Source organism: Sorex araneus, chromosome 9, assembly GCF_027595985.1.
Source record: "Sorex araneus isolate mSorAra2 chromosome 9, mSorAra2.pri, whole genome shotgun sequence".
Lineage (NCBI taxonomy): Eukaryota > Metazoa > Chordata > Mammalia > Eulipotyphla > Soricidae > Sorex > Sorex araneus.
Window position 1 is genome coordinate 22,758,109 of NC_073310.1, and position 72,089 is coordinate 22,830,197.

Below are 72,089 nucleotides of genomic sequence, written 5' to 3' on the forward strand. Positions count from 1 at the left end.
TCTTTCTTTCTTTCTTTCTTTCTTTCTTTCTTTCTTTCTTTCTTTCTTTCTTTCTTTCCTTCTTTCTTTCTTTCTTTTTTTCTTTCTTTCATTCTTTCTTTGTTTCTTTTCTTTTATCTCTTACAGAATTTGCCAATTGCTTTGAAAAAATATATAGACTCTTTAACTCCACCAACACAACTCAATTCGGACCGTTCGGTCACTGTCCACAAGGTTTTGACTGACTCCTATAGAATCTGAACTTTGTTATGAGGCAAATGGCCTGCAGGGTAAGGGTGGGGTGGGGATCTCGGGGAGCTGGAGAAACTGTGATGCATTCTTAGGAGACCCAGGGGGACTGTGATGCTGATGAACCATGTGGTGTCAGAGATTAGTCAGCCACTAGGAGGTGCTCTGGGGAATCCAGAGCTGTGCTCAGTGATGCTGGGTCCAGGAACACATAGTGCTAGAAATTCAAACAGAACTGTTTTCAAGCAGGGCACCTAGAATATGAAATCTGTGTGTGTGTGTGTGTGTGTGTGTGTGTGTGTGTGTGTGCGTGCATGCCACACATACCTCTACTCAGGACTTCTGACTGCACTCTTGGATTGTTTCTGATGTGGTGACAGGGATCAAACCTGGCCTTGCACAGGGAAGCACCCTCCCACTCTTTATCTTTCCAGCCACATGATCTGAAATATTTTTGGTCCCAAAAATATTTACTATCTTGTCTGTTTAACATTTTCATCTCCTTTGGTATCTGATAACAAGAAGGATCCTTATCATTTACTAAAATAAATAATAAAGGTGATTTTTAAAAATTTTATGAATGTCCCTAAAACAGAAGGAAACCAACTATACAAAATATTTTAATGAAATTCTTGTATTTTAAGCAAATATTTCAGAGCATATACAAAATAATTTATTCTGAAAGTATACTGTGTTAATGCTGTAAATCACCACGTAGGTGTACAAAATTCCCATAACAAATGGAGAAATAAAAACTGTCAGGGAGATGCCACTAAGCAGCAGGTAGGGACTCTGGGGCAGCCCTCACCCTCCCTGTGTCCCTTGGGTCTGGGCCCTTTTCTGCAGCCACAGACCCCAGGCAGCAGCCCTGAGCCTGGCTGATTTGCATAGCCAGCAGCTCTCTCCCTGAGGGGATAAGAGGGGACCAGGAGGAGTTCAGCCTCAGGTGCCAGGATCCCAGCCCCTCACCATGGCCTGGACCCCGCTCCTCCTGGGCCTCCTGGCTCACTGCACAGGTGATGTGACCAGGCTCACAACAGTCACAGACCCAGTGCTCTGGGGCCATCCTGACCTGAGCCTGAGCTCAGCAGGGAACTCATGTAGAATGCCTGTCACCCTGATGAAACGGTCTTGAAGATGGGGTTCTCCGCAGAACTAACTTTCTTCCTTACCTGACCTCTCCTTCTCTCTTGCAGGTTCTGTATCTTCCTATGAGGTGCATCAGCTGCCCTCATTATCCGTGAGACCGGGAGGGGAGGCCCAGATGACCTGTGCGGGAAACAACATTGGAAGAAAAAGTGTTTCCTGGTACCAGCAGAAGCCAGGCCATGCCCCTGTGCTGGTCATCTACAGTGATGAGGACCGGCCCTCAGGGATCCCTGACCGATTCTCTGGCTCCAACTCTGGCAACTTGGACACCCTGACCATCACGGGAGTCAAGGCTGAGGATGAGGCCGACTATTACTGTGCAGCTGGTTCCATTGACGGTAGCTTGCAGTGAGCACAGTGGCACAGACACTGGGGAAGTGGGGCAAGAACCTCCTGCTCTGACCTGGTGCTCACCCTCACTGTGCTCAGTTTCTGAGACCTGATTCTCAGGCAATCCCGCTGCCCTGCTCTGATACTGAACTTGAACAAGAGCTTGTTCTCTAAGTTGCTGATTCTTCATTTATCCTTCAAAAATACAAAACCCTCGAGGACTAGAGCAATAATTCAGTGGGTAAGGCCCTTGCCTTGCATGCAGCAGACCTAGTTTGATCCCCTGATTCCCATATGTTCCCCTGACACTGCCATGAGGGATCCCTGAGTTAAAATAGAACTAACTCCTGGTCATAGTCAAGTGGGGCCCAAAGCTAAAAAAACAAACAAAACACTATTTAAACCCTCGATGTCCTGAGTTCTTCAATTAATGTTTTGAGTTCTTCAACTTTCATCAACACTAACTCATCCAGAGTCCCTCCAGCTGCATGTGGGGCAGCTGCAGCCCCTTCCGATGTAATGTCTTCACTTCCTCATCCCAGGGCTGTGAGGGGAATTCAGACACCAGGACAGTCTCTGAGTGGCCCTGACTCATGCTGGCCCTTGTTATGCCTTTACTTGTATCCTTTGATGGATCTGCAGATATTTCAGAGCTAGAGGATGACTCCTTGGAAGGAGAAGCACTGGATACCATCACCCGCTGACTTATTCAAACTGAGATGTATGATACCTGGATTTTTGTATTTTGCTGAGAATTTATATCAGAGTTTGTAAAACTTCCATGTCACTCTCAAATGTATATTGACTAGAAACAAATGTCACCATGACTTGAACCCACTTCTGAATGATTCTTCTAAATCATTTACGGCTTCTCCCCTGCTTTTTTTCACTCTTCTTTTTGAAGGACAAAAGGAGAAAAATCTTTTCCCCATATCTGACTAATTTCCTGCATTTGATCTTCTCATACATTTTTCTTTAGTTTTTGTTTGGGAGACAGCAGTCAGCAATATTCAGGGGCTATTCCTGGTTCTGTGCTCAGGAATTACTCCTGGTAATGCTCAGAAGACACTATGGGATGACAGGGATCATGCCTAGGTTGGACTAATGCCAGGCTAGCACGCTACCCACTACTTTATCCAGCCCCAACTCATACATTCTTATACTGAAGCTCTCTCATTCGTTGTCTCCCATTAATTTTTCTGCCAACGTCTGAAAATATGAATAAAGGGTAAAAAGAGCTTTACGGACCAGAGAGGTAGTACAGGGGTTAAGGTTGTTGACTTGCACCCACTTCATTCAGATTTGGATGCCCAGCACCACATCGGGTCCCCTGAACTCCGCCAAGTATGACTACTGACACAGAGCCCAGAATAGTTCCTGAGAACCAGGGGATATGGTCCCAAAACAAAACAAAAAATTGAAATGTTTTATTTTCTGTTAGCAAAATTTAATAACTTAAGTGTTAAGTTATTCTCTTCAGTATTGACTCTCATTATTAATAGTGGAGGCAAAACTGGATCAAAACAACATAAATGTACTAAAAATTTCATGAGTAATCATGAGTATTGGTTCATAAATCTGTTATCAATATTATTTTCTTCTAGAATGCAATAAAATTCCTCTTCAGTTAACTTCTGATTTTCACTCATTTGAATCTCAGGGAAACATTCTTTGATCTCATAAACGTGAATTCTGTAATACAATGTCACCCACCAATCTCATCTCCTTCCTGATAATTATGTAAAAACTATTACCTGTCAATGATCAAAGTAAATTAAATGGACTCATAATAGTTCTAATTCATATCTTTTTTAGTTTTGATAGTTGCAAAAAAAATTGGAAATCATCTGACTTGGAGAGAATTTGTGTAAGCAGCAGTCTGACATCCTGCCAGACCCTTCAGGGAAGAAGGGCCAACTGCCCTATCTGCTAGAGAGAGCTGCCGAACTGCCCTACCTGTGAATTTCCCAGTGAGAAAGGTGCTGTGTCTGAACAGGGACAAGAGTGTTTGGTGGCCAAGAACTATTTTCCCAGGCCAGACATCAGCGGCATTGAACGAAGGACCAGGGAAATGGAGAAACAGGAGCAGGGCCCCAGGCTGGTCAGTAGACAGTTGATTTCTCTCTCTTCTCCCGCATAGTCCAATCTCTCCTTTCACAACACAGTGGTAGTTGTAGTTTTGGTCATAGTCCCAGTCATCATAGCTCCATCACCTTAATTTCCTTGTAGTCCTTAAGTCCCAAAGTCTCAAAGAACCAGTTCTCCTCTTTATCTTCAATATCTCATCATCGACTTTCTAGTCCCCAACATCTAACCCTAACTTTCTAGTCCCCTCTTACCCCTTACAGCATAGTTATATAGAAATCATGAAGGGTGGGATACATAAGGGTGGGGTTGAATATTATCATAACAACAAACAGAGGTAAAGCCACTCTTTTAAGAGATTAGCTCAAGGACAAATCTCATCTGAGGGTTTAGCACTCCAGATTACTAGGAGATCCATCCAATGGCGGATTCCATCCAGGGTGTATTGCTTTCTCCTTTCCTCAGCTAGTTACTATTTAACAATCATGGAAAATTTACTTCTTATAATATTTCTAGCAATGTCATTTTGTATGAACACAGGAAGAGATATATTATGTTTAAAGGTTTGCTCTTCCTGGGGACAGACAAGAATGGACTAGTTAAAACAGTTACTTCTTTATCAAAAGTTTTCTTGTCTAAGATGATACATGTTAATAGTTGGGGAAGAGGTTGAATTGTCTGTGATTTTTTCTGTCTCTTGAGTATAGGGAAGAGAAGGGAGGGGCAGGATGGAGTAGGGGAGAGATTAGAAGATGTGGAGAGTAATGGGGAGAGAAGGGAAGAGGAGGGCGGGGAATATGGATGAGAGGGAGGGATAAAGGGGAAGGAAAGAGAAGGGGAGTGGAGGGAAATGGGGAGGGGCATGACATGTGATAAAGCTGAAGGTCCAGACTAACTACAGCTGACTGAGAACCAGAAAAGGCCAGAACCATCTGTTTCTGCCCAAACATCCTCTGGGACACTTCCCTGTCCTCCACACACCAGGCTGTTGTTTGTGGGGAAAATTCCCTCTATTGTTTTCTAGTGTGTCTACAACACTATAAACCTCTGTAGATGAGAGCGGGATGTGGAGCACCTAGAAGCAGGTGAACTCTGAAGGCCTTGGGGGATAATCCAGTGCAAGTGAGCATTGCCCATGACCTCATGACCTCAAAAGATAGCTCTGCAGTCAGCAAGCACATGGCTCAGCAAGTGAACACTGATACAATTGCAACTTGAGCAAACCTTGCAGTATCCACAGCCTGACTGAACCAGGGCATGAAGATAAAAGTCCCTCTTCCTGTTCCAAGATCATGGCTCATAAAATTTGACTTGAATTGTTATCTGGAACTAACAACATGGACCAATGACTGATGGTCAATCAGAGATTTTATTCAGATATAACAATGCTTTCATAAGGAAAATAATATGTGTGTTACATGGTAATGCAGTGAGGAGAAATGAAGGAGAAGGGAATCAAGTCCACATGTGTTGCATATCAATATAGCAGATACATGAGGTGAGAAAACTGGCAATTCTCTAAGAACAAAGGCTATCAATCTATGTAATGAACAAAATAGTTGAGAAAATAGTCAGGTTAATTTGTCTTGGTCAGTGTCTCATATGGTGAGATATTCCCTTATGATTAGTAGTCACCAAGAGCTCATTGTCAATATCTGACTCTAAGGGTGTCTGGTCCTATGCTTACAGACTGACCCAGCATCAGGACATGGCACCTAAGGGGCTCTTAGCCCCACGGCTTATTCCTCCTCAGGGCCATTCGGTCCAGATGGTATAGTGGCGCATTCAGGAAGAACTCTACAGGGCGTACCCAGGATCGTCAACTATGTCAGATCCTAGGGCATCCACACTGCTGCTCCTCTGAGAACACACTCTGAGCAGTCCATGCCACTCAGCACAGGTGTCAGGATGGAGGAAACACAGAGAAACCCAGGGAACCGGCTCTACCCCTCTAGTGCCAGGTGCCTTGGCCCTGTAGCCACCCAACCATATTTGTGCTCAGAACAAGATCAGGAGTCAGTCCGTCCTGACTCAGGTCCCAAGTTATTGCACCTGTGGCTTCAAAACAAACAAAAATAAAATAAAACAAACTGTAATCAAACAAATTAAACTCTGAAGAAATCTCCTATCCCACACTCTGAGATGTGTGGAATGAGTTCATCAAAGGAGCAGAGATACTAACAATGATCCAAGTGCACACTGAGCTTCAGTGGCAAACACCATGGGTCCCAGCTGCCCTTACTGGGGTCAAGGGAATTTTAGACTTGGTTTCCAGATACAAAGAGTCTAAATCCTTCTAAGTCATCCCGGCTTCTATGAACCTAAACACTGAAAAGAACACGGCATTTTTTACTCTCCTCACAAAACTCTGACACAAAAGGCATGTTAGTGCTTCAGCACAATTCTCAGAAATACACCTGTCTACTCTGCCCTTCATGCCATATGTGACTTTTCTAAATAGATCTGGGTAAGTCAGGGGGAAATAGCTGACAGGGCTTGAAAGAGTGAGGCCCTGAGTGGGAACCCTCTTCAGATTCGGAATACCTGGAGGTGAGAAATTCCTCATCTGATCTCTTCCAAAGTGGGCAGCTGACCTGCATCCTGGAGTTTAGAGGACAGAAGCTGGTGTTTCCCAGAGGGGAATCAGTGGGACAGAACCTGGGGACAACAGGTTTCCAAGGTTTGGTCCATCCTTCTTCCTGAGGTTGCAGAGTCTCACTGTGAAGGTCAGGCTCACCTGGGACACTTATGAAGACGGAGCACGGTGTGTGACTTACCTGTGAAAGACAAGGGCCTCGCTCTTGTTTGATCAGAAATGCTGGTTCCTGCCTCTCAGGCATTTTCAGGGATTCCTTTGACCACTGCTCTATTATCTCTCCTTCCCTCTTTCAGGCCAAGTCTGATCTGATTCAAAAAGTCTCTGGAGAGCCAGAAAGTAAGTGACAGGAGAGGGTGACTGGTTTCATTGCCCCATTTTCTGTAACTCTTTTGTCTTTATCTCAAAGACTGCAGCCTCACCAAACGCTTGGTACACTGTAGAGGTGAGGACTCCCTGGACAGAACACAGGCCAGCAGGAAGGGGGAAAGCCCTGCAGGCTGATTATGATCCTCGACCTCTAAGACAAGTTTGATATTCTGAGTGAGAAACAGCTTAGAAGAAGCAGTTAATATGATTGGCAATCCGTTCTCCCTTAAGCCACCTGCTGCCTCCTCTGTGCACTAAGACTCTTTTCTACCAAGAGGAGCAGTAAATTTGCATGAGAGCAAACCATCTTTATCCCAAAGTGCCAGAGAGGATATAAGAAGATGCTGTAGGTCCCAACACTGCAGTGAGCTCAAGCAGTGCTCTGGATAGGATCCATCATGGCCTTGCCCCTTCCCCTGCTCCCTCTCCTTGCTGTCTGCACAGATGATGCCTCAGAGGCTCAGCTCCTCTGGCCTGCCCCAATCCCTGAGCTCCACACTGAAATAGGCTCATAGTAGGACCTCTATGAGGCTACGGTCTTCCTGTTCAACCCTTTCTCCTCTCCTTTCTCTCAAGGTGCTGTGGCCTCCTTGAATTGACCCACTCATCTCACATGTCAGTGGACCTTATACAGACAACCAAGATCACCTCCTCCAGAAATAACCCGAGATGAGATATGGTATTCACTGGTACCAGCAAAGTTTGGCCAGGTCCCTGTGCTCGTCATTCTGGCGCTAAAACCAGCCCTCCAGGTTCCCTGACTGCTTCTCTGGCTACAACTGGCCACCCTAACCATCTGAGTCACTCCGGCTGAGCTCAAGACTGACTATCACTATAGTGGATGGAATATTCAAGTGTAAAGGCACACATTGACAAGGGCAGAAAGGAACTGACACAAAAATCCCTGTCCCATCTGAATCATACTCCCCTGCAGCCCCATGAGTTTGTTGTCTGAGCAGCAAACAGATCTGATCCAGAGAGATCTGATGTCTCCTGACACTCTATCGAAGTCCTGGAACAGGCTTTATACAGGTATCATGAAGGGTGAATTTTGGATTATAGGATGAAGTGTCATGGTGTTCACTTGGAGGAGGGGGTTGGGCAAAGCGGAACAGACTTCAGGATTACTAGAGGGAAGTACATATCTAGTGTACTAAAAGATAAACTCAGGCATATTAATATTTCAAAGTTGTTTTCAACAGATTCCTATTTGAGTGCTATACTTTATGCAGTTAGGAGCCCTCCCCAGGGACCTGGGGCAGGGAAAAGACTTTAGAGAAGAGGGAAATGCAAGGCTAGGAATGGGTTAAAAGGTAGTGCTCAAAAGTCAGCCCAAATCTCAGATTATTGAATAAGACAAAAGAAGCAGATTGATGCTCAAAAGAAAAAAGTCATCAGAGATTGAAGTCCTTTACTTTGATAAACCTTGCCAATAACTCCCTCCTCCTGAGAGAGCTCCAGGCTGAGCAACAGGGAGAGGCACCAACCCATGCTTCGCTGAGGATTAAGACAGAACACAGGAGTTAGCGTTCTGGAGTCACTGCACCCACCTTAGAGTGTGTCCTTTTCTGTAAAATACCTCCCTGGGAGACCAGGGAGAGTCCTGGAAGCTCTCCCCATTGTTGTACCCAGGTTTGGGGGTCTGGTGTCTGGCCGCTCATCCAACAGGGTGACCCAGGACATGGGGCAGACTGAAGAGGAAACAAGGCCAAGCCGGTTGATTGATCAGTTGCCATTTATTCCATTCTCTCAGTGCGCCTGTTCCAATCTCTGAGCTCCCCATTTCCAAAGCTCATCTCTCTCCCCCATACTCTTCCTTCCTAGTTCCTCATTCCTCGATCCCTGCTCCCTGGATCCTCTTTCTCCCACTCATCTCTCCATCCCTCATTGTCTCTCTGGTCCCAAGCCATCACCACCACCACCACCATCATCATCATCATCATCATCATCATCATCATCATCATCATCATCATCCCGTTGGTTGTCGAATTCCTCGAGCAGCTTAGTAATGTCTCCATTCATCCGAGCCCTGAGATTTTTAGAAGTGTCTCTTTACACATCCTTTCCAATGGTGCTGTATTGGAGGCTCTTTCAGGGTCAGGGGAATGAGACCATCATTGTTACTGGTTTTGGCATATAAATACGACATGTGGAGTATGCAAGGCTCTCCCATGCGGGCAGGAAACTCTCAGTAGCTTGCCAAGTTCTCTCAGAGGGAGAACTAGGCTATAAGATGTCGCGAGGCTGCTTTGTGGCTGCATGCTCCCGGGAGCTTGGTTTTATAGTCTGGTTATCAGCCGTTGGTGGGACTACACGGCACCAGTGGAAGTCCCTGGGTGTGGCTGCCAAGCTACTGGAAAATGGGGGATCTGGCGGAGAACCAGTCCTGATTCAAGAAGCTTGGAGATCTCAGCCCCAGTCCCACACACCTGGGTTCCTCTGCAGGTTCCTTCATACATGAGGCTCGTCCAAATGTGTGGAGAGGGGCCTTGAGCATGACTGTGGCTGGGTTCCAGAGGTCTTCGGCTGTGTGGGCTCTGCTCGGGTTGGGGAGGGAAACTGAAACCCACCCCCTCTGTCCAGCCGGGTGAAGACAGCCCGGCAGGGGGGCAAGAGACTCTCTGCCAGGCCCAAGCCATACTCAGCAAAATCAACAAAATAAAGCCCTTCCTGAGGGCCCACCAGGTTCAAAGGAAACACCACCTAGAGGTATTCCAAAGCCCTTCCTGACTGCCAGCAGGCAAAATACTTCTTAAGGTGTTTTTTCTCCTTTCTCCAGTCGAAATATTTAATCTTAATAAACAACATCTTAATGCTAGTTATTTTTGTATGGACACAGCAAAAGATGCATTGTACTTGTAGGGTGGCTTTCCTGGGAACATCTTACCACAGACTCAGACTACAGTTCTCAGGCCAGATTAATCATTCCTAACCCTAGCAGGGTCTGAATCTAGTTATTACTTTTTGGATCATGACAGTATTTGTCTATGACCAAGCTCTTAATTTATAGTTAAGTATTAGGCACTTTGGCCTGGCCCATCTCGATGCTAGGGTAGCACATTACTCACCCCTTGCCCTGGGTCCATACGATCCCTCATCAGGACCCTGCTTTGTGGGTGCTAGGAAGTAAGGGCAGATGAGGCTTAGGTCTCGAGAACAGATGCCCAGGAGGAAAATATCATGTAGAGTCAAATGACTCCCAGGTTATGAAGCTTAGCATTTACTATTGTCTCCTGTGCCCATACAAAAGGACTGTCGTCCCATTGCTCATGGATTTACTCGAGCAGGCACCAGTAACGTCTCCATCGTGAGACATTTTACTGTTTTTGGCATATCAAATATGTCACAGGTAGCTTGCCAGGCTCTGCCATGCGGGGAAGATACTCTCAGTACCTTGCTGAGCTATCTGAGAGGGGTAGAGGAATCAGAATTGAACCCAGGTCGGCCATGTGCAAGGCAAATGCCCTACCTGCTGGGTTCCAGAGGTATGGGGCATGCATGCACATATCCAATCAGCTCTACTATGGCAGCATCAAGCTATGCCTGAAGCCCACTCATTCTGCACAGGAGCAGGTGAAAAAGAGAAGCCCAGATCCCCCATTTTCCAGTAGCTTGGCAGCCACACCCAGGGACTTCCACTGGTGCCGTGTAGTCCCACCAATGGCTGATAACCAGAAAACCTTTTTTGGATCATCTTTACAGGACTATTCATAATAGGCAATTCAAAGGAAACTATTTTGTTCTGCTTTGAACATCGGGGTGCTGTAATTTGAAATATGCTGGTTGGAAGATGTTATGGTGATGTATTGGTGTTGGAATAGAAAATGTAATCGGTTATTGTGACAACTTTATAAAAATAAAATTTTAAAAGTAAAATAAATTAGAAAGAAACTATGTTGCATCTTATATCACTTGCCATCCCATTGATCTTCGATTTGCTCGAGCGGGCACCAGTAATGTCTCCATTTGTCCCTGTCGCATGCTAGTGTAGCCCAGTGATATCTGCTTGCTCCAGGAACAAGGAGAGCCTCAAATTGTTCGTTCAGGGTTTTGACGAAGAAGTCTTACCATCTCAGTGGTGGTTGGCCACTCGGTCTTTTGACGTCCCATGGAATTCAGTCGGTAATAGCTCTAGTCCAGTGGCCATCTCTGAATCTCATCACGTGTCCGGCCCATCTGATTTTTGATGCCTTGGCAAACGAGACAGCGTCCCTGATTCTTGACCGTAGATGGAGGTCAGAACACCGTATTACGTCTCTCACTTGAGTGAAACATGGTAGTCCTAGCAGGGTTTTCCATTCCTCTTTGGGATACCGGAATGGTATTCTCATCCTGTTTGCTTAGGGCCCATGTCTCTGAAGCATATGTTAGTGCAGGAGGAATGGTGGAGTCGAAAACGTGCCCGGAGCCGGAGGTTCTTCGTCCTCTTAACCACTTCTTCGATGCTCTTGTAGATGCAACAAACACGTACACACACACACACAAACACATACACACATATTCAATGCATATTGCATCTACATAATGGAAATCTACATGGCTGTTAGGAAAAACAAAGTCATAAAATTTGCTTCTACGTGGATAGACTTGGAGAGTATCATGATGAGTTAATGAGTCAATGGTACACGGACAAACATACATGATGACGCTCGTTTGCAGATATAACAAGCCAAAAACAACAGTGTGTGAATAATGCCCAAAGACACAGAAACAAGAGCCGGGAGGAATAGCTCACAGAAAAAAGCATGCCATAAAAAGGCAGGGAATGAAGTTAGGACAGAGAAGGTACCACTTTGACAATGATAGTTGGAAATGATCACTCTGAACAAAAACTAAGTGCTGTAAAAGAAGAAAGAGAAATGCACAATATCTTTTAAGTAAGAGAATTGCAAAGCACAGTGCCTAAAAGAAATGAGAGAGAGAGAGACTGACAGACAGACAGAAAGCAGACAGACAGACAAACAAACAGAGAAAATCTGTCTGCCATAGAGCAGCTTGGAGGTAAGGTAGAGAAAGCATGAAGGAGGGAAACTGGGGACATTTCTGGTAGAAATGTGCACTGATGAAAGGTTGGGTGTTGGGACACTGTATGAGTGAAACTCAATCTTGAATGATTTTGTAACTATATATCTCACTGTATTTTATAAAGAAATTTGTTTCATCCTAGGCAGTGCTACAGCTGTTTTTGAACAATTGTTTATCTATTATGTGAGAATACATTCATGCCTATCCTGTTTATGAAAATGAGTTCCAGTTGCAAATGTGATAATTGCCCATATTCAGTGGCCTGACCATGATTGAAACAATCCTAATTCTGGGGGCTGAGCAGTGGGTTGTCTCATCAATCTGCCAATTCAATTCAAGTGTCCTTATTTATATTTTCAGTTTCCCTGCAAACTGGGTTGTGAAGCCCAGGATACACGGAGAAAATGCTCATGCCTCCTCCTCCCTGGATGACCCAGTAGATAGTGACTCAGCCCATGAGCCCTGTGATCTCAATCTGCCCTGACTTCCTGCTAGGACTTCCAAGCCCCTTTCACTGCACTAATGACCACTAGGGGGCAGCAGAGAATCATGGGGTCCAATGGAGCTGGGAAGGGTCAGGGCAACGAGGGGGTCTAACTCCAGTAGATTGGAATACCCAGGGTGCTGGTGTTTAGTAACCAACCTCAGACCTAAGGAAAAGGTATTTATTTTCCTATCACCTGACACATCTGAGCATATATTTTCACTTTCTTTCTCTGCTTTTTTTCTTCCTTTCTTTTTTCTTCTGTCTTCCTTTCTTCTTTCTTTCCTTCCTTCCATCCTTCCTTCCTTACTTCCTTTCTCTCTCTTTCTCTCTTTCTTCCTTTCTTTCTTTCTTTCTTTCTTTCTTTCTTTCTTTCTTTCTTTCTTTCTTTCTTTCTTTCTCTCTTTCTCTCTTTCTTTCTTTCTTTCTTTCTTTCTTTCTTTCTTTCTTTCTTTCTTCCTTCCTCTCCTTCTGTTCTTTCTTTCATTATTTCTTTATCTCTTTCTTTTTTCTTTCTTTCTTCCTTCCTTTCTTTTTTCTTTCTCTCTTTATTTCTTTCTTCCACTCTCTTTCTTTCTTTCCATCTATCTTTTACAGAAATTGCCAATTTCTTTGAAAAAAAAAAATAGACTCTGTAGCTCCCCCAACCCAACTCAATTCTGACCATTCAGTCACAGTCCACAAAGTTTTGACTGACTCCTATAGAATCTGAACTTTGTTGTGAGGCAAGTGGCCTGCAGGGTAAGGGTGGGATGGGGATCTGGGGAGCTGGAGAAACTGTGATGCATTCTAAGGAGGCCCTGGGGGGACTGTGATGCTGATGAAACCATGTGGTGTCAGACATTAGTCAGCCACTAGGAGGTGCTGTGGGGAATCCAGAGCTGTCTTCAGTGATATTGGTCCATGAACACATAGTGATGGGAATGTAAAGAGAATTGTTTTCAAGCAAGGCACCTATGATTAGAAATCTGTGTGTGTGTGTGTGTGTGTCTGTGTGTCTGAGTGTGTGCGACACATACCTATACTCAGGATTTCTGACAGCACTCTTGGATTGTTTCTGATGTGGTGACAAGGATCAAACCTGGGTAGGCCGTGCACTGGGAAGCACCATACTATTCTATTATCTTTCCAGTCACAGGATCTAAAATATTTTTGGTCCCGAAAATATTAACTATCTTGTCTGTTGAAAATTTTCATCTCCTTTGGTATCTTTTATTATTTACTAAAATGATCCTTAAAGAAGGATCGTTTATCATTTACTAAAATCAAGTAATAAAGGTGAGTTTTTAAATTTTATGAATGTCCCCCAAACAGAAGGAAACCAACTATAGAAAACATTTTAATGAAATCTTTTTAATTTAAGCAAATATTTCAGAGCGTATATAGAATTATTTATTCTGGATATATACTGTGTTAATGCGGTAAACCAGCACCTAAATATACAAAATTCCCATAACGAATGGAGAAACAAAAACCGTCAAGGAGATGCCACTAAGCAGGTAGGGACGGCACAGCCCACTCTCTGCTTCCCTGCGTCCCTTGGGTCTGGGCCCTTTTCTGCAGCCACAGACCCCAGGCAGCAACCCTGAGCCTCGATGATTTGCATAGCCAGCAGCTCTCTCCCTGAGGGGATAAGAGGGGACCAGGAGGAGTTCAGCCTCAGGTGCCAGGATCCCAGCCCCTCACCATGGCCTGGACCCCGCTCCTCCTGGGCCTCCTGGCTCACTGCACAGGTAATGTGACCAGGTTCACAAGAGTCTCAGACCCTGTGCTCTGGGGCCATCCTGGCCTGACTCTGAGTACAGCAGGGAACTCGTGTAGAATGCCTGTCACCCTAATGAATGGTCATGAAGATGGGGTTCTCTGCAGAACTGACTTTCTTCCTTACCTGTCCTCTCCTTCTCTCTCGCAGGTTCTGTATCTTCCTATGAGGTGAATCAGCCGCCCTCATTATCTGTGAGACCAGGAGGGGAGGCCAAGATGACCTGTGCGGGAAACAAGATTGGAAGCAACTATGTTTCCTGGTACCAGCAGAAGCCAGGCCAGGTCCCTGTGCTGGTCATCTACAGTGATGACGACCGGCCCTCAGGGATCCCTGACCGATTCTCTGGCTCCAACTCTGGCAACCTGGCCACCCTGACCATCACGGGAGTCCAGGCTGAGGATGAGGCCGACTATTACTGTGCAGCAGCTGGTACCATTGATGGCAGCGTGCAGTGAGCACAGTGGCACAGACACTGGGGAAGTGGGGCAAGAACCTCCTGCTCTGGCCTGGTGCTCACCCTCACTGTACTCAGTAGCTGAGGCCTGATTCTCAGGCAATCCCGCCACCTTGCTCTGGTACTGAAGTCGAACAAGAGTTGGTTCTTTAAGTTGCTGATTCTTCATTTATCCTTCAAAAATACAAAACCCTTGAGGACTAGAGCAATAATTCAGTGGGTAAGGCCCTTGCCTTGCATGCAGCAGGCTTAGTTTGATCCCCAGTTTCCCATATGGTCCCCTGAGCCCAGCCATGAGGGATCCCTGAGTTAGAATAGGAGTAACTCCTGGTCGTACTCAAGTGGGGCCCAAAGCTGAAAAAACAAACAAAACACTATTTAAACCCTCGATGTCCTGAGTTCTTCAATTAATGTTTTTGAGTTCTTCAACTTTCATCAATACTAGCTCATCCAGAGTCCCTCCAGCTGCATGTGGGGCAGCTGCAGCCCCTTCTGATGTAGTGTCTTCACTTCCTCATCCCAGGGCTGTGAGGGGAATCCAGACACCAGCAGGACAGTCTCTGAGTGGCCCTGACTCATGCTGGCCTTTGTTATCCCTTTACTTCTGTCCTCTGATGAGACTGCAGGTCTTTCAGAGTTAGAGGAGGGCTCCTTGGAAGGAGAAGCACTTGATACCATCACCTGCTCGCTTATTCAAACTGAGAGATGTATGACACGTGGATTTTTGTATGTTGCTGAGAATTTTATCAGAGTTGGTAAAACTTCTGTGTCACTCTCTTTTGTATATTGACTGGAAAAAAATGTCACCATGACTTTATTGCCACTCTTGAATGATTCTTCTTCATCATTTACTGCCCCTCCCCTGCTTTTTTTCACTCTTCTTTTTGAAGGACAGAAGGGGAAAATTCTTTTCCCCATATCAGACCAATTTACTGCATTTGATCTCTTCATACATTTTTCTTTATTTTTTTGTTTTGGGGACAACACTCATCAATAGTCAGGGGCTACTCCTGGTTCTGTGCTTAGGAGTTACTACTGGTAATGCTCAGGAGACCCTATGGGATGACAAGGATCAAACCTAGGTTCATCACATGCAAGGCAAGCACGCTACCCACTACTTTATCCAGCTCCTACTCATAAATTTTTATACTGAAACTCTCTCATTCTCTGTCTCTCATTAATTTTTCGGCCATACACCTTTCCAAAAATATGAATAAAAGGTAAAAAAAGTTTTAGGGACCAGAGAGGTAGTACAGGGTTTAAGGTTGTTGACTCGAACCCAGTTAATTCAGGTTTGGATTCCAGGCACCACATGGGTCCCTGAAGGGTGGGATACACAAGGGTGGGGTTGAAAATTATCATAACAACAAACAGAGGTAAACCCACTCTTTTAAGAGATTAACTCAAGGACAAAATCTCATCTGAGGGTTCAGCACTCCAGATTACTAGGAAATACTCTCAATGGCGGATTCCATCCAGGGTGTATTGCTTTCTCCTTTCCTCAGCTAGTTACCATTTAACAATCATAGAAAATTTACTTCTTATAATATTTCTAGCAATATCATTTTGTATGAACACAGGAAAAGATATATTATGTTTAAAGGTTTGCTCTACTGGGGACAGACAATAATGGACTAGTTAAATTACTTCTTTATCAAAAATTTTCTTGTGTAAGATGATACATGTTACAAGTTGGGGAAGAGGCTGAATTGTCTGTGATTTTGTCAGTGTCTTGAGTATAGGGAAGAGAAGGGAGGGGCAGGATGGAGTAGGGGAGAGATTAGAAGATGTGGAGAATAACGGGGAGAGAAGGGAAGAGGAGGTCGCGGAATATGGATGAGAGGGAGGGATAAAGGGGAAGGAAAGAGAAGGGGAGTGGAGGGAAATGGGGAGGGGCATGTCATGTGATAAATCAGAAGGTCCAGACTAACTACAGCTGACTGAGAACCAGAAAAGGCCAGAACCACCTGTTTCTGCCTGGACATCCTCTGGGATACTTCCGTGTCCGCCACACACCAGGCTGTGGTTTCTGGGGAAAATTCCCTCTATTGTTTTCTACGTGTATCTGCAACACTATAAACCTTCTGAGTTTATAAACACTATAAACATCCTGTATGAGAGCAGGATGTGGAGCACCTAGAAGTAGGTGGACTCAGAAGGCCTTGGGAGATAAGCCAGTGCAAGTGAGGGTTCCCCATGACCTCATGACCTCAAAAGATAACTCTGCAGTCAGCAAGCACACAGGTCCGCAAGTGAATACTGATATAGTTGCAGCTTCAGCAGAACCTTGCAGTATCCACAGCCTGAGTGAACCAGGGCATGAAGATAAAAGTCCCTCTTCCTGTTCCTGTTCCAAGCTGATGGCTCACGAAATCAGACTTGAATTGTTATCTGGTGATAACAACATGGACCAATGACTGATGGTCAGTTGGAGACTTTATTCAGATATAACAATGCTTATATAAGGAAAATAATACGTGTAGGACATGGTAATGTAGTGAGGGGGAATGGAGGAGAAGGGAATCAAAGTTCACATGGGTTACATACCAATATAGCAGATACACGAGGTGAGAAAGCTGGCAATTCTCTAATAATAAAAGGTATTAATCTATGTAATGAACAAAATAGTTGAGAAAATAGTCAGGTTAATTCATCTTGGTCAGTGTCTCCTATGGTGAGATATTCCCTTATGATTACAAGTCACCAAGAGCTCATTGTCAATATCTGACTCTAGGGGTGTCTGGTCCTATGCTGACAGACTGGCCCAGCATCAGGACAGGGCACCTAAGGGGCTCTTAGCCCCACAGCTTATTCCTCCTCAGGGGTCATCTGGTCCACATAGTATAGTGGAATAAGTTATGACTGAAACTCAATCATGAATGATTTTGTAACTTTATATCTCATTGCATTTTATAAAGAAATTTGTTTCATCCTAGGCAGTGCTACAGCTGCATTTGAACGATTGTTCGTCTATTATGTGAGAATACATTCCTGCCTATCATGCTTATGAAAATTAGAAAGCTTCAGCTCCACATGTGAAAACTGTGCAAATTCAATGGCCTGTCCATGATATTAATAATCCTAATTCTGGGTCCAAGCAGTGGGTCCTCTCATCACCTGCCAAGTCTATTCAAGTGTCCTTATTCATATTTTCAATTTCTCTGAGAACTGAGCCTATGAGGCCCAGGATCCACAGAGAAAATGCTCACTCCTCCTCCTCCCTGGATGCTCCCAAGAGGTAGTGACCAGCTCCTGAGCTCTGTGATCTGAATCTTCCTGGACTTCCTGCTAGGACTTCCCAGTCTCTCCCAAGGCACTGAATGACCACCAGGGGGCAGCCAAGAATCACAGGGCCCAATGGAGCTGGAGCTGGGGTGGGTCAAGGGGACAGGGGGTCTACCTCAATACATTTGGAATTTCCAGGGTGCTGGTGTTTAATAACCAGTCTCATACCTAAGAAAAAGGTATTTATTTTTCTATCACCTCACACTGATGAGCATATTTTTCTTCTTTCTTTCTTTCTTTCTTTCTTTCTTTCTTTCTTTCTTTCTTTCTTTCTTTCTTTCTTTCTTTCTTTCTTTTTCTATTTGACTGTCTCTTTTTGAATATGAAATTTGCTGTGTGGCAAGTGGCAGGGCCTGTGGTGTAAATGGGGGGAAGGGGGGTGCTCAGGGACTGTGGAACTGTGATGCATTCTAAAGAGACTCTGAGGAACCATGATGCCGATCGAATCATGTGGTGTCAGAGATTAGTCAGCCACTAGGGGCTGCTGTGGGGAATCCAGAGCTGTCTTCATGATGCTCAGTCCAAAAACACATAGTGCTGGAAATGTGTGTGTGTGTGTGTGAGAGAGAGAGAGAGAGAGAGAGAGAGAGAGAGAGAGAGAGAAAGAGAGAGAGCCACACCTGGCCATACTCAGGAATTCTGACTTTGCACTCTTGGATCAAATCAGAGATCAAACCTGGGCAGGCTGTGAACACGGAATCACCATCCCTGATGTATTATCTCCCAGGGCACAAGATCTGAAATATTTTTGGTTCGGAGAATATTTGCTATCTAGTCTGTTGAACATCGTTATGTCCTTTGGTATCTGGTAACAAGAAAGATCCTCTATCAAGTAAACTTGAATCAAGTAATAAAGGTGACTTTTATCATTGTATGATTCTCCCCAAATCTGAAGGAAACCAACCATCAAAAATATTTTAAGAGAAATCCTTGTCATTTAAGACAATATTTCATGACATATATCAAATTATTTATTCTGAAACAAAAAAAACTATGTGTCAATGCCCTAAACTGCCTCGTAAGCAGACAAAATTCACATAACAGAGAAAGCAAACTGTCAGGGAGATGCCACTAAGCAGCAGGTAGGAAATACAGGGCCAGCCCTCCCCCATCCTATGTCCCTTGGGTCTAGGCCCTTTTCTGCAGCCACAGACCCCAAGCAGCAGCCCTGAGCCTGGCTGATTTGCATAGCCAGCAGCTCTCTCCCTGAGGGGATAAGAGGGGACCAGGACGAGTTCAGCCTCAGGTGCCAGGATCCCAGCCCCTCACCATGGCCTGGACCCCGCTCCTCCTGGGCCTCCTGGCTCACTGCACAGGTGATGTGACCAGGTTCACAGCAGCCCCAGGTCCAGTGCTCTAGGGACATCCTGGTTCTGAGTTTGAGCTCAGCAGGGCACTGGGATAGGAGTCCCATCACCCTGATGGATGGTCATGAAGATGGGGGTCTTGGCAGAACTGACTTTCTTTTTTGTCCTCTCCTTCTCTCTTGCAGGTTCTGTATCTTCCTATGAGGTGAATCAGCCGCCCTCATTATCTGTGAGCGTGGGAAGGGAGGCCAAGTTGACCTGTGCAGAAAACAATATTGGTAGACATGCTGTTGATTGGTACCAGCAGAAGCCAAGCCAGACTCCTGTGCTGGTCATCTACTATGGTAAAAACCGACCCTCAGGGATCCCTGACCGCTTCTCTGGCTCCAACTCTGGCAACCTGGCCACGCTGACCATCACGGGAGTCCAGGCTGAGGACGAGGCCGACTATCACTGTGCAGTAGCTGATGGCAGTGGGAGCAGCTGGCAGTAGGCACAGTGGCACAGACACTGGGGAAGTGGGGCAAGAACCTCCTGCTCTGACCTGATGCTCACCCTCACTGTGCTCAGTAGCTGAGGCTTGGGGGTCAAGCAACTTCCATGCTCTCATCGTGATCTCGAACAGCAGCTGGTTCTCTATACCCCTGGATTTTCATCTATCCTTCAAAACAGAAAACCCTCAAGGACTAGAGCAATAATTCAGTGGGTAAGGCCCTTGCCTTGCATGCAGCAGGCCTAGTTTGATCCCCTGATTCCCATATGGTCCCCTGAACCCTGCCATGTCTGATCCCTGAGTGTAGGAGTAAGTCCTGAGCATAGTCAAGTGCGGCCCAAAGCTAAAAAGAAAAAAGAAATAAACCTTTTTAAACACTTGATATCCTGAGTTCTTCAATTCAATGTTCTGAGTTCTTCAACTTTCGTCAATACCTCCTGGTCCAGAGTCCCTCCAGCTGTGTGTGGGGCAGCCGCAGCCCCTTCCGATGTAGTGTCTTCACTTCCTCATCCCATTGCTGTGGGGGGAATTCAAAGACCAGCAGAACAGTCTCTGACTCTGAGAGGTCCCTGGCTTCTTGGGGCCTTCTGGTTATCCCTTTAGTCTTGTCCTCTGATGAGACTGCAGGTCTGTCAGTGTTAGAGAAGAACTCCTTGGAAGGAGAAGCATGGAATACCATCACCTGCTTGCTTATTACAACTGAGATTTATGACACTGGATTTTTGCTGAGAATTTTTATCAGATGTTTGTAAAACTTTCATGTCACTCTCTTATTTATATTGATTCAAACAAATGTCATGGTTACTTGATACCTACTCTTGAAGGATTCTTCCTAATCATTTAAACTCCTCCTCCTCCCACCTTTTTGTCCCTCTTCTTCTTGACAGACAAAAAGAGGGGAAATGTTTTTCCCATATCAGACCAATTTACTGTATTTCATTTCTCATACATTTTTCTTTACTTTTTTCTTTTAGGGACAACACCCAGTAGGACTCAGGGGCTACTCCTTGCTCTCTGCTCAGGAATTAGTCCTGGCAACTGTCAGTGGACCATATGGGATGCCAGGGATCAATCCCGGGTTGCCACGTGCAAGGCAAGTATACTAACCACTATACTATCCAGCTCCTAGTCATATATTTTAATACTGACACTCTCTCATTCTTTGTCTCCCATTAATTTTTCTGCCATACATTCGTCCAATAAATATGGATTTAAAGGAAAAAACAATTTTTGGGACCAGAGAGGCTATATGTTGATTAAGGTTCTTGACTTGCACCCTGCTCATTCAGGTTTGGATGTCCAGAACCACTTCGGTTCTCCTAAACTCCTCTAAGCACTGCTCCTGATGCAGAGCAGGAATAGTTCCTGAGCATCTGTGCTTATGGTCCCAAAACCAAACAGAAAAATTAAATTATAAAGTCTTATTTTATTTTAATAAAACTTAATAACTTAAGTGTTAAGTTGTTTTCTTCCATATTGACTATCGTTATTAGTAGTAGAGGCAAAACTGGATCAAACCAATATAAATTTATTATAAATTTCATTAGTAATCATGAGTATTGGTTCAGGAATACACTATCAATGTTATTTTCTTCTAGAATGCAACAGAATTCCTCTTCAGTGAACTGCTGATTTTCATTCTTGTGAATCTCAAGGAAACATTCTTTGGTCTCATAAACATGAATTCTATAATACAATGTCACCCACCAATCCTATCTCCTTCCTAAATATTATACAAAACCTGTTACCTGTCAATGATGGAAGTGAATTTAAGTGAACTCATCACTTGTATCACTTGCCATCCCGTTGTTCATTGATTTGCTCCAGTGGGTGCCAGTAATGTCTCCATTCATCCCTGTCGCATGCTAGTGTAGCCCTATGGCATCTGCTCACACCAGGAGCATGAAGAGCATCACACCATTCGTTCAGGGTCTTGGTGAAGAAGTCTGACCATCTCCCATGGAATCCAGTCAGTAACGGGTCTAGTCGGAGGTCATCTCCAAATCACATTACATTTCTGGCCCATGTGATTTTTGACACTTTGGCCAACAAGACAGCATCCCCAATCCTCAATCGTAGACGGAGATCAAAGCTCAGGATTCCTTCTCTCACTTTAGTGAAGTGTGATACTCCAAGCATAGCTATGCTTTTGGACTCACAGTAGTTCTAATTTATAACTTTTTAATTTTGTTAGTTGTAAGAACAGTTGGAAATCATGTGACTTGGAAAAAATCTGTATAAGTGGCAGTCTGACACCCTGCCAGACCCTTCTGGGAAGAAGAATCTGCTGCCCTATCTGCTTGAGGGAGAAGTGCTTGCTGGACATCACTACCCTGTGAGTTTCCAGGGGGAAAATGCACTGTGTCTGAATAGAGATGGAAGCACTTGGTGGCTGAGAACCATTTCCCAGGCCAGACATCGGGCGACAGTGAATGAAGGACCAGGACAACGGAGAAACAGGAACCGGGCCCCAGGCTGGTCAGTAGACAGTTTATTTCTTCTCTTCTCCTGCATAGTCCCATCTCTCCCCTCATGGCACAGTCATAACCGTAGTTCTGGTCATGACCCAGTCATCACAGTTCCATCATCCTAGTCTCCTCATAGTCCCTAAGTCCCAAAGTCCCAAAGACCCAGTTCTCCTCTTTGTCTTCAACATCTCATCATCGACTTTCTAGTCTTCATCATCTAGTCCCCAATGTCTAGTCCTCGACTTTCTAGTTCTCAGCATCTAGTCCTGACTTTCTACTCTCTTTCAGCATAGTTATATAGAAATCATGAAGGGTGGGATACACAAAAGTGGTGTTGAACATTATCATCAAAAGAAACAAAGGAAAAGCCACTCCTTTAAGAGATTAACTCAAGCACAAATATCTCATCGGAGGGTGGGTTCAGCACTCCAGATTACTAGGAGATCCACTCAAGGGCAAGATTCAATCCAGGGTGTTTTGTTTGCTCTTTTCCTTGGCTAACAATGCATTTAAACAATTATAGCAAATTTACTTCTTATATTTCTATTAAATGTCATTTTGTATGAACATAGTAAGAAATATATTATGCTTAAAGGTTTGATCTTCCTGGGGACATCTCCCCATATATTCCAGACAACAGTCCTCAAGCCACGTTAGTCTTTCCTAACCCCAGAAGGGTCCTTATTACTTCTTTTTGGCTCATGACAGAGTTTGTCCATGACCATGCTCTTAACTTATAGTTAAGTAGTATGGTCCTGGGCCTGGCCCATTTCGATGCCAAGGTAGCTCACAACTTGCCCTGGGTCCATCCAGCACTTCCTCGGGTCCCTGTTCTTGGAATGCTAGGAACGATGGGCAACTGAGGCTTGGTCAAGTAAATTTGGATGCCTAGGAATAAATATTATTTTGGAATCAATTAACCCCCATGTTACAAAGCATAGCATCAATTATCTTCCTTTGTTTAAAATGGACTTTGCTAAATAAAACATGCAAATGACATAAAGGAAAGAGAAAAGCAATATAGGATTATTGAGTTAGGTTTGAGAGATACGACTGTCTGTAGGGTGCTTGCATTCCTGCAGACAACCCCATTATAATCCCTGGAATCCTAGATAGTCCCCCAAAACCACCAGGAGGAATTCCTGAGTACAGAGCCAGGAATTTTAATGTGTGGCTCCAAGAGAAACAAAAGTAAAACAAAACAAACTATAACCAAAGACTACGATACTGTGAAGAAATCTATTCCACACTCTGAGATGCCTGGAATGAATTCATCAAAGGAGCAGAGATACTGACAATGATCCAGTTCATACTGAGCTTTGGTAGGAGATATCATGGGTCTCCACTGCCCTTATTGGAGTACAGGGAGCTTTATCCTGGTTTCCAGAAAGTTTAGAGAAAGTCTAAAATATTCTAAGGCATCATGAATTCTATGAATCTCATCCCTTAAAAGAACTCGGCTGTTTTCAATCTCCTCAAAAAGCTCAGCAACAAAATTGCATGTTCATACTGGAACACAATTCTCAGAAATACACCTGTACCTCCTCCCTTCATGTCATATGTGACTTACCTAAAAAGATCTGGGTGGGTCAGGGGGAAATAGCTGAAAGAGTGAGGCCCATACTTAGTGTGAAATCTCCTGAGGTATGGAATTTCCTACACATGAGGAAATTCCTCAAATTCATCTGAACTCTTCCAGACGGGACAGCTTACTTGCATCCAGGAGTTTAGAGGACAGAAGCTGGTGTTTCCTAGACGGGAACTCTAGAGGGACAGGTCTGGGGGCAACAGGTATCCAAGGATTGGTCAGTTGCACTTCCTGTGGCTGTAGAGGCCTCACTCTGAAGATCAGGCTCGCCTGGGACACTGATAGAAGAGGAGGGTAACTGGTTTCATGACAGCCTTTCTTGTACAATATGTGTCTGTATTTCATATAGACTCCAGCCAGCTGCCTCAGCAACACTTAGTACACAGCACAGGTGGGGACTCCCTGGACAGAACACAGGCCAGCATGAAGAGGGAAAGTCCCTGGAAGCTGATTATGATCACAGACCTCCAAGACAAGACTGATATTCTGAGTGAGAAGCAGCTTAGAAGAAGCAGATAACTCGATTGGCAATCCGTTCTCCCTTATGGCACCTGCTCTGCCTCCTGTGTGCGCTAAGACCCTTCTCTACCCAGAGGAGCAATAAATTTGCACGAGAGCAAAGCACCTTTATCTCACAGGGCCAGAGAGGATAGAAGAAGATGCTGTGGATCCCAACACTGCAGTGGGCTCAAGCAGTGCTCTGGAGAGGATCCATCATGGCCAGCCCCCTTCCCCTGCTCCCTCTCCTTTCTATCTGCACATGTGCTGCCTCAGAGGCTTAACCCCACTCGCCTGCCCCAAACCCTGAGATCCACACTGACACAAATTCATTGTGGGACCTCCTGTGCTCAGGGCCTTCCTCTACAACCCTATCTCCTCTTCTTTCTCTCAAGGTGCTGTGGCCTCCTTGAAGCTGATTTAGTCATCTTCCATGTCAATGGACCTTCTACAGACAGTCAAGATCATCGGCTCTGGAGACAACCTGGAGATGAGATATGCAATTCACTGGTACCAGCAGAAGTTTGGCCAGGTCCCTGTGCTGGTCATCTCTGGTGCTAACAACCAGCCCCCAGGAGCCCTGACTGCTATTCTGGCTACAACTGGCCACCCTGACCTTCGGAGGCACCCTGGCTGAGAACAAGGCTGACTCTCACTATAATAGTTGGAATACTCAAGTAGCAAAGCTCATAATGACAAGGGCAGAAGGGAAGTGACAAAAAGAATCCCTGACCCATCTGAATTATACTCCCCTCCAGCTGCATGAGTTTGTAGTCAGAGCAGCAAACCTATCTGACCTAGAGAGATCTGAAGTCCCCCGACACTCCATACAAATCCTGGAACAGGCTTTATACAGATCTCATGAGGTGTGAATTTGGGATTGTAGGAGGAAGCTTTTGTGGTGTTCACTTGGAAGAGGATTTTGGGCAAACAGAAACAGGCTTCAGGATTATTAGAGGGAAATGCATGTCTGATGTGCTAGAAGATAAACTCAGGCATATTAACATTTCAAATTGTTTTCAGTGGATTCCTATTTGAGTGCTATACTAGATGCAGTTAGGAGCCCTCCCCAGGCACCTAGGGCAGGGAAAAGACTAGAGAAGAGGCAAATGCATGGCAAGAAATGGGTTAAATGACTAGTGTTCAAAAGTCAACCCAAATCTGAGTACTGAACAATCTCAAAATATTATTTAACAAGATAAAAGAACCTAATAGACTCTCAAAGAAAAAAGTCACCAGTGCTCAAAGTCATTTACCTTGATAAACCTTGCCAAGGACTCCTTCCTGCAAAGATTGCTCCAAGCTGAAGAACCTAGCCATGCTTCCTGTAGGTTTCAGAACACAGTACATGTCTTTTGAAGTCACCGACCCAACTTAGAGTGTGTCCTTTTCCTTGAGAGTCTCACCTTTCTTTCGAGAAGCTCATATTCTTCTTTGCTTTTAATCTCTTTCCTCTAGAAAAACTTTTTAGGATCATCTTTAGAGGATTATTCATAATAGGCAAAACAAAGGAAATTATAATGTCCTGCTTTTAGCATTGAGGTGGTATAATTTGAAATATGGTGGTTGGAAGGTGTAATGGTGGTGGATTGGTGTTGGAATAGGGAATGTAATCAAGTATTGTGAATAACCTGATTAAAATAACATAAAATTTTAAAAGCAAAGAAATTAGAAAGAAACTATGGTGTATCTACCTAATGAAATACTACATGGCTGTTAGAAAAAATAAAGTCATACTATTTGCTTCTACATGGATGAACAAGGAAAGTATCATGCTGAGTTAATGAGTCAATGGGACACAGACAAACATACATGATGGCACTCATTTGGGGATATAAAAAGCCAAAAACAACAACATTGTGTGTAAATAATAACCAAAGACATAGAAACGAGAGGAGAAATGGCTCATGGGAAAAAGCATGCCACAAAAAGGAAGGGGAGTGAAGTTAGGACAGAAAAGGAAACACTTTGACAATGATAGTTGGAAATGATCACTCTGAACAAAAACTAAATGCTCAAAGGAGAGAAAGAGAAATGCACAATACCTTTTCAGTAAGAGTATTGCAAACCACAGTGCCTAAAATAAAATGAGACAGACAGACAGACAGAATGTGTCTGCCATAGAGCAACTTTGGAGGTAAGGTTGAGGAGACATGAAGGACGGAAACTAGGGACATTGGTGGTGGAAATGTGCACTGGGGAAAGGTTGGGTGTTGGAACATCGTATGACTGAAACTCAACCATGAATTGCTTTGTAACTATATATCTCACTGCATTTAATAAAGAAATTTGCTTCATCCTCAGCAGTGCTACAGCTGCATTTTAACAATTGTTCATCTATTATTTGAGAATACCTTCATGACAATTATAGAAATAAAAATTAGAAAGCTTCCATTCCAAATGTGAAAGCTGTGCAAATTCAACGGCCTGACCGTGATAGAAATAATGAACAGAAGTTTCCTCAAAAAAGAAATACAAATGGCCCAAAGGCACATGAAAAAATGCTCCACATGACTGGTTATCAGGGAGATACAAATCAAAACAACAATGAGATATCATCTCACACCACAGAGACTGGCACATATTCAAAAGAACAAAAGCAACCAGTGCTGGCGTGGATGCTGGGGAAAAGGAACGCTCCTTCACTGTTGGTGGGAAAGCCCACTGGTCCAGCCTTTCTGGAAAACAATACGGACAGTCCTTCAAAAACTAGAAATTGAGCTTCCACATGACCCCGCAATACCACCTTTGGGAATATATACCGACGATGAAAAAGAGCACAGTATAAATGATATCTGTACCTATATATTGATCACAGCACTGTTCACAATAGCTAAAATATGGATGTATTCTAAATAGGCCCTGAGGAACTGTGATGCTGATCAAACCACGTGGTGTCAGAGATTAGTCAGCCACTAGGGGGTGGTGTGGGGAATCAAGAGCCGTCCTCAGTGAGGCTCAGTCCAAAAACATAGTGCTGAGAATCTGTATGTGTGTGTGTGTGTGTGTGTGTGTGTGTGTGTGTGTGTGTGTGTCTGTGTGTGAGAGAGAGAGAGAGAGAGAGAGAAAGAGAGAGAAAGAGAGAGAGAGAGAGAGAGAGAGAGAGAGAGAGAGAGAGAGAGAACAGAGAGTGTGCCACACCTGGCCATACTCAGAAATTCTGACTTTGCACTCTTGGACAATATGTGGTGACGGGTATCAAAGCTGGGCAGGCCCTGCACAGGGAATCACCCTCCCCGCTGTGTTATCTCCTGGCCTCAGGATCTGAAATATTGTTGTTCCTATCTAGTCTGTTGAACATTTCAATGTCCTTTGGTATCTGGTAAAAACAAAGATCCTCTATCCTTTATGGAATCAAGTAATAAAGGTGACTTTTATCATTGTATGATTCTCCTCAAAACTGAGGAAACAAACCATAAAAAATATTTTCATGAGAAATACTTGTAATTTAAGCCAGTATTTCATGCCATATATCAAATTATTTATTCTGAAAAAAACAATGTGTCAATGCTCTAAACTGCCTCCTGAGCAGACAAAATTCCTATAACTCAGAAACAAACTTTTCAGGGAGATTCCACTAAGCAGCAGGTAGGGACTGCAGGGCCAGCCCTCCTCCTTCCTGTGTCCCTTGGGCCTGGGCCCTTTTCTGCAGCCACAGCCCCCAGGCAGCAGCCCTGAGCCTGGCTGATTTGCATAGCCAGCAGCTCTCTCCCTGAGGGGATAAGAGGGGACCAGGAGGAGTTCAGCCTCAGGTGCCAGGATCCCAGCCCCTCACCATGGCCTGGACCCCGCTCCTCCTGGGCCTCCTGGCTCACTGCACAGGTGATGTGTCTGGGTTCACAGCAGCCCCAGGCCTAGTGCACTGGGAAGATCTTGTACCTCAGTCTGAGCTCAGCAGGGCACTGGGGTAGGATTTCCATCATCCTGATGGGTGGTCATGCAGATGGGAGTCTAGGAAGAACTGACTTTCTGTTTTACCTGTCCTCTCCTCTCTTGCAGGTTCTGTATCTTCCTATGAGGTAAATCAGCTGCCCTCATTATCTGTGAGCCCAGGAGGGGAGGCCAAGATGACCTGTGCGGGAAACAATATTGGAAGCAAAGATGTTTCCTGGTACCAGCAGAAGCCAGGCCAGGCCCCTGTGCTGGTCATGTACAATGATAACTACGGGCCCACAGGGCTCCCTGACCGATTCTCTGGCTCCAACTCTGGCAACCTGGCCACCCTGACCATCACGGGAGTCCAGGCTGAGGATGAGGCCGACTATTACTGTGCAGTAGATGATTACATTGACGGCAGCTATCAGTGAGCACAGTGGCACAGACACTGAGGAAGTGGGACAAGAACCTCCAGCTCTGGCCTGGTGCTCACCCTCACTGTGCTCAATAGCTGAGGCCTGGGGGTCATGCAACTTCCCTACTCTGATCATGATCTTGAACAAGAACTGGTTCTCTATGCTTCTGGATGTACATTTATCCTTCAAAACAGAAAACCCTCGAGGACTAAAGCAATAATTCAGTGGGGAAGGCCCTTGCCTTGCATGCAGCCAGCCTAGTTTGACCCCCTGATTTCCATATGGTCCCCTGGGCCCCACCATGATAGAATAGGAGTAAGTCCTGAATATAATCAAGCCAAAACTAAAACAACAACAACAGCAGCAACAACGAAACCTTTTTAAATCTTCAATATCCTGAGTTCTTCAATCTGATGTTTTGAGTTCTTCAACTTTTGTCAACACCTGCTGGTCCAGAGTCCCTCCAGCTGCATGTGGGGCAGCTGCAGCCCCTTCCGATGTAGTGTCTTCACTTCCTCATCCCAGGGCTGTGAGGGGAATCCAGACACCAGGACAGTCTCTGAATCTGAGTGGCCCCAGGCCTTTTGGGACTTCTTGTTATCCCTTTAGTCTTGTGCTTTGATGAGACTGCAGGTCTTTCAGTGTTAGAGAAAAACTCCTTGGAAGGAGAAACAAAGGATACCATCACCTTCTAACTATTATAACTCAGATTTATGACACCTGGATTTTTGCTGAGAATTTTTATCAGAAGTTTGTAAAATTTTCATGTCACTCTCTTATTTATATTGATTCGAACAAATGTCGCAGTTACTTGATACTCACTCTTGAATGATTCTTCCTAATCATTTAAACTCCTGCTCTTCCCACCTTTTTGTCCCTCTTCTTCTTGAAGAACAAAAAGGTGGGAAATCTTTTTCCCATATCAGACCAATTTGCTGTATTTGAATTCTCATACACTTTTCTTTATTTTTTTCTTTTAGAGACCATACCCAGCAATACTCAGGGGCTACTCCTGGCTCTGTGCTCAGGAATTACTCCTGGAAATTATCAGGGGCTACTCCTGGCTCTGTGCTCTGGAATTACTCCTGGCAACTGTCAGGGGACCATATAGGATGCCAGGGATCAAACCTGGGTTGGCCACATACAAGGCAAGCATGCTACCCATTATACTGTCCAGCTCCTACTCATACATTTTTATACTGAAACTCTCTCATTTTTTGTCTCCTATAATTTTTTGCAATACATTTGTAAAAAATATATAAATTTAAGGAAAAAATAGTTTTTGGATCCAGAGAGGCAATACAGGGGTTAAGGTTCTTGACTTGCACCCTGCTCATTCAGGTTCGGATGTCCAGAACCACTTCGGTTCTCCTAAACTCCTCTAAGCACTACTCCTGACACAGAGCCAGGAATAGCTCCTGAGCACCAGTGGGTGTGGTCCCAAAACAAAACAGAAAAATTAAAATGTCTTATTTTCTTTTAATAAAACGTAATAACTTAAGTGTTACATTGTTATCTTCCATATTGACTATCATTATTAATAGTAAAGGCAAAACTGGATCAAACCACTATAAATGTATTATAAATTTCATGGGTAATCATGAGTATTGATTCATGAATACACTATCAATGTTCTTTTCTTCAGAATGCAACAAAATTCCTCTTCAGTTAACTCCCAATTTTCATTCCTTTGAATTGCAGGGAAACATTCTTTGGTCTCATAAACATGAATTCTGTAATACAATGTCACCCACCTATCTCATCTCCTTCCTAATCGTTACACAAAACGTATTACCTGTCAATGATCAAAGTGAATTTTAATTTTAATTAATCGTGGAAGGTAAAATGAAACCATAAATGTCAGGGATTGAATTCATGTCAGTTGCAGGCAAGGCAAGCAACTTAGTCTCTGTACTACCTATTAGGCCACACTAAGTTAATATCTTTAAATAAAACTATTTTGCTTCACTCTTTCACCTACCCATGACATTTTTTTCTTTGAGAGAAGATGAAGCTCCTGGAGCACTGTGCTAAGATTCAGTCTTTTCTTTTCCAGCTAAGTTCAGTTCCTCACCAGCCTAAGGATATTGCTCCCTGCTCATTCAGTGACAGGGACCGGTTCCCAGGCTGTGCAGAATGAGTGAACTTAAGGCATAGCTTGATGGTCACATAGAAGGGTCCATGGGATATAAGCATCTATGCCACATAGTTGCTAGGAGAAGCCTTGAACCGTCCTTACCCATAAAGGCATTTCCTGGTGTGACCAAGGAGGGTTACAAAGAGGGGCAGAAACACTCTTTTCTCCAGGCTACCTACATTGCTCCCCACTCCACCAAAGGCACCTGCAATAACATTCAGTAAATAGTTCAATCACTGCACAAAATCTCAACAGCATTCTCATTTTCACACTTTACAGAGGGGTAGCTGAGGCATGAGAGGTGAGTGCAGAACCACAATCTGTACTCGAGCACCATCCAGAATAGCCAGAATCTAGAAATAACCCTGCCAAGATCAGAAAAGTGGATAAAGAACCTATTGTACAGCAGAGATGCCACCAGCCCCCATGCCAGGCTATCTCATCTGGGGGATCCAGCAGACCTGATGAGGCCCACCACCCACTCCCAGAAATCTGATGGCAGCAAAAATCTCCAGAAATCAATCACTGCTCTGCTCAAAGCCCATCTCCACAGGCTGTACGATCCCCATCCATGAGTGAATCTGCTGAAAAATCCAGGGATGCTGGACTTGTGACTGAAATCTCCATGCCCTCTAGCATTCTGGTGCCCTCACCCCACATCCCTGAGTTCCGGTAGCTGGCAGTCATGCCCACAACCTTCCTCTGGCTCCATTTAATCTCAGGAACAGCCTTGATCCAGAGTCTCACAAATAAACCTAAGAAGAGGAGGACAGCAACATACCTCAGACAAGCCTGTGGACCCCAAAGTTACCATCCACTTAAAAATTGAATTCTTACTGTATCACCCGATTGAAAGTCTTAGAAGTTCTGCACATTTCGTACTCTATAAAACGGCTTACTGGCTCCAGGGTGATAAAACAATTGTCACACACTTTCCTCTAGTAAAACTTTTTGCATCATCTTTAGAGCATTATTCATCATTGGCAATACAAAGGAAATTATTATGTTCTGCTTTGAGCATCGGAGTGGCGTAATTTGAAATATGGTGGATGGAATGTGTTATTGAATGGTAATTGGTAATTATGGTGGTTGATTGGTGTTGGAATATGGAATGTGATCAATTATTGTGAACAACTTCATAAAATAAAATTTTAAAAGTAAAATTAATTAGAAAGAAACTGTTTCATCTACACAATGGAACAATTCATTCATGTTAGGAAAAACAAAGTCAAAAAATTTGCTTCTACATGGATAGACATGGAGAATATCATGCTGAATTAATGAGTCAGTAGGACACAGACAAACATACATGATGGCACTCATTCGCAGCAATAAAAAGCTAAAAATAACAACACAGCATGTGAAAAATACCTAAAGACTTAGAAACAAGAGCCAGGAGAAATAGCTCATGAAAAAGCATGCCACAAAAAGGGAGGAATGAAGTTAGTACAGAAAAGGAACAACTTTGACATGAGAATTGGAAATGATCACTCTGAACAAAAACTATGTGCTGAAAGGAGAGAAAGAGAAATACACAATACCTTTTCAGTAAGAGTATTGCAAACCACAGTGCCTAAAATAAAATCAGACAGACAAACAGAAGACAAACAGAAATTGTGTCTGCCATAGAGCAGATTTGGAGGTAAGCTAGAGAAGTCGTGAAGGAGGGAACCTGGGGACATTGGAGGTAGAAATGTGCACTGATGCAGGTTGGTTGTGGAACATCATATGACTGAAACTCATTCATGAGTGATTTTGTAACTATATCTCATTGCATTTTATAAAGAAATTTGTTTCATCCTAGGCAGTGCTACAGCTGCATTTGAACAATTGTTCATCTATTGTGTGAGAATATCTTCATACCTATCATGTTTATGAAAATTAGAAAGGTTCAGCTCCAAATGTGAAAACTGTGCAAATTCAATGGCCTGTCCATGATATTAATAATCCTAATTCTGGGGCCTGAGCAGTGGGTCCTCTCATCAACCTGCCAATTAAATTCAAGTGTCCTTATTCATATTTTCAATTTCCTTAAGAATTGAACCTATGAGGCCCAGGATCCACAGAGAAAATGCTCACTCCTCCTCCTCCTTGTCCGATCCCAGGAAATAGTGACCAGTCCCTGAGCCCTGTGATCTGAATCTTCCTTGGACTCCCTGCTAGATTTTCCCAGTCTCTCCCAAAGCACCGAATGACCAGCAGGGAGCAGCAGAGAATCAAGGGGTCCAATGGAGCTGGTGTGGGTCAGGGTTAAAGGGGGTCTAACTCAATACATTTGGAATTTCCAGGGTGCTGGTTTTAATAAGCAGCCTCATATCTAAGAAAAAGGTATTTATTTTCCTATCTGATGAGCATATATTTTCTTTTCTTCCTTCCTTCCTTCCTTCCTTCCTTCCTTCCTTCCTTTCTTTCTTTCTTTCTTTCTTTCTTTCTTTCTTTCTTTCTTTCTTTCTTTCTTTCTTTCTTTCTTTCTTTCTTTCTTTCTTTCTTTCTTTCTTTCTCTCTTTGATTGACTCCTTTGGAAAATGAACTTCACTGTGTGGCAAATGGCAGGGCCTGTGGTGTAAATTGGTGGGGTGATGCATGGGGAACTGTGGAACTGTGATGCATTCTAAGGAGGCCCTGAGGAACTGTGATGCTGATCAAACCATGTGGTGTCAGAGATTAGTCAGCCACTAGGAGGTGCTGTGGGGAATCCAGAGCTGTCCTCAGTGATGCTCAGTCCAAAAACACATAGTGCTTGGAATCTAAGAAGAATAGTTTTCAAGCAGGGCACCTAGAAAATGAAATCTGTGTGTGTGTGTGTGTGTGTGTGTGTGTGTGTGTGTGTGCACGCGACGCGCGCGCCACAGCTTGCCATACTCATAAACTCTGACTTTGCATTCTTGGACAATGTTTGAAGACAGGGTTCAAACCTGGGCAGGCTCTGCACAGGGAATCACCCTCCCCGATTTCTTATATCCCCAGCCACAAGATCTAAATATTTTTGGTCCAGAGAATGTTTGCTCTCTAGTTGTTGAACATTTCAATGTCCTTTGGTATCTGGTAACAAGAAAGATCCTCTATTCTTTACTTGAATCAAGTAGTAAAGGTGACTTTTATTATTGTATGATTGTCCCACATATTGAAGGAAACCAATCATAAAAATATTTTAATGATAAATAATTGTAATTTAAACAAATATGTCATACCACATTTCATATTTTTTATTCTGAAAAAAAAAAACAATGTTTCAGTGCCTTAAACTGCTTCCTAAGCAGACAAAATAAACATAACAGAGAAACAAAACTGTCAGGGAGATGCCACAAAGCAGCAGGTAGGGACGGCAAGGCCCACCCTTCCCCTCCCTGTGTCCCTTGGGTCTGGGCCCTTTTCTGCAGCCACAGACCCCAGGCAGCAGCCCTGAGCCTGGCTGATTTGCATAGCCAGCAGCTCTCTCCCTGACGGGATAAGAGGGGACCAGGAGGAGTTCAGCCTCAGGTGCCAGGATCCCAGCCCCTCACCATGGCCTGGACCCCGCTCCTCCTGGGCCTCCTGGCTCACTGCACAGGTGATGTGTCCGGGTTACAGAAGCCCCAGGCCTAGTGCACTGGGACCATCTTGTACCTGAGTCTGAGCTCAGCAGGGCACTGGGGTAGGATTCCCATCACGCTGATGGATGGTCATGAAGATGGGGGTCTCGGCAGAACTGACTTTCATTTTTACCTGACCTCTCCTTCTCTCTTGCAGGTTCTGTATTTTCCTATGAGGTGAATCAGCCGCCCTCATTATCTGTGAGGCCGGGAGGGGAGGTCAAGATGACCTGTAGGGGAAACAACATTGGAAGCTATTATGTTGCCTGGTACCAGCAGAAACCAGACCAGATCCCTGTGTTCATCATATATGACAGCAACCGGCCCTCAGGGATCCCTGACCGCTTCTCTGGCTCCAAGTCTGGCAGCCTGGCCTCCCTGACCATCAGGGGAGTACTGGCTGAGGATGAGGCCGACTATTACTGTGCAGTACATGGTTCCTTTGACAGCAGGTGGCAGTGAGCACAGTGGCACAGACACTGGGGAAGTAGGACAAGAACCTCTGCTCTGATCTGGTGCTCACCCTCACTGTGCTCAATGGCTGAGGCCTGGAGTTCAAGAAACTTCCCTGCTCTCTGATCCTGATCTCGATAAGAGCTGGTTCTGTATGCTCCTGGATCTTCACTTATCCTTCAATACACAAACCCCTTGAGGGCTAAATCAATACTTAAGTGTGTAAGGCCCTTGCCTTGCATGCACCCGATCTAGTTTGATACTCTGATTCCCATATGGTCCCCTGACCCTGCCGTGAGTGATCCCTGAGTGTAGAATAGGACTAAGTCCTGAGCATAGTCAAGGTGGGCCCAAAACTAAAATTTAAAAAAAAAAAAAAAACTTTTAAAACCCTCGATTGGGTCTGGAGCAATAGCACAGCGGGTAGAGCATTTGCCTTGCACGTGGCCGACCTGGGTTCTATTCCCAGCATCCCATATGGTTCGAGTAACACAAGGAGTGATTCCTGAGTGTAAGAGCCAGGAGTGATCCCTGTGCACTTCCGGGTGTGACCCAAAAAGCAAAAAAAAATTTAAAAAAATAAAAAAATAAAAATAAATAAAATCCTTGATGTCCTGAGTTATTCAATTTGATGTATTGAGTTCTTCAACTTTTGTCAACACCTGTTGGTCCAGAGTCCCTCCAGCTGTGTGTGGGGCAGCTGCAGCCACCTCCAATGTAGTGTCTTCACTTCCTCATCCCAGGGCTGTGAGGGGAATTCAGACACCAGGGCAGTCTCTGACTCTCAGTGGCCCCTGGCTTCTTGCGGCCTTCTTGTTATCCCTTTAGTCTTGTCCTTTGATGAGACCGCAGGTCTTTCTTGTTAGAGAAGAACTCCTTGGAAGGAGAAGCACAGGATACATCACCTGCTCGCTTATTAGAACTGAGATTTATGACACCTGGATTTTGTATGTTGCTGAAAATTTTTATCAGATGTTTCTTAAACTTCCATGTCACTCTTTTATGTATATTGATTGGAAACAAATATCACATTACTTGATACCCACTCTTGAATGATTCTTTCTAATCATTTAAACTCCCCCTCTGCCGCCTTTTTGTCCTTCTTCTTCCTTAAGGACAAAAACGGGGGAATCTATTTCCCATATCAGACTTATTTACTGTATTTGATTTCTCAAATACTTTTCTTCATTTTTTCTTTTGTGGACAGCTCCCAGCAATACTCAGGAGCTACGACTCACTCTGTGCTCTAGAAGTATTCCTGGCAATGCTCAGGGGACCATATGGGATGCTAGGGACCAAACCTGGGTTGGCCACATGCAAAGCAAACACGCTACCCACTATACTATCCAGCTCCTATTCATATATTTTTATACTGAAACTCTCTCATTCTTTGTCTCCCATTAATTTTTCTGCCATACATTTATTCCAAAAATATAAATTTAAGATAAAAATCATTTTATGAATTAGAGAGGCAATACAGGGGGTTACCGTTCTTGACTTGCACCTGCTCTTTCAGGTTTGGATGTTCTGGACCACTTTGGGTCTCCTAAATCCTCTAAGCACTACTAATGACACAAGCCAGGAATAGTTCCTGGGCACCAGTGGTTATGGTCCCAAAAGAAAACAGAAAAATTAAAATGTCTTATATTCTTTCAATAAAACTAAATAACTTCAGTTTCTATCTTCCATATTGACTATCATTATTAGTAGTAGAGGCAAAACTGGATCAAACCAATATAAATGTATTATAAATTTCATGGGTAATCATGAGTATTTTCCTGAATACACGGTTAATGTTATTTTCTTCTAGAATGCAACAGAATTCCTCTTCAGTTAACTCCTGATTTTCATTCCTTTGAATCTCAGGGAAAAATTCTTGGGCCTCATAAATATCAATTCTGCAATACACTGTCACCCACCTATCTCATCTCCTTCCTAATCATTATACAAAACCTATTACCTGTCAATGATCAAAGTGAATTTTAATGGACTCATCATTTTTATCACTTGCCATCGTGTTGTTCATTGATTTGGTTGAGTGGATGCCAGGAACACTGCAGTGGGCTCAAGCAGCGCTCTGGAGAGGATCCATCAAGGCCCAACCCCTTCCCCTGCCATCTCTCTTTGATGTCTTCACTGGTGCCATGTCAGAAGCTCAGCCCCTCAGTGTTGCCCAAACCCTGAGCTCCACACTGTCACAGGCCCATTGTAGGGCTTCCTGAGACCAGAGCCTTTCTGTTCAATCCTTTGTCCTCTCCTTTCTCTCAAGCTGCTGTGGTCTCCTTTAAGCTGACCCAGTCACCTTCCACATCAGTGGACCTTATACAGACACTCAAGATCACCTGCTCCTGAGACAACCCAGAGATGAGATATACTATTCACTGGTACCAGCAGAAGCTGGCCAGGTCCCTGTGCTGGTCATCTGGTGATAACAACCAGCCATCCGGGATCCCTGACTGCTTCTCTTACTCCAAATGGCCTCCGTGACCATCTGAGTCACCCTGGCTGAGCACCAGGCTGACTCTCACTGTAATAGGTAGAAACTTGAGTGGCAAAGCACGCATCGAGAAGGGTGAAGAGAAGTGACAGCCAAATCTCACCCCATCTGAATCCCACTCCTTCCAGCCCCACGAGTTTGTAGTCAGAGCAGCAAACAGATCTGACCCAGAGAGATCTGAGGACACCTGACTCCACATGCCAAGTCCTGGAACAGGCTCTCTCCATGGATCATGAAGGGTGAATTTGGGATTGTAGGATCAAGCTGTCATGGTGTTCACTTGGAAGGGAGTGTTGGGCAAACAGGAACAGACTTCAGGATTGTTAGAGGGAAATGTGCATCCAGTGTGTTAAAAGATAAACTCAAGCATATTAATATTTCTGGGTTGTTTTCAGCAGATTCCTATTTGAGTGCTATACTAGATGTAGTTAAGAGCCTCCCCAGGGACCTGGGGCAGGGAGGAAGCTTATAGAGAAGAGGCAAATGCAAGGCAAGAAATGGGTTAAATGACTAGTACTCAAAAGTCAGCCCAACCTGAGGACTCAACAACCTCAGAAGATTATTTAACAAGACAAAAGAACTTCATAGACTTTCAAAACAAAAAGTCAGAGCTCAAATTCCTTTACCTTGATAAACCTTGCCAGTTCCTACTCATACATTTTTATACTGAGACTCTCAAATTTTTCATCTCCCATTAATTTTTATGCCATATATAAGTCCAATAAATATAAATGTAAAGGAAAAAACAATATTCGAGACCAGAGAGGCAATACAGTGATTAAGGTCTTGACTTGCACCCTGCTCATTTAGGTTTGGATGTCCAGGACCACTTCGGTTCTCCTAAACTCCTCTAAGCACTGCTCCTGACACAGAGCAGGAATAGTTCCTGAGCATCTGTGTGTATGGTCCCAAAACCAAACAGAAAAATTAAAATGTCTTATTTTCTTTTAATAAAACTTAATAACTTAAGTGTTAAGTTGCTATCTTCTGTATTGACTATCGTTATTAGTAGTAGAGGCAAAACTGGATCAAACCAATATAAATTTATTATAAATTTTATGAGTAATCATGAGTATTGGTTCAGGAATACACTATCAATGTTATTTTCTTCTAGAATGCAACAGAATTCCTCTTCAGTGAACTGCTGATTTTCATTCTTGTGAATCTCAGGGAAACATTCTTTGGTCTCATAAGCATGAATTCTGTAATACAATGTCACCCACCAATCTCATCTCCTTCTAAATATTATACAAAACCTATTACCTTTCAATGATGGAAGTGAATTTAAATGGACTCATCATTTGTATCATTGCCATTCTGTTGTTCATTGATTTGCTCCAGTGGGGGCCAGTAATGTCTCCATTCATTCCTGTCACACTACACTACATGGTAGTGTAGCCCTATGGAATCTGCTCACTCCAGGGGTATGAAGAGCATCAAAATGTTCATTCAAGGTTTTGACAAAGAAGTCTGACCATCTCCCGTGGAATCCAGTCAGTAACGGGCTTAGTCGGCGGTCATCTTCAAATTGCTCTACGTTTCTGGCTCATCTGATTTTTGACACTTTGGCCAATGAGACAGCATCCCCGCTCTCAATCGTCGATAAAGATCAAAGCTCCAGATTCCTTCTCTCACTTGAGTGAAGCGTGATACTCCAAGAATAGCTATGCTTTTGGACTCACAGGAGTTCTAATTTATATCTTTTTAATTTTGTTAGTTGTAAAAACAGTTGGAAATCATGTGACTTGGAGAGAATTTGTGTAAGTGGCAGTCTGACACCCTGCCAGACCCTTCTGGGAAGAAGAGCCAACTGCCCTATCTGCTACAGGGAGAAGTGCTTGCTGGACTTCACTACCCTGTGAGTTTCCAGGGGGAAAATGCACTGTGTCTGAATAGAGATGGAAGCACTTGGTGGCTGAGAACCATTTCCCAGGCCAGACATCGGGGAACAGTGAATGAAGGACCAGGACAACGGAGGAACAGGACAGGGCCACAGGCTGGTCTGTAGACAGTTTATTTCTTCTCTTCTCCCGCATAGTCCAATCTCTCCCCTCACGGCACAGTCATAATCGTAGTTTTGGTCATGACCCAGTCATCACAGTTCCATCATCCTAGTCTCCTCTTAGTCCCTAAGTCCCAAAGTCCCAAAGACCCAGTTCTCCTCTTTGTCTTCAACATCTCATCATCGACTTTCTAGTCTTCATCATCTAGTCCCCAACGTCTAGTCCTCGACTTTCTAGTTCCCAGCATCTAGTCCCGACTTTCTACTCCCTTTCAACATAGTTATATAGAAATCATGAAGGGTGGGGTACACAAAAGTGGTGTTGAACATTATCATCAAAAGAAACAAAGGAAAATCCACTCCTTTAAGAGATTAACTCAAGCACAAAAATCTCATCAGAAAAAAAAAAATCTCATCAGAGGGTGGATTCAGCACGCCAGATTACTAGGAGATCCACTCAAGGGCAAGATTCAATCCAGGGTGTATTGTTTGCAATTTTCCTTAGCTAATAATGCATTTAAACAATTATAGCAAATTTACTTCTTATATTTCTACTAAATGTCATTTTGTATGAACATAGTAAGAAATATATTATGCTTAAAGATTTGATCTTCCTGAAGATATCTCCCCATATATTCCAGACCACAGTCCTAAGGCCACGTTAGTCTTTCCTAACTCCAGAAGGGTCCTTATTACTTCTTTTTGGCTCGTGACAGAGTTTGTCCATGACCATGCTCTTAACTTATAGTTAAGTAGTATGGTCCTGGGCCTGGCCCATTTCGATGCCAAGATAGCTCACAACTTGCCCTGGGTCCATCCAGCACTTCCTCGGGTCCCTGCTCTTGGAATGCTAGGAAAGATGGGCAACTGAGGCTTGAGTCAAGTAAATTTGGATGCCTAGGAATAAATATAATTTTGGAATCAATTAACCCCCATATTACAAAGCATAGCATCAATTATATTCCTTTGTTTAAAATGGACTTTTCTAAATAAAACATGCAAATGACATAAAGGAAAGAGAAAAGCAATATAGGATTATTGAGTTAGGTTTGACAGATACGACTGTCTGTAGGGTGATTGCATTCCTGCAGACAAACCCACTATAATCCCTGGAATCTAGATAGTCCCCCAAAACCACCAGGAGGAGTTCCTGAGTACAGAGCCAGGAAGTATAATGTGTGGCTCCAAGAGAAACAAAAGTAAAACAAAACAAACTATAACCAAAGACTATGATACTGTGAAGAAATCTCCTATTCCACAATCTGAGATGCCTGGAATGAATTCATCAAAGAAGCAGAGATACTGACAATGATCCAGTTCATACTGAGCTTTGGTAGGAGATATCATGGGTCTCGGCTGCCCTTATTGGGGTACAGGGAGCTTTATCCTGGTTTCCAGAAAGTTTAGAGAAAGTCTAAAATATTCTAAGGCATCATGAATTCTATGAATCTCATCCCTTAAAAGAACTCGGCTGTTTTCAATCTCCTCAAAAAGCTCACTAACAAAATTGCATGTTCATACTGGAACACAATTCTCAGAAATACACCTGTCCCTCTCCCTTCATGTCATATGTGACTTACCTAAAAAGATCTGGGTGGGTCAGGGGGAAATAGCTGAAAGAGTGAGGCCCATACTTAGTGTGAAATCTCCTGAGGTATGGAATTTCCTACACATGAGGAAATTCCTCAAATTCATCTGAACTCTTCCAGACGGGACAGCTTACTTGCATCCAGGAGTTTAGAGGACAGAAGCTGGTGTTTCCTAGATGGGAACTCTAGAGGGACAGGTCTGGGGGCAACAGGTATCCAAGGATTGGTCAGTTGCACTTCCTGTGGCTGTAGAGGCCTCACTCTGAAGATCAGGCTCGCCTGGGACACTGATAGAAGAGGAGGGTAACTGGTTTCATGACAGCCTTTCTTGTACAATATGTGTCTGTATTTCATATAGACTCCAGCCAGCTGCCTCAGCAACACTTAGTACACAGCACAGGTGGGGACTCCCTGGACAGAACACAGGCCAGCATGAAGAGGGAAAGTCCCTGGAAGCTGATTATGATCACAGACCTCCAAGACAAGGCTGATATTCTGAGTGAGAAGCAGCTTAGAAGAAGCAGTTAATGTGATTGGCAATCCATTCTCCCTTATGGCACCTGCTCTGCCTCCTGTGTGCGCTAAGACTCTTCTCTACCCAGAGGAGCAATAAATTTGCACGAGAGCAAAGCACCTTTATCCCACAGGGCCAGAGAGGATAGAAGAAGATGCTGTGGATCCCAACACTGCAGTGGGCTCAAGCTGTGCTCTGGAGAGGATCCATCATGGCCAGCCCCTTTCCCCTGCTCCCTCTCCTTTCTATCTGCACATGTGCTGCCTCAGAGGCTTAACCCCACTCGCCTGCCCCAAACCCTGAGATCCACACTGACACAAATTCATTGTGGGACCTCCTGTGCTCAGGGCCTTCCTCTACAACCCTATCTCCTCTTCTTTCTCTCAAGGTGCTGTGGCCTCCTTGAAGCTGATTTAGTCATCTTCCATGTCAATGGACCTTCTACAGACAGTCAAGATCATCGGCTCTGGAGACAACCTGGAGATGAGATATGCAATTCACTGGTACCAGCAGAAGTTTGGCCAGGTCCCTGTGCTGGTCATCTCTGGTGCTAACAACCAGCCACCAGGAGCCCTGACTGCTTTTCTGGCTACAACTGGCCACCCTGACCTTCGGAGGCACCCTGGCTGAGAACAAGGCTGACTCTCACTATAATAGTTGGAATACTCAAGTAGCAAAGCTCATATTGACAAGGGCAGAAGGGAAGTGACAAAAAAAATCCCTGACCCATCTGAATTATACTCCCCTCCAGCTGCATGAGTTTGTAGTCAGAGCAGCAAACCTATCTGACCTAGAGAGATCTGAAGTCCCCCGACACTCCATACAAGTCCTGGAACAGGCTTTATACAGATCTCATGAGGGGTGAATTTGGGATTGTAGGAGGAAGCTTTTGTGGTGTTCAATTGGAAGAGGATTTTGGGCAAACAGAAACAGGCTTCAGGATTATTAGAGGGAAATGCGTGTCTGATGTGCTAGAAGATAAACTCAGGCATATTAACATTTCAAATTGTTTTCAGTGGATTCCTATTTGAGTGGTATACTAGATGCAGTTAGGAGCCCGCCCCAGGCACCTCGGGCAGGGAAAAGACTAGAGAAGAGGCAAATGCATGGCAAGAAATGGGTTAAATGACTAGTGCTCAAAAGTCAACCCAAATCTGAGGACTGAACAATCTCAAAATATTATTTAACAAGATAAAAGAACCTAATAGACTCTCAAAGAAAAAAGTCACCCGTGCTCAAAGTCATTTACCTTGATAAACCTTGCCAAGAACTCCTTCCTGCAAAGATTGCTCCAAGCTGAAGAACCTAGCCATGCTTCCTGTAGGTTTCAGAACACAGTACATGTCTTTTGAAGTCACCGACCCAACTTAGAGTGTGTCCTTTTCCTTGAGAGTCTCACCTTTCTTTTGAGAAGCTCATATTCTTCCTTGCTTTTAATCTCTTTGCTCTAGAAAAACTTTTTTGGATCATCTTTAGAGGATTATTCATAATAGGCAAAACAAAGGAAATTATAATGTTCTGCTTTCAGCATTGAGGTGGTATAATTTGAAATATGGTGGTTGGAAGGCGTAATGGTGGTGGATTGGTGTTGGAATAGGGAATGTAATCAAGTATTGTGAATAACTTGATTAAAATAACATAAAATTTGAAAAGCAAAGAAATTAGAAAGAAACTATGGTATATCTACCTAATGAAACACTACATGGCTGTTAGAAAAAATAAAGTCATACTATTTGCTTCTACATGGATAAACATGGAAAGAATCATGCTGAGTTAATGAGTCAATGGGACACAGACAAACATACATGATGGCACTCATTTGGGGATATAAAAAGCCAAAAACGACAACATTGTGTGTAAATAATAACCAAAGACATAGAAACGAGAGGAGAAATGGCTCATGGAAAAAAGCATGCCACTAAAAGGAAGGGGAATGAAGTTAGGACAGAAAAGGAAACACTTTGACAATGATAGTTGGAAATGATCACTGAACAAAAACTAAATGCTCAAAGGAGAGAAAGAGAAATGCACAATACCTTTTCAGTAAGAGTATTGCAAACCACAGTGCCTAAAATAAAATGAGACAGACAGACAGACAGAATGTGTCTGCCATAGAGCAACTTAGGAGGTAAGGTTGAGGAGACATGAAGGACGGAAACTAGGGCATTGGTGGTGGAAATGTGCACTGGGGAAAGGTTGGGTGTTGGAACATCGTATGACTGAAACTCAACCATGAATTGCTTTGTAACTATATATCTCATTGCATTTAATAAAGAAATTTACTTCATCCTCAGCAGTGCTACAGCTGCATTTTAACAATTGTTCATCTATTATTTGAGAATACCTTCATGACAATTATAGAAATAAAAATTAGAAAGCTTCCATTCCAAATGTGAAAGATGTGCAAATTCAACGGCCTGACCGTGATAGAAATAATGAACAGAAGTTTCCTCAAAAAAGAAATACAAATGGCCCAAAGGCACATGAAAAAAATGCTCCACATGACTGGTTATCAGGGAGATACAAATCAAAACAACAATGAGATATCATCTCACACCACAGAGACTGGCACACATTCAAAAGAACAAAAGCAACCAGTGCTGGCGTGGATGCTGGGGAAAAGGAACGCTCCTTCACTGTTGGTGGGAAAGCCCACTGGTCCAGCCTTTCTGGAAAACAATACGGACAGTCCTTCAAAAACTAGAAATTGAGCTTCCACATGACCCCGCAATACCACCTTTGGGAATATATACCGACGATGAAAAAGAGCACAGTATAAATGATATCTGTACCTATATATTGATCACAGCACTGTTCACAATAGCTAAAATATGGATGTATTCTAAATAGGCCCTGAGGAACTGTGATGCTGATCAAACCATGTGGTGTCAGAGATTAGTCAGCCACTAGGGGGTGGTGTGGGGAATCAAGAGCCGTCCTCAGTGAGGCTCAGTCCAAAAACATAGTGCTGAGAATCTGTGTGTGTGTGTGTGTGTGTGTGTGTGTGTGTGTGTGTGTGTGTGTGTGTGAGAGAGAGAGAGAGAGAGAGAGAGAGAGAGAGAGAGAGAGAGAGAGAGAGAGAGAGAGAGAGAGAACAGAGAGTGTGCCACACCTGGCCATACTCAGAAATTCTGACTTTGCACTCTTGGACAATATGTGGTGACAGGCATCAAAGCTGGGCAGGCCCTGCACAGGGAATCACCCTCCCCGCTGTGTTATCTCCTGGCCTCAGGATCTGAAATATTGTTGTTCCTATCTAGTCTGTTGAACATTTCAATGTCCTTTGGTATCTGGTAACAAGAAAGATCCTCTATCCTTTATGGAATCAAGTAATAAAGGTGACTTTTTGACTTTTATCATTGTATGATTCTCCCCAAAACTGAGGAAACAAACCATAAAAAATATTTTCATGAGAAATACTTGTAATTTAAGCCAATATTTCATGCCATAAATCAAATTATTTATTCTGAAAAAAACAATGTGTCAATGCTCTAAACTGCCTCTTGAGCAGACAAAATTCCTATAACTCAGAAACAAACTTTTCAGGGAGATGCCACTAAGCAGCAGGTAGGGACTGCATGGCCAGCCCTCCCCCTTCCTGTGTCCCTTGGGTCAGGGCCCTTTTCTGCAGCCACAGACCCCAGGCAGCAGCCCTGAGCCTGGCTGATTTGCATAGCCAGCAGCTCTCTCCCTGAGGGGATAAGAGGGGACCAGGAGGAGTTCAGCTTCAGGTGCCAGGATCCCAGCCCCTCACCATGGCCTGGACCCCGCTCCTCCTGGGCCTCCTGGCTCACTGCACAGGTGATGTGTCTGGGTTCACAGCAGCCCCAGGCCTAGTGCACTGGGAAGATCTTGTACCTCAGTCTGAGCTCAGCAGGGCACTGGGGTCGGATTTCCATCATCCTGATGGGTGGTCATGCAGATGGGAGTCTAGGAAGAACTGACTTTCTGTTTTACCTGTCCTCTCCTGTCTTGCAGGTTCTGTATCTTCCTATGAGGTGAATCAGCCGCCCTCATTATCTGTGAGCCCGGGAGGGGAGTCCAAGATGACCTGTGCGGGAAACAACATTGGAAGAAAAAGTGTTTTCTGGTACAAGCAGAAGCCAGACCAGGCCCCTGTGTTGGTCATGTACAGTGATTACGACGGGCCCACAAAGATGCCTGACCGATTCTTTGGCTCCAACTCTGGCAACCTGGCCACCCTGACCATCACGGGAGTCCAGGCTGAGGATGAGGCCGACTATTACTGTGCAGTATATGGTTACATTGAAAACAGCTGGCAGTAAGCACAGTGGCACAGACACTGGGGAAGTGGGACAAGAACCTCCTGCTCTGGCCTGGTGCTCACCCTCACTGTGCTCAATAGCTGAGGCCTGGGGGTCATGCAACTTCCCTGCTCTGATCATGATCTTAAACAAGAACTGGTTCTCTATGCTTCTGGATGTACATTTATCCTTCAAAACAGAAAACCCTCGAGGACTAAAGCAATAATTCAGTGGGGAAGGCCCTTGCCTTGCATGCAGCCAGCCTAGTTTGACCCCCTGATTTCCATATGGTCCCCTGGGCCCCACCATGATAGAATAGGAGTAAGTCTTGAATATAATCAAGCCAAAACTAAAACAACAACAACAGCAGCAACAACAAAACCTTTTTAAATCTTCAATATCCTGAGTTCTTCAATCTGATGTTTTGAGTTCTTCAACTTTTGTCAACACCTGCTGGTCCAGAGTCCCTCCAGCTGCATGTGGGGCAGCTGCAGCCCCTTCCGATGTAGTGTCTTCACTTCCTCATCCCAGGGCTGTGAGGGGAATCCAGACACCAGGACAGTCTCTGAATCTGAGTGGCCCCCGGCCTTTTGGGCCTTCTTGTTATCCCTTTAGTCTTGTGCTTTGATGAGACTGCAGGTCTTTCAGTGTTAGAGAAAAACTCCTTGGAAGGAGAAACAAAGGATACCATCACCTTCTAACTATTATAACTCAGATTTATGACACCTGGATTTTTGCTGAGAATTTTTATCAGATGTTTGTAAAATTTCATGTCACTCTCTTATTTATATTGATTCGAACAAATGTCGCAGTTACTTGATACTCACTCTTGAATGATTCTTCCTTATCATTTAAACTCCTGCTCCTCCCACCTTTTTGTCCCTCTTCTTCTTGAAGGACAAAAAGGTGGGAAATCTTTTTCCCATATCAGACCAATTTGCTGTATTTGAATTCTCATACATTTTTCTTTATTTTTTTCTTTTAGGGACCACACCCAGCAATACTCAGGGGCTACTCCTGGCTCTGTGCTCAGGAATTACTCCTGGAAATTGTCAGGGGCTACTCCTGGCTCTGTGCTCTGAAATTGCTCCTGGCAACTGTCAGGGGACCATATAGGATGCCAGGGATCAAACCTGGGTTGGCCACATACAAGGCAAGCATGCTACCCATTATACTGTCCAACTCCTACTCATACATTTTATACTGAAACTCTCTCATTTTTTGTCTCCTATAATGTTTTTGCAATACATTTGTAAAAAATATATAAATTTAAGGAAAAAATTGTTTTTGGATCCAGAGAGGCAATATACGGGTTAAGGTTCTTGACTTGCACCCTGCTCATTCAGGTTCGGATGTCCAGAACCACTTTGGTTCTCCTAAACTCCTCTAAGCACTACTCCTGACACAGAGCCAGGAATAGCTCCTGAGCACCAGTGGGTGTGGTCCCAAAACAAAACAGAAAAATTAAAATGTCTTATTTTCTTTTAATAAAACGTAATAACTTAAGTGTTACATTGTTATCTTCCATATTGACTATCATTATTAATAGTAAAGGCAAAACTGGATCAAACCACTATAAATGTATTATAAATTTCATGGGTAATCATGAGTATTGATTCATGAATACACTATCAATGTTATTTTCTTCAGAATGCAACAAAATTCCTCTTAAGTTAACTCCCAATTTTCATTCCTTTGAATTGCAGGGAAATATTCTTTGGTCTCATAAACATGAATTCTGTAATACAATGTCACCCACCTATCTCATCTCCTTCCTAATCGTTACACAAAACGTATTACCTGTCAATGATCAAAGTGAATTTTAATTTTAATTAATCGTGGAAGGTAAAATGAAACCATAAATGTCAGGGATTGAATTCATGTCAGTTGCAGGCAAGGCAAGCAACTTAGTCTCTGTACTACCTATTAGGCCACACTAAGTTAATATCTTTAAATAAAACTATTTTGCTTCACTCTTTAACCTACCCATGAAATTTTTTTCTTTGAGAAAAGGTGAAGCTCCCGGAGCACTGTGCTAAGACTCAGTCTTTTCTTTTCCAGCTAAGTTCAGTTCCTCACCAGCCTGAGGCTATTGCTCCCTGCTCATTCAGTGACAGGGACCGGTTCCCAGGCTGTGCAGAATGAATGAACTTAAGGCATAGCTTGATGGTCACATAGAAGGGTCCATGGGATATAAGCATCTATGCCACATAGTTGCTAGGAGAAGCCTTGAACCGTCCTTACCCATAAAGGCATTTCCTGGTGTGACCAAGGAGGGTTACAAAGAGGGGCGGAAACACTCTTTTCTCCAGGCTACCTACCTTCCTACCTTGCTCCCCACTTCACCAAAGGCACCTGCAATAACATTCAGTAAATAGTTCAATTACTGCACAAAATCTCAACAGCATTCTCATTTTCACACTTTACAGAGGGGTAGCTGAGGCATTAGAGGTGAGTGCAGAACCACAATCTGTACTCGAGCACCATCCAGAATAGCCAGAATCTAGAAATAACCCTGTGCCAAGATCAGAAAAGTGGATAAAGAACCTATTGTACAGCAGAGATGCCACCAGCCCCCACGCTAGGCTATCTCATCTGGGGGATCGAGCAGACCTGATGAGGCCCACCACCCACTCCCAGAAATCTGATGGCAGCAAAAATCTCCAGAAATCAATCACTGCTCTGCTCAAAGCCCATCTCCACAGGCTGTACGATCCCCATCCATGAGTGAATCTGCTGAAAAATCCAGGGATGCTGGACTTGTGACTGAAATCTCCATGCCCTCTAGCATTCGGGTGACCTCACCCCACATCCCTGAGTTCCGGTAGCTGGCAGTCATGCCCACAAGCTTCCTCTGGCTCCATTTAATCTCAGGAACAGCCTTGATCCAGAGTCTCACAAATAAACCTAAGAGGAGGACAGCAACATACCTCAGACAAGCCTCTGGACCCCAAAGTTACCATCCACTTAAAAATTGAATTCTTACTGTATTACACGATTGAAAGTCTTAGAAGTTCTGCACATTTCCTACTCTATAAAACGGCTTACTGGCTCCAGGGTGATAAGACAGTTGTCACACACTTTCCTCTAGAAAAACTTTTTGCATCATCTTTAGAGCATTATTCATCATTGGCAATACAAAGGAAATTATTATGTTCTGCTTTGAGCATCGGAGTGGCGTAATTTGAAATATGGTGGTTGGAATGTGTTATTGAATGGTAATTGCTAATTATGGTGGTTGATTGGTGTTGGAATATGGAATGTGATCAATTATTGTGAACAACTTCATAAAATAAAATTTTAAAAGTAAAATTAATTAGAAAGAAACTGTTTCATCTACACAATGGAACAATTCATTCATATTAGGAAAAACAAAGTCAAAAAATTTGCTTCTACATGGATAGACATGGAGAATATCATGCTGAATTAATCAGTCAGTAGGACACAGACAAACATACATGATGGCACTCATTTGCAGCAATAGAAAGGTAAAAATAACAACACAGCATGTGAAAAATACCTAAAGACTTAGAAACAAGAGCCAGGAGAAATAACTCATGAAAAAGTATGCCACAAAAAGGGAGGAATGAAGTTAGTACAGAAAAGGAACAACTTTGACATGAGAATTGGAAATGATCACTCTGAACAAAAACTATGTGCTGAAAGGAGAGAAAGAGAAATGCACAATACCTTTTCAGTAAGAGTATTGCAAACCACAGTGCCTAAAATAAAATCAGACAGACAAACACAAGACAAACAGAAATTGTGTCTGCCATAGAGCAGATTTGGAGGTAAGCTAGAGAAGTCGTGAAGGAGGGAACCTGGGGACATTGGTGGTAGAAATGTGCACTGATGCAGGTTGGTTGTGGAACATCATATGACTGAAACTCATTCATGAGTGATTTTGTAACTATATCTCATTGCATTTTATAAACAAATTTGTTTCATCCTAGGCAGTGCTACAGCTGCATTTGAACAATTGTTCATCTATTGTGTGAGAATATCTTCATACCTATCATGTTTATGAAAATTAGAAAGCTTCAGCTCCAAATGTGAAAACTGTGCAAATTCAATGGCCTGTCCATGATATTAATAATCCTAATTCTGGGGCCTGAGCAGATGGTCCTCTCATCAACCTGCCAATTAAATTCAAGTGTCCTTATTCATATTTTCAATTTCCTTAAGAATTGAACCTATGAGATCCAGGATCCACAGAGAAAATGCTCACCCCTCCTCCTCCTTGTCCGATCCCAGGAAATAGTGACCAGTCCCTGAGCCCTGTGATCTGAATCTTCCTTGGACTCCCTGCTAGATTTTCCCAGTCTCTCCCAAAGCACCGAATGACCAGCAGGGAGCAGCAGAGAATCAAGGGGTCCAATGGAGCTGGTGTGGGTCAGGGTTAAAGGGGGTCTAACTCAATACATTTGGAATTTCCAGGGTGCTGGTTTTAATAAGCAGCCTCATATCTAAGAAAAAGGTATGTATTTTCCTATCTGATGAGCATATATTTTCTTTTCTTCCTTCCTTCCTTCCTTCCTTCCTTCCTTCCTTCCTTCCTTCCTTCCTTCCTTCCTTCCTTCCTTCCTTCCTTCCTTCCTTCCTTCCTTCCTTCCTTCCTTCCTTCCTTTCTTTCTTTCTTTCTTTCTTTCTTTCTTTCTTTCTTTCTTTCTTTCTTTCTTTCTTTCTTTCTCTCTTTCTTTCTCTCTCTCTTTGATTGACTCCTTTGGAAAATGAACTTCACTGTGTGGCAAATGGCAGGGCCTGTGGTGTAAATTAGTGGGGGGATGTATGGGGAACTGTGGAACTGTGATGCATTCTAAGGAGGCCCTGAGGAACTGTGATGCTGATCAAACCATGTGGTGTCAGAGATTAGTCAGCCACTAGGAGGTGCTGTGGGGAATCCAGAGCTGTCCTCAGTGATGCTCAGTCCAAAAACACATAGTGCTGGGAAACTAAGAAGAATAGTTTTCAAGCAGGGCACCTAGAAAATGAAATCTGTGTGTGTGTGTGTGTGTGTGTGTGTGTGTGTGTGTGTGTGTGTCCACGCGTGCGCGCCACACCTTGCCATACTCATAAATTCTGACTTTGCATTCTTGGACAATGTTTGAAGACAGCGTTCAAACCTGGGCAGGCTCTGCACAGGGAATCACCCTCCCCGATTTCTTATATCCCCAGCCACAAGATCTAAATATTTTTGGTCCAGAGAATGTTTGCTCTCTAGTCTGTTGAACATTTTAATGTCCTTTGGTATCTGGTAACAAGAAAGATCCTCTATTTTTACTTGAATCAAGTAGTGAAGGTGACTTTTATTATTGTATGATTGTCCCACATACTGAAGGAAACCAATCATAAAAAATATTTTAATGATAAATCCTTGTAATTTAAACAAATATGTCATACCACATTTCAAATTTTTTATTCTGTAAAAAAAAAAAAAAACGTTTCAGTGCCTTAAACTGCTTCCTAAGCAGACAAAATAAACATAACAGAGAAACAAAACTGTCAGGGAGATAGCACTAAGCAGCAGGTAGGGACTGTAGGGCCAGCCCTCCCGCTTTCTGTGTCCCTTGGGTCTGGCCCTTTTCTGCAGCCACAGACCCCAGGCAGCAGCCCTGAGCCTGGCTGATTTGCATAGCCAGCAGCTCTCTCCCTGAGGGGATAAGAGGGAACCAGGAGGAGTTCAGCCTCAGGTGCCAGGATCCCAGCCCCTCACCATGGCCTGGACCGCGCTTCTCCTGGGCCTCCTGGCTCACTGCACAAGTGATGTGACCAGGCTTACAGCAGCCAAAGGCCCAGTGCTTGGGAGCCATTCTGACCCTGAATCTGACCACAGCAGGACACTGGTGTAGGATGTCTGTCACACTGATGGATGGTTATGAAGATGGGGGTCTCAGCAGAACTGACTTTCTCCTTACCTGACCTCTCCTTCTCTCTTGCAGGGTCTGTATTTTCCTATGAGGTGAATCAGCCGCCCTCATTATCTGTGAGGCCGGGAGGGGAGGCCAAGATGACCTGTGCGGGAAACAACATTGGAAGCTATTATGTTGCCTGGTACCAGCAGAAAACAGACCAGATCCCTGTGTTCATCATATATGACAGCAACCGGCCCTATGGGATCCCTGACCGCTTCTCTGGCTCCAAGTCTGGCAACCTGGCCACCCTGACCATCACGGGAGTCCTGGCTGAGGATGAGGCCGATTATTACTGCGCAGTACATGGTTCCTTTGACAGCAGCTGGCAGTGAGCACAGTGGCACAGACACTGGGGAAGTAGGACAAGAACCTCCTGCTCTGATCTGGTTCTCACCCTCACTGTGCTCAATGGCTGAGGCCTGGAGTTCAAGAAACTTCCCTGCTCTCTGATCCTGATCTCGAATAAGAGCTGGTTCTGTATGCTCCTGGATCTTCACATATCCTTCAATACACAAACCCCTTGAGGGCTAAATCAATACTTAAGTAGGTAAGGCCCTTGCCTTGCATGCACCCGACCTAGTTTGATACTCTGATTCCCATATGGTCCCCTGACCCTGCCGTGAGTGATCCCTGAGTGTAGAATAGGACTAAGTCCTGAGCATAGTCAAGGTGGGCCCAAAACTAAAATTTAAAAAAAAACCAAAACTTTTAAAACCTTCTATTGGGTCTGGAGCAATAGCACAGCGGGTAGAGCATTTGCCTTGCACGTGGCCGACCTGGGTTCTATTCCCAGCATCCCATATGGTTCGAGTAACACAAGGAGTGATTCCTGAGTGTAAGAGCCAGGAGTGATCCCTGTGCACTTCTGGGTGTGACCCAAAAAGCAAAAAAAATTAAAAAAAATAAAATAAAATAAAAATAAATAAAATCCTTGATGTCCTGAGTTATTCAATTTGATGTATTGAGTTCTTCAACTTTTGTCAACACCTGCTGGTCCAGAGTCCCTCCAGCTGTGTGTGGGGCAGCTGCAGCCACCTCCAATGTAGTGTCTTCACTTCCTCATCCCAGGGCTGTGAAAGGAATTCAGACACCAGGGCAGTCTCTGACTCTCAGTGGCCCCTGGCTTCTTGGGGCCTTCTTGTTATCCCTTTAGTCTTGTCCTTTGATGAGACCGCAGGTCTTTCTTGTTAGAGAAGAACTCCTTGGAAGGAGAAGCACAGGATACATCACCTGCTCACTTATTAGAACTGAGATTTATGACACCTGGATTTTGTACTTTGCTGAAAATTTTTATCAGATGTTTCTTAAACTTCCATGTCACTCTTTTATGTATATTGATTGGAAACAAATATCACATTACTTGATACCCACTCTTGAATGATTCTTTCTAATCATTTAAGCTCCCCCTCTGCCACCTTTTTGTCCTTCTTCTTCTTTAAGGACAAAAACGGGGGAATCTATTTCCCATATCAGACTTATTTACTGTATTTTATTTCTCAAATACTTTTCTTCATTTTTTCTTCTGTGGACAGCTCCCAGCAATACTCAGGAGCTACTACTCACTCTGTGCTCTAGAAGTATTCCTGGCAATGCTCAGGGGACCATATGGGATGCTAGGGACCAAACCTGGGTTGGCCACATGCAAAGCAAACACGCTACCCACTATACTATCCAGCTCCTATTCATATATTTTTATACTGAAACTCTCTCATTCTTTGTCTCCCATTAATTTTTCTGCCATACATTTATTCCAAAAATATAAATTTAAGATAAAAATCATTTTATGAATTAGAGAGGCAATACAGGGGTTACCGTTCTTGACTTGCACCTGCTCTTTCAGGTTTGGATGTTCTGGACCACTTTGGGTCTCCTAAATCCTCTAAGCACTACTAATGACACAAGCCAGGAATAGTTCCTGGGCACCAGTGGTTATGGTCCCAAAAGAAAACAGAAAAATTAAAATGTCTTATATTCTTTCAATAAAACTAAATAACTTCAGTTTCTATCTTCCATATTGACTATCATTATTAGTAGTAGAGGCAAAACTGGATCAAACCAATATAAATGTATTATAAATTTCATGGGTAATCATGAGTATTTTCCTGAATACACGGTTAATGTTATTTTCTTCTAGAATGCAACAGAATTCCTCTTCAGTTAACTCCCGATTTTCATTCCTTTGAATCTCAGGGAAAAATTCTTGGGTCTCATAAATATCAATTCTGCAATACACTGTCACCCACCTATCTCATCTCCTTCCTAATCATTATACAAAACCTATTACCTGTCAATGATCAAAGTGAATTTTAATGGACTCATCATTTTTATCACTTGCCATCCTGTTGTTCATTGATTTGGTCGAGCAGATGCCAGGAACACTGCAGTGGGCTCAAGCAGCGCTCTGGAGAGGATCCATCAAGGCCCAACCCCTTCCCCTGCCGTCTCTCTTTGATGTCTTCACTGGTGCCATGTCAGAAGCTCAGCCCCTCAGTGTTGCCCAAACCCTGAGCTCCACACTGTCACAGGCCCATTGTAGGGCTTCCTGAGACCAGAGCCTTTCTGTTCAATCCTTTCTCCTCTCCTTTCTCTCAAGCTGCTGTGGTCTCCTTTAAGCTGACCCAGTCACCTTCCACATCAGTGGACCTTATACAGACACTCAAGATCACCTGCTCCTGAGACAACCCAGAGATGAGATATACTATTCACTGGTACCAGCAGAAGCTGGCCAGGTCCCTGTGCTGGTCATCTGGTGATAACAACCAGCCATCCGGGATCCCTGACTGCTTCTCTTACTCCAAATGGCCTCCCTGACCATCTGAGTCACCCTGGCTGAGCACCAGGCTGACTCTCACTGTAATAGGTGGAAACTTGAGTGGCAAAGCACGCATCAAGAAGGGTGAAGAGAAGTGACAGGCAAATCTCACCCCATCTGAATCCCACTCCTTCCAGCCCCATGAGTTTGTAGTCAGAGCAGCAAACAGATCTGACTCAGAGAGATCTGAGGACACCTGACTCCACATGACAAGTCCTGGAACAGGCTCTCTCCATGGATCATGAAGGGTGAACTTGGGATTGTAGGATGAAGCTGTCATGGTGTTCACTTGGAAGGGAGTGTTGGGCAAACAGGAACAGACTTCAGGATTGTTAGAGGGAAATGTGCGGCCAATGTGTTAAAAGATAAACTCAAGCATATTAATATTTCTGGGTTGTTTTCAGCAGATTCCTATTTGAGTGCTATACTAGATGTAGTTAAGAGCCTCCCCAGGGACCTGGGGCAGGGAGGAAGCTTATAGAGAAGAGGCAAATGCAAGGCAAGAAATGGGTTAAATGACTAGTACTCAAAAGTCAGTCCAAACCTGAGGACTCAGCCACCTCAGAAGATTATTTAACAAGACAAAAGAACTTGATAGACTTTCAAAACCAAAAGTCAGAGCTCAAAGTCCTTTACTTGATAAACCTTGCCAGTAACTGCTTGCTACAGAGAGGGCTCCAAGCTAAGCTGCTTGAAGAGGCACCAAGCCATTGCCTCCTGGAGGATTCAGAACACAAGACACGCCTTTCGGAGTCACTGCACCCACCTTAGAATGCGTTCTTTCCCTTGAGAGTCTTGCCTTTCTCTGGAGAAGCTCATATTCTTTCTTGTTTTTAATCTGTTTTCCCTTCTAATTTGTGTGTATGGGTGTATGTGTCTGTTTGCCTGTGTGTGTCTATGTGCGTGTTGTTTGGGAGCCACACCTAGTGGGTTCCAGGACTTGCTCATGGCTATATACTCAGAAATTAATCCTGGAAGGTATAAGGGGACCATAAGTGTTGTCAGGGATTGAATTCACATCAGCTGCAGGCAAGGCAAGCACCTTAGTCTCTGTACTGCCTATTAGGCCACACTGAGTTAATATCTTGAAATTAAACTATTTTGCTTCACTCTTTCACCTACCCATGACATTTTTTTCTTTGAGAAAAGATGAAGCTCCTGGAGCACTGTGCAGAGACTCAGACTTTTCTTTTCCTGCAAAGTTCAGTTCCTCACTCCAGCCTGAGGCTATTGCTCCCTGAGCATTCAGGTGACAGGGACCAGTTCCAGGCTGTGCAGAATGAGTGAACTTAAGGCATAGCTTGATGGTCACATAGAAGGGTCCATGGGAAATAAGCATCTATGCCACAGAGTTGCTAGGAGAAGCCTTGAACCGTCCTTACCCATAAAGGCATTTCCTGGTGTGACCAAGGAGGGTTACACAGAGGGGCAGAGAGGGGCAGAAAGACTTTTCTCCAGGCTACCGACCTTGCTCCTCACTCCACCCAAGGCACCTGCAATGATGTTCAGTAAATACTTTAATCACTGCACAAAATCTCAACAGCATTCTCATATTCACACTTTACAGAGGGGTAGCTGAGGCATGAGAGGTGAGTGAAGAAATGCAATCGGTACTCGAGCACCATCCAGAATAGCCAGAATCTAGAAATAACCCTGTGCCAAGATCAGAAAAGTGGATAAAGAAACTATTGTACAGCAGAGATGCCACCAGCCCCCATGCTAGGCTATCTCATCTGGGGGGGATCAAGCAGACCTGATGAGGCCCACCACCCAATCCCAGAAAAGCCATGGCAGTAAAAATCTCCAGAAATCAATCACTGCTCTGCTCAAGGCCCATTACCACTGTCTGTACGATCCTCATCCATGAGTGGATCTGCTGAAAACCAGGGATGCGAGACTTGTGACTGAAATCTCCATGCCCGCCTGCAGTCTGGTGAACTCTACCCCACCTCCCTGAGTTCTGGTAGTTGGCAGTCAGGCCCACAACCTTCCTTTGGCGCATTTAATGTCACGAACGGCCATGATCCAGAGACTCACAACTAAACCTAAGAAGAGGAGGACAGCAACATACCTAGACATTCCTCTGGACCCCAAATTACCATCCACTTAAAAATTGAATTCTTTAACAGAGTGGGAGACTAACACCCAAGAATTGTAGAAACAACTACCAGGAGGTTGACTCCATGGCTAGGAGGCTGGCCTCACATTCTGGGGAAAGGGCAACTCAGAGAAGGGATCACCAACTATAATGTAGTCGAAGGCCATGTGGGAGAAGGGAGTTGCGGACTGAATGAGGGCTTGAGACTGAGCACAGTGGCCACTCAACACCTTTATTGCAAACCACAATAGCTAATTAGAGGGAGAGAACAGAAGGGAATGCCCTGCCACAATGACAGGGTGGGGTGGGGGGAGATGGAATTGGGGAGGATGGGAGGGATGCTGGGTTTAGTGGTGGTGGAGTATGGGCACTGGTGAAGGGATGGGTTCCCGAACTTTGTATGGGGGAAGCATAAGCACAGATGTGTAGAAATCCGTAACTGTACCCTCATGGTGATTCATTAATTAAAAATAAATAAATTTATTTTAAAAAATTGAATTCTTACTATATCATCCAATTGAAAGTCTTAGAAATTCTGCACATTTCATACTCTATAAAACGGCTTTTTGGCTCCAGGATGACAAAACAATCTTCACACACTTTCCTCTAGCAAAACTTTTTGTATCATCTTTAGAGGATTATTCATAATTGGCAATACAAAGGAAATTATTATGTTCTGCTTTGAGCATCAGCATGGCATAATTTGAAATATGGTTGTTGGAATGTGTTACTGAATGGTAATTGGTAATTATGGCAGTTGACTGGTGTTGGAATACGGAATGTAATCAATTATTGTGAAAAACTTCATAAAATAAAATGTTTAAAGTAAAATAAATTAGAAAGAAACTATCATCTACACAATGGAACAATTTATTCATGTTAGGAAAAACAAAGAAACAAAATTTGCTTCTACATGGATAGACATGGAGAATATCATGTTGAGTTCATGAGTCAATGGGACACAGACAAAAATACATGATGGCAGTCATTTGTGACAATAAAGCTAAAAACAACAACACAGCATGTGAATAATACCCAAAGACTTAGAAACAAGAGCCAGGAGAAATAGCTCATGAAAAAGCATGCCACAAAAAGGGAGGAATGAAGTTAGTACAGAGAAGGAAGCACTTTGACATGAGAATTGGAAATGATCACTCTGAACAAAAACTATGTGCTGAAAGGAGAGAAAGAGAAATGCACAATACCTTTTCAGTAAGAGTATTGCAAACCACAGTGCCTAAAATACAATGAGACAGACAGACAGACAGAAGACAGACAGACAAACAGAGAAAATGTATCTGCCATAGAGCAGATTTGGAGGTAAGCTAGAGAAGGTGTGAAGGAGGGAACCTGGGAACATTGGTGGTAGAAATGTGCACTGATGCAGGTTGGGTCTGGAACATTGTATGACTGAAACTCAATCATGAGTGATTTTGTAACTCTATATCTCATTGCATTTTATAAAGAAATTTGTTTCATCCTAGGCAGTGCTACAGCTGCATTTGAACGATTGTTCATCTATTGTGTGAGAATACCTTCATATCTATCATGTTTATGAAAATTAGAAAGGTTCAGCTCCAAATGTGAAAACTGTCCAAATTCAATGCCCTGTTCATGATAGAAATAATCCTAATTCTAGGTCTCCAACAGCGGTTCCTGTCATCAACCTGCCAATTCAATTCGAGTGTCCTTATTCATAATTTCAATTTCCTTGAGAACAGAGCCTATGAGGCCCAGGATCAAGAGAGAAAATGCTCACTCCTCCTCCTCCCTGTTTGATCCCAGGAGATAGTGACCAGCCCCTGAGCCCAGTGATCTGAATCTTCCTGTACTTCCTGTTAGGACTTCCCAGTCTCGCCCAAGGCACAGAATGGCCAGCAAGAGGCAGCAGAGAATCCCGGGGTCCAAAGGAGGAAGGGTGGATCTGGGTTATGGGGCTCTACCTCAATACATTTGGAATTTCCAAGGAGCTGGTGTTTAATAACCAGCCTCATACTTAAGAAAAAAGCTATTTATTTTCCTATCACCTCACACTGATAAGCATATTTTTTCTTTCTTTCTTTCTTTCTTTCTTTCTTTCTTTCTTTCTTTCTTTCTTTCTTTCTTTCTTTCTTTCTTTCTTTCTTTCTTTCTCTCTCTCTCTCTTTGACTGTCTCCTTTTGAATATGAAATTTGCTGTGTGGCAAGTGGCAGGGTCTGTGGTGTAAATGGGTGTGGGGGATGCATGGGGAACTGTGGAACTGTGATGCATTCTAAAGAGGCCCTGAGGCACCTAGATTATGAAATCTGTGTGTGTGTTGTGTGTGTGTGCGTGTTTGTATGTGTGTGTGCATGTAACTGTGTGCCACACCTGGCCGTACTCAGAAATTCTGACTTTGCACTCTTGGACAATGTTTGGTGACAGGGATCAAACCTGGGCAGGCCCTGCACAGGGAATCACAATCCCACTATGTATTATCTCCCCGGCCACAAGATCTAAATATTGTTGGTCCAGAGAATATTTGCTATCTAGTCTGTTGAACATTTTGATGTCCTTTGGTATCTGGTAACAAGAAAGAACCTCTATCCTTTACTGGAATCAAGTAGTAAAGGTGACTTTTATTATTGTATGATTGAACCCCAAACTGAAGGAAACCAACCATCAAAAATATTTTAATGAGAAATCCTTGTCATTTAAGACAATAATTCATAACATTACCAGTTTACTTTTTCTGAAAAAAAAAAACTATGTGTTAATGCCCTAAACTGCCTCCTAAGCAGACAAAATTCACATAACAGAGAAACAAAACTGTCAGGGAGATGACATTAAGCAGCAGGTAGGGACTGCAGGGCCAGCCCTCCCCCTTCCTGTGTCCCTTGGGCCTGGGCCTTTTCTGCAGCCAAGGACCCTGAACACTACCCCTAAGTGTGGCTGATTTGCATAGCCAGCAGCTCTCTCCCTGAGGGGATAAGAGGGGACCAGGAGGAGTTCAGCCTCAGGTGCCAGGATCCCAGCCCCTCACCATGGCCTGGACCCCGCTCCTCCTGGGCCTCCTGGCTCACTACACAGGTGATGTGAGCAGGCTCATAGCAACCCCAAGCCCAGTGCTTTAGGGCCATCCTTGTCCTGAATCTGAGCTCAGCAGGGCACTGGGGTAGGATTCCCGTCACCCTGATGGATGGTCATGAGATGGGGGTGTCGGCAGAACTGACTTTCTATTTCACCTGTCCTCGCCTTCTCTCTTGCAGGTTCTGTATCCTCTTATGAGGTGAATCAGCCGCCCTCATTATCTGTGAGCCTGGGAGGGGAGGCCAAGTTGACCTGTGCGGGAAACAACATTGTTAGATGTGCAGACACTGGGGAAGTGGGGCAAGAACCTCCTGCTCTGGCCTGGTGCTCACCCTCACTGTGCTCAATGGCTGAGGCCTCGGGGTCAAGCAACTTCCCTGCTCTGATGTGATCTTAAATAAGATCTGGTTCTCTATACTCCTGGATCTTCATTTTTTTCCTCAAAACACAAAACACTGGAGGACTAAAGCAATAATTCAGTGGGGAAGGCCCTTGCCTTGCATGCAGCCAGCCTAGTTTGATCCCCTGATTCCCATATGGTCCCCTGAGCCCCGTCATGATAAAATAGAGTAAGTCCTGAATATAGTCAAGCCAAAACTAAAACCAACAACAACAACAACAAAAAACCTTTTTAAACCTCCAATGTCTTGAGTTCTTCAATTTGATGTTTTGAGTTCTTCAACTTTTGTCAACACCTGCTGGTCCAGAGTCCCTCCAACTGCCTGTGGGGCAGCTGCAGCCCCTTCTGCTGTAGTGTCTGCACTTCCTCATCCCAGGGCTGTGAGGGGAATTCAGACACCAGCAGGGCAGCCTGTGACCTGGCTTCTTGGGACCTTCTTGTTATCCCTTTAGTCTTGTCCTTTGATGAGACTGCAGGTCTCTCAGTGTTAGAGAAGAACTCCTTGGAAGGAGAATGGGATACCATCACCTGCTCGCTTATTACAACTGAGACTTATGACACTGGATTTTTGCTGAGAATTTTTATCAGATGTTTGTAAAACTTTCATGTCACTCTGTTATGTATATTGATTCAAACAAATATCACAGTTACTTGATACCTACTCTTGAAGGATTCTTTCTAATCATTTAAACTCCTCCTCCTCCCACCTTTTTTGTCTCTCTTCTTCTTGAAAGACAAAAAGAGGGGAAATGTTTTTCCCATATCAGACCAATTTACTGTATTTCATTTCTCATACATTTTTCTTTATTTTTTTCTTTTAGGGACCACACCCAGCACTACTCAGGGGCTACTCTTTGCTCCCTGCTCAGGAATTAGTCTTAGCAACTGTCAGGGGACCATATGAGATGCCAGGGATCAAACCTGGGTTGCCACGTGCAAGGCAATTATACTAACCACTATACTATCCAGCTCCTACTCATACATTTTTATACTGAGACTCTCAAATTTTTCATCTCCCATTAATTTTTATGCCATATATAAGTCCAATAAATATAAATTTAAAGGAAAAAACAATTTTCGAGACCAGAGAGACAATACAGTGATTAAGGTCTTGACTTGCACCCTGCTCATTTAGGTTTGGATGTCCAGGACCACTTCGGTTCTCCTAAACTCCTCTAAGCACTGCTCCTGACACAGAGCAGGAATAGTTCCTGAGCATCTGTGTGTATGGTCCCAAAACCAAACAGAAAAATTAAAATGTCTTATTTTCTTTTAATAAAACTTAATAACTTAAGTGTTAAGTTGCTATCTTCTGTATTGACTATCGTTATTAGTAGTAGAGGCAAAACTGGATCAAACCAATATAAATTTATTATAAATTTTATGAGTAATCATGAGTATTGGTTCAGGAATACACTATCAATGTTATTTTCTTCTAGAATGCAACAGAATTCCTCTTCAGTGAATTGCCGATTTTCATTCTTGTGAATCTCAAGGAAACATTCTTTGGTCTCATAAGCGTGAATTCTGTAATACAATGTCACCCACCAATCTCATCTCCATCTAAATATTATACAAAACCTATTACCTTTCAATGATGGAAGTGAATTTAAATGGACTCATCATTTGTATCACTTGCCATTCTGTTGTTCATTGATTTACTCCAGTGGGTGCCAGTAATGTCTCCATTCATTCCTGTCACACTACACTACATGGTAGTGTAGCCCTATGGAATCTGCTCACTCCAGGGGTATGAAGAGCATCAAAATGTTCATTCAAGGTTTTGACAAAGAAGTCTGACCATCTCCCGTGGAATCCAGTCAGTAACGGGCCTAGTCGGCGGTCATCTTCAAATTGCTCTACGTTTCTGGCTCATCTGATTTTTGACACTTTGGCCAATGAGACAGCATCCCCGCTCCTCAATCGTCGATAAAGATCAAAGCTCCGGATTCCTTCTCTCACTTGAGTGAAGCGTGATACTCTAAGCATAGCTATGCTTTTGGACTCACAGGAGTTCTAATTTATATCTTTTTAATTTTGTTAGTTGTAAAAACAGTTGGAAATCATGTGACTTGGAAAGAATCTGAGTAAGTGGCAGTCTGACACCCTGCCAGACCCTTCTGGGAAGAAGAGCCAACTGCCCTATCTGCTGCAGGGAGAACTGCTTGCTGGACTTCACTACCCTGTGAGTTTCCACGGGGAAAATGCACTGTGTCTGAATAGTGATGGAAGCACTTGGTGGCTGAGAACCATTTCCCAGGCCAGTCATCGGGCGACAGTGAATGAAGGACCAGGACAACGGAGGAACAGGAACCGGGCCCCAGGCTGGTCTGTAGACAGTTTATTTCTTCTCTTCTCCCGCATAGTCCAATCTCTCCCCTCACGGCACAGTCATAATCGTAGTTTTGGTCATGACCCAGTCATCACAGTTCCATCATCCTAGTCTCCTCTTAGTCCCTAAGTCCCAAAGTCCCAAAGACCCAGTTCTCCTCTTTGTCTTCAACATCTCATCATCAACTTTCTAGTCTTCATCATCTAGTCCCCAACGTCTAGTCCTCGACTTTCTAGTTCCCAGCATCTAGTCCCGACTTTCTACTCCCTTTCAACATAGTTATATAGAAATCATGAAGGGTGGGGTACACAAAAGTGGTGTTGAACATTATCATCAAAAGAAACAAAGGAAAATCCACTCCTTTAAGAGATTAACTCAAGCACAAAAATCTCATCAGAAAAAAAAAAAATCTCATCAGAGGGTGGATTCAGCACGCCAGATTACTAGGAGATCCACTCAAGGGCAAGATTCAATCCAGGGTGTATTGTTTGCAATTTTCCTTAGCTAATAATGCATTTAAACAATTATAGCAAATTTACTTCTTATATTTCTACTAAATGTCATTTTGTATGAACATAGTAAGAAATATATTATGCTTAAAGATTTGATCTTCCTGAAGATATCTCCCCATATATTCCAGACCACAGTCCTAAGGCCACGTTAGTCTTTCCTAACTCCAGAAGGGTCCTTATTACTTCTTTTTGGCTCGTGACAGAGTTTGTCCATGACCATGCTCTTAACTTATAGTTAAGTAGTATGGTCCTGGGCCTGGCCCATTTCGATGCCAAGGTAGCTCACAACTTGCCCTGGGTCCATCCAGCACTTCCTCGGGTCCCTGCTCTTGGAATGCTAGGAAAGATGGGCAACTGAGGCTTGAGTCAAGTAAATTTGGATGCCTAGGAATAAATATAATTTTGGAATCAATTAACCCCCATATTACAAAGCATAGCATCAATTATATTCCTTTGTTTAAAATGGACTTTTCTAAATAAAACATGCAAATGACATAAAGGAAAGAGAAAAGCAATATAGGATTATTGAGTTAGGTTTGAGAGATACGACTGTCTGTAGGGTGATTGCATTCCTGCAGACAAACCCACTATAATCCCTGGAATCTAAATAGTCCCCCAAAACCACCAGGAGGAGTTCCTGAGTACAGAGCCAGGAAGTATAATGTGTGGCTCCAAGAGAAACAAAAGTAAAACAAAACAAACTATAACCAAAGACTATGATACTGTGAAGAAATCTCCTATTCCACAATCTGAGATGCCTGGAATGAATTCATCAAAGAAGCAGAGATACTGACAATGATCCAGTTCATACTGAGCTTTGGTAGGAGATATCATGGGTCTCCGCTGCCCTTATTGGGGTACAGGGAGCTTTATCCTGGTTTCCAGAAAGTTCAGAGAAAGTCTAAAATATTCTAAGGCATCATGAATTCTATGAATCTCATCCCTTAAAAGAACTCGGCTGTTTTCAATCTCCTCAAAAAGCTCACTAACAAAATTGCATGTTCATACTGGAACACAATTCTCAGAAATACACCTGTCCCTCTCCCTTCATGTCATATGTGACTTTCCTAAAAAGATCTGGGTGGGTCAGGGGGAAATAGCTGAAAGAGTGAGGCCCATACTTAGTGTGAAATCTCCTGAGGTATGGAATTTCCTACACATGAGGAAATTCCTCAAATTCATCTGAACTCTTCCAGATGGGACAGCTTACTTGCATCCAGGAGTTTAGAGGACAGAAGCTGCTGTTTCCTAGACGGGAACTCTAGAGGGACAGATCTGGGGGCAACAGGTATCCAAGGATTGGTCAGTTGCACTTCCTGTGGCTGCAGAGGCCTCACTCTGAAGATCAGGCTCGCCTGGGACACTGATAGAAGAGGAGGGTAACTGGTTTCATGACAGCCTTTCTGTACCATATGTGTCTGTATTTCATAGACTCCAGCCAGCTGCCTCAGCAATATTTAGTACACAGCACATGTGGGGACTCCCTGGACAGAACACAGCCAGCATGAAGGAGGAAAGTCCCTGGAAGCTGATTATGATCACAGACCTCCAAGACAAGGCTGATATTCTGAGTGAGAAGCAGCTCAGAAGAAGCAGTTAATGTGATTGGCAATCCATTCTCCCTTATGGCACCTGCTCTGCCTCCTGTGTGCGCTAAGACTCTTCTCTACCCAGAGGAGCAATAAATTTGCACGAGAGCAAAGCACCTTTATCCCACAGGGCCAGAGAGGATAGAAGAAGATGCTGTGGATCCCAACACTGCAGTGGGCTCAAGCTGTGCTCTGGAGAGGATCCATCATGGCCAGCCCCTTTCCCCTGCTCCCTCTCCTTTCTATCTGCACATGTGCTGCCTCAGAGGCTTAACCCCACTCGCCTGCCCCAAACCCTGAGATCCACACTGACACAAATTCATTGTGGGACCTCCTGTGCTCAGGGCCTTCCTCTACAACCCTATCTCCTCTTCTTTCTCTCAAGGTGCTGTGGCCTCCTTGAAGCTGATTTAGTCATCTTCCATGTCAATGGACCTTCTACAGACAGTCAAGATCATCGGCTCTGGAGACAACCTGGAGATGAGATATGCAATTCACTGGTACCAGCAGAAGTTTGGCCAGGTCCCTGTGCTGGTCATCTCTGGTGCTAACAACCAGCCACCAGGAGCCCTGACTGCTTTTCTGGCTACAACTGGCCACCCTGACCTTCGGAGGCACCCTGGCTGAGAACAAGGCTGACTCTCACTATTATAGTTGGAATACTCAAGTAGCAAAGCTCATATTGACAAGGGCAGAAGGGAAGTGACAAAAAAAATCCCTGACCCATCTGAATTATACTCCCCTCCAGCTGCATGAGTTTGTAGTCAGAGCAGCAAACCTATCTGACCTAGAGAGATCTGAAGTCCCCCGACACTCCATACAAGTCCTGGAACAGGCTTTATACAGATCTCATGAGGGGTGAATTTGGGATTGTAGGAGGAAGCTTTTGTGGTGTTCACTTGGAAGAGGATTTTGGACAAACAGAAACAGGCTTCAGGATTATTAGAGGGAAATGCGTGTCTGATGTGCTAGAAGATAAACTCAGGCATATTAACATTTCAAATTGTTTTCAGTGGATTCCTATTTGAGTGCTATACTAGATGCAGTTAGGAGCCCTCCCCAGGCACCTAGGGCAGGGAAAAGACTAGAGAAGAGGCAAATGCATGGCAAGAAATGGGTTAAATGACTAGTGCTCAAAAGTCAACCCAAATCTGAGGACTGAACAATCTCAAAATATTATTTAACTAGATAAAAGAACCTAATAGACTCTCAAAGAAAAAAGTCACCAGTGCTCAAAGTCATTTACCTTGATAAACCTTGCCAAGAACTCCTTCCTGCAAAGATTGCTCCAAGCTGAAGAACCTAGCCATGCTTCCTGTAGGTTTCAGAACACAGTACATGTCTTTTGAAGTCACCGACCCAACTTAGAGTGTGTCCTTTTCCTTGAGAGACTCACCTTTCTTTCGAGAAGCTCATATTCTTCCTTGCTTTTAATCTCTTTGCTCTAGAAAAACTTTTTTGGATCATCTTTAGAGGATTATTCATAATAGGCAAAACAAAGGAAATTATTATGTTCTGCTTTCAGCATTGAGGTGGTATAATTTGAAATATGGTGGTTGGAAGGCGTAATGGTGGTGGATTGGTGTTGGAATAGGGAATGTAATCAAGTATTGTGAATAACTTGATTAAAATAACATAAAATTTTAAAAGCAAAGAAATTAGAAAGAAACTATGGTATATCTACCTAATGAAACACTACATGGCTGTTAGAAAAAATAAAGTCATACTATTTGCTTCTACATGGATAAACATGGAAAGAATCATGCTGAGTTAATGAGTCAATGGGACACAGACAAACATACATGATGGCACTCATTTGGGGATATAAAAAGCCAAAAACGACAACATTGTGTGTAAATAATAACCAAAGACATAGAAACGAGAGGAGAAATGGCTCATGGAAAAAAGCATGCCACTAAAAGGAAGGGGAATGAAGTTAGGACAGAAAAGGAAACACTTTGACAATGATAGTTGGAAATGATCACTGAACAAAAACTAAATGCTCAAAGGAGAGAAAGAGAAATGCACAATACCTTTTCAGTAAGAGTATTGCAAACCACAGTGCCTAAAATAAAATGAGACAGACAGACAGACAGAATGTGTCTGCCATAGAGCAACTTTGGAGGTAAGGTTGAGGAGACATGAAGGACGGAAACTAGGGCATTGGTGGTGGAAATGTGCACTGGGGAAAGGTTGGGTGTTGGAACATCGTATGACTGAAACTCAACCATGAATTGCTTTGTAACTATATATCTCATTGCATTTAATAAAGAAATTTACTTCATCCTCAGCAGTGCTACAGCTGCATTTTAACAATTGTTCATCTATTATTTGAGAATACCTTCATGACAATTATAGAAATAAAAATTAGAAAGCTTCCATTCCAAATGTGAAAGATGTGCAAATTCAACGGCCTGACCGTGATAGAAATAATGAACAGAAGTTTCCTCAAAAAAGAAATACAAATGGCCCAAAGGCACATGAAAAAAATGCTCCACATGACTGGTTATCAGGGAGATACAAATCAAAACAACAATGAGATATCATCTCACACCACAGAGACTGGCACACATTCAAAAGAACAAAAGCAACCAGTGCTGGCGTGGATGCTGGGGAAAAGGAACGCTCCTTCACTGTTGGTGGGAAAGCCCACTGGTCCAGCCTTTCTGGAAAACAATACGGACAGTCCTTCAAAAACTAGAAATTGAGCTTCCACATGACCCCGCAATACCACCTTTGGGAATATATACCGACGATGAAAAAGAGCACAGTATAAATGATATCTGTACCTATATATTGATCACAGCACTGTTCACAATAGCTAAAATATGGATGTATTCTAAATAGGCCCTGAGGAACTGTGATGCTGATCAAACCATGTGGTGTCAGAGATTAGTCAGCCACTAGGGGGTGGTGTGGGGAATCAAGAGCCGTCCTCAGTGAGGCTCAGTCCAAAAACATAGTGCTGAGAATCTGTGTGTGTGTGTGTGTGTGTGTGTGTGTGTCTGTGAGAGAGAGAGAGAGAGAGAGAGTGAGTGAGAGAGAGAGAGAGAGAGAGAGAGAGAGAGAGAGAGAGAGAGAGAGAGAGAGAGAGAGAGAGAGAACAGAGAGTGTGCCACACCTGGCCATACTCAGAAATTCTGACTTTGCACTCTTGGACAATATGTGGTGACAGGCATCAAAGCTGGGCAGGCCCTGCACAGGGAATCACCCTCCCCGCTGTGTTATCTCCTGGCCTCAGGATCTGAAATATTGTTGTTCCTATCTAGTCTGTTGAACATTTCAATGTCCTTTGGTATCTGGTAACAAGAAAGATCCTCTATCCTTTATGGAATCAAGTAATAAAGGTGACTTTTTGACTTTTATCATTGTATGATTCTCCCCAAAACTGAGGAAACAAACCATAAAAAATATTTTCATGAGAAATACTTGTAATTTAAGCCAATATTTCATGCCATAAATCAAATTATTTATTCTGAAAAAAACAATGTGTCAATGCTCTAAACTGCCTCTTGAGCAGACAAAATTCCTATAACTCAGAAACAAACTTTTCAGGGAGATGCCACTAAGCAGCAGGTAGGGACTGCATGGCCAGCCCTCCCCCTTCCTGTGTCCCTTGGGTCAGGGCCCTTTTCTGCAGCCACAGACCCCAGGCAGCAGCCCTGAGCCTGGCTGATTTGCATAGCCAGCAGCTCTCTCCCTGAGGGGATAAGAGGGGACCAGGAGGAGTTCAGCTTCAGGTGCCAGGATCCCAGCCCCTCACCATGGCCTGGACCCCGCTCCTCCTGGGCCTCCTGGCTCACTGCACAGGTGATGTGTCTGGGTTCACAGCAGCCCCAGGCCTAGTGCACTGGGAAGATCTTGTACCTGAGTCTGAGCTCAGCAGGGCACTGGGGTCGGATTTCCATCATCCTGATGGGTGGTCATGGAGATGGGAGTCTAGGAAGAACTGACTTTCTGTTTTACCTGTCCTCTCCTGTCTTGCAGGTTCTGTATCTTCCTATGAGGTGAATCAGCCGCCCTCATTATCTGTGAGCCCGGGAGGGGAGGCCACGATGACCTGTGCGGGAAACAACATTGGAAGAAAAAGTGTTTTCTGGTACAAGCAGAAGCCAGACCAGGCCCCTGTGTCGGTCATGTACAGTGATTACGACGGGCCCACAAAGATGCCTGACCGATTCTTTGGCTCCAACTCTGGCAACCTGGCCACCCTGACCATCACGGGAGTCCAGGCTGAGGATGAGGCCGACTATTACTGTGCAGTATATGGTAACATTGACAACAGCTGGCAGTAAGCACAGTGGCACAGACACTGGGGAAGTGGGACAAGAACCTCCTGCTCTGGCCTGGTGCTCACCCTCACTGTGCTCAATAGCTGAGGCCTGGGGGTCATGCAACTTCCCTGCTCTGATCATGATCTTAAACAAGAACTGGTTCTCTATGCTTCTGGATGTACATTTATCCTTCAAAACAGAAAACCCTCGAGGACTAAAGCAATAATTCAGTGGGGAAGGCCCTTGCCTTGCATGCAGCCAGCCTAGTTTGACCCCCTGATTTCCATATGGTCCCCTGGGCCCCACCATGATAGAATAGGAGTAAGTCTTGAATATAGTCAAGCCAAAACTAAAACAACAACAACAGCAGCAACAACAAAACCTTTTTAAATCTTCAATATCCTGAGTTCTTCAATCTGATGTTTTGAGTTCTTCAACGTTTGTCAACACCTGCTGGTCCAGAGTCCCTCCAGCTGCATGTGGGGCAGCTGCAGCCCCTTCCGATGTAGTGTCTTCACTTCCTCATCCCAGGGCTGTGAGGGGAATTCAGACACCAGGACAGTCTCTGAATCTGAGTGGCCCCAGGCCTTTTGGGCCTTCTTGTTATCCCTTTAGTCTTGTGCTTTGATGAGACTGCAGGTCTTTCAGTGTTAGAGAAAAACTCCTTGGAAGGAGAAACAAAGGATACCATCACCTTCTAACTATTATAACTCAGATTTATGACACCTGGATTTTTGCTGAGAATTTTTATCAGATGTTTGTAAAATTTCATGTCACTCTCTTATTTATATTGATTCGAACAAATGTCGCAGTTACTTGATACTCACTCTTGAATGATTCTTCCTTATCATTTAAACTCCTGCTCCTCCCACCTTTTTGTCCCTCTTCTTCTTGAAGGACAAAAAGGTGGGAAATCTTTTTCCCATATCAGACCAATTTGCTGTATTTGAATTCTCATACATTTTTCTTTATTTTTTTCTTTTAGGGACCACACCCAGCAATACTCAGGGGCTACTCCTGGCTCTGTGCTCAGGAATTACTCCTGGAAATTGTCAGGGGCTACTCCTGGCTCTGTGCTCTGAAATTGCTCCTGGCAACTGTCAGGGGACCATATAGGATGCCAGGGATCAAACCTGGGTTGGCCACATACAAGGCAAGCATGCTACCCATTATACTGTCCAACTCCTACTCATACATTTTATACTGAAACTCTCTCATTTTTTGTCTCCTATAATGTTTTTGCAATACATTTGTAAAAAATATATAAATTTAAGGAAAAAATTGTTTTTGGATCCAGAGAGGCAATATACGGGTTAAGGTTCTTGACTTGCACCCTGCTCATTCAGGTTCGGATGTCCAGAACCACTTTGGTTCTCCTAAACTCCTCTAAGCACTACTCCTGACACAGAGCCAGGAATAGCTCCTGAGCACCAGTGGGTGTGGTCCCAAAACAAAACAGAAAAATTAAAATGTCTTATTTTCTTTTAATAAAACGTAATAACTTAAGTGTTACATTGTTATCTTCCATATTGACTATCATTATTAATAGTAAAGGCAAAACTGGATCAAACCACTATAAATGTATTATAAATTTCATGGGTAATCATGAGTATTGATTCATGAATACACTATCAATGTTCTTTTCTTCAGAATGCAACAAAATTCCTCTTCAGTTAACTCCCAATTTTCATTCCTTTGAATTGCAGGGAAACATTCTTTGGTCTCATAAACATGAATTCTGTAATACAATGTCACCCACCTATCTCATCTCCTTCCTAATCGTTACACAAAACGTATTACCTGTCAATGATCAAAGTGAATTTTAATTTTAATTAATCCTGGAAGGTAAAATGAAACCATAAATGTCAGGGATTGAATTCATGTCAGTTGCAGGCAAGGCAAGCAACTTAGTCTCTGTACTACCTATTAGGCCACACTAAGTTAATATCTTTAAATAAAACTATTTTGCTTCACTCTTTAACCTACCCATGAAATTTTTTTCTTTGAGAAAAGATGAAGCTCCCGGAGCACTGTGCTAAGACTCAGTCTTTTCTTTTCCAGCTAAGTTCAGTTCCTCACCAGCCTAAGGATTTTGCTCCCTGCTCATTCAGTGACAGGGACCGGTTCCCAGGCTGTGCAGAATGAATGAACTTAAGGCATAGCTTGATGGTCACATAGAAGGGTCCATGGGATATAAGCATCCATGTCACATAGTTGCTAGGAGAAGCCTTGAACCGTCCTTACCCATAAAGGCATTTCCTGGTGTGACCAAGGAGGGTTACAAAGAGGGGCGGAAACACTCTTTTCTCCAGGCTACCTACCTTCCTACCTTGCTCCCCACTTCACCAAAGGCACCTGCAATAACATTCAGTAAATAGTTCAATTACTGCACAAAATCTCAACAGCATTCTCATTTTCACACTTTACAGAGGGGTAGCTGAGGCATTAGAGGTGAGTGCAGAACCACAATCTGTACTCGAGCACCATCCAGAATAGCCAGAATCTAGAAATAACCCTGTGCCAAGATCAGAAAAGTGGATAAAGAACCTATTGTACAGCAGAGATGCCACCAGCCCCCACGCTAGGCTATCTCATCTGGGGGATCGAGCAGACCTGATGAGGCCCACCACCCACTCCCAGAAATCTGATGGCAGCAAAAATCTCCAGAAATCAATCACTGCTCTGCTCAAAGCCCATCTCCACAGGCTGTACGATCCCCATCCATGAGTGAATCTGCTGAAAAATCCAGGGATGCTGGACTTGTGACTGAAATCTCCATGCCCTCTAGCATTCGGGTGACCTCACCCCACATCCCTGAGTTCCGGTAGCTGGCAGTCATGCCCACAAGCTTCCTCTGGCTCCATTTAATCTCAGGAACAGCCTTGATCCAGAGTCTCACAAATAAACCTAAGAGGAGGACAGCAACATACCTCAGACAAGCCTCTGGACCCCAAAGTTACCATCCACTTAAAAATTGAATTCTTACTGTATCACACGATTGAAAGTCTTAGAAGTTCTGCACATTTCCTACTCTATAAAACGGCTTACTGGCTCCAGGGTGATAAGACAGTTGTCACACACTTTCCTCTAGAAAAACTTTTTGCATCATCTTTAGAGCATTATTCATCATTGGCAATACAAAGGAAATTATTATGTTCTGCTTTGAGCATCGGAGTGGCGTAATTTGAAATATGGTGGTTGGAATGTGTTATTGAATGGTAATTGGTAATTATGGTGGTTGATTGGTGTTGGAATATGGAATGTGATCAATTATTGTGAACAACTTCATAAAATAAAATTTTAAAAGTAAAATAAATTAGAAAGAAACTGTTTCATCTACACAATGGAACAATTCATTCATATTAGGAAAAACAAAGTCAAAAAATTTGCTTCTACATGGATAGACATGGAGAATATCATGCTGAATTAATCAGTCAGTAGGACACAGACAAACATACATGATGGCACTCATTTGCAGCAATAGAAAGGTAAAAATAACAACACAGCATGTGAAAAATACCTAAAGACTTAGAAACAAGAGCCAGGAGAAATAACTCATGAAAAAGTATGCCACAAAAAGGGAGGAATGAAGTTAGTACAGAAAAGGAACAACTTTGACATGAGAATTGGAAATGATCACTCTGAACAAAAACTATGTGCTGAAAG

General features: G+C 43.6%; 1 pseudogene and 7 gene segments (V, D, J or C); all 8 read left to right on the plus strand.

Moving 5' to 3' along the window:
- Window positions 1–1,198: 1,198 nt before the first annotated feature.
- On the plus strand, window positions 1,199–6,892 carry LOC101545909 (immunoglobulin lambda variable 3-21-like; annotated as a pseudogene).
- A 7,061-nt stretch (window positions 6,893–13,953) lies between these two features.
- On the plus strand, window positions 13,954–14,486 carry LOC101545640 (immunoglobulin lambda variable 3-1-like). The segment is given in 2 exon segments: window positions 13,954–13,999; window positions 14,179–14,486. Coding segments are annotated over 2 exon segments (354 nt in total).
- Window positions 14,487–19,040: 4,554 nt separating this feature from the next.
- On the plus strand, window positions 19,041–19,570 carry LOC101545379 (immunoglobulin lambda variable 3-9-like). The segment is given in 2 exon segments: window positions 19,041–19,086; window positions 19,263–19,570. Coding segments are annotated over 2 exon segments (354 nt in total).
- Window positions 19,571–27,900: 8,330 nt separating this feature from the next.
- On the plus strand, window positions 27,901–28,431 carry LOC129407146 (immunoglobulin lambda variable 3-21-like). The segment is given in 2 exon segments: window positions 27,901–27,946; window positions 28,124–28,431. Coding segments are annotated over 2 exon segments (354 nt in total).
- A 5,626-nt stretch (window positions 28,432–34,057) lies between these two features.
- Window positions 34,058–34,587, plus strand: LOC129407147 (immunoglobulin lambda variable 3-21-like). The segment is given in 2 exon segments: window positions 34,058–34,103; window positions 34,283–34,587. Coding segments are annotated over 2 exon segments (351 nt in total).
- A 10,348-nt stretch (window positions 34,588–44,935) lies between these two features.
- On the plus strand, window positions 44,936–45,466 carry LOC129407148 (immunoglobulin lambda variable 3-21-like). The segment is given in 2 exon segments: window positions 44,936–44,981; window positions 45,159–45,466. Coding segments are annotated over 2 exon segments (354 nt in total).
- A 5,693-nt stretch (window positions 45,467–51,159) lies between these two features.
- LOC129407149 (immunoglobulin lambda variable 3-21-like) lies at window positions 51,160–51,689 on the plus strand. The segment is given in 2 exon segments: window positions 51,160–51,205; window positions 51,385–51,689. Coding segments are annotated over 2 exon segments (351 nt in total).
- A 16,224-nt stretch (window positions 51,690–67,913) lies between these two features.
- Window positions 67,914–68,444, plus strand: LOC129407150 (immunoglobulin lambda variable 3-21-like). The segment is given in 2 exon segments: window positions 67,914–67,959; window positions 68,137–68,444. Coding segments are annotated over 2 exon segments (354 nt in total).
- Window positions 68,445–72,089: the final 3,645 nt, after the last annotated feature.